Source organism: Lycium ferocissimum, chromosome 7 (genome assembly GCF_029784015.1).
Source record: "Lycium ferocissimum isolate CSIRO_LF1 chromosome 7, AGI_CSIRO_Lferr_CH_V1, whole genome shotgun sequence".
Lineage (NCBI taxonomy): Eukaryota > Viridiplantae > Streptophyta > Magnoliopsida > Solanales > Solanaceae > Lycium > Lycium ferocissimum.
Genome location: NC_081348.1, coordinates 39,682,257 through 39,743,204, shown reverse-complemented (window position 1 = coordinate 39,743,204; position 60,948 = coordinate 39,682,257). Strand labels below are relative to the sequence as shown.

Here is a 60,948-nt window from a genome sequence, read left to right as displayed (position 1 = left end):
AAATGTTAAGTATCATCTAATTTTCATATAATACACTCAAATTAACGATATTTCGTGAAATTAAAGTAAAAAAATTAAATCTTTTTAAATATTATTTGATTTAATCTTTAAATTTAATTCATAATATATACACACACACACACATCTATATACACACACACACACATATATATATATATATATATATATATATATATATATATTCCGTAAATACTTTTTTTACTATGTGTATATGAGAAAAGTGTTTACGGAAAATGACGAAACTTTCTCTTGTTATTTGTCATAAGATATATTGATAAATTTAATAATTACTACTTAGCACTATTTTACATAAGCAATTGAATTATCTTCTTTTTTGTTTCCAGTCACAAATTTTGTGTTTTAATTTTAATTGTTAATATATACATATATATATATATATAGAGAGAGAGAGAGAGAGAGAGAGGGGGAGAGAGAGAGAGAGAGAGAGAGAGAGAGAGATTCAAAACTTGGACATATACAGAAAAATATAGATAAGATTTAACTTCAACTTCAACGAGAAATTTTACAGATAGATAAATACTTTGTTTCAACTTCAACGAGAAATTTTACAATACTTAATATTTCAACAATCTTCTGATTTAACTGCGTTGCAAATGATGATTCTGAGTTCAAATTACTTATCTACTCAATTCAGTTAAAATAGTGATGGCGAACACTTTCAAACTACAAATTAAACTTGTACAACCGGAAGTGAACCGCAGACATAACTTTTACGTGATCATAGCCAAAAGGCCACAAAAGATATAACAGCAGACTTAAACTGCTCCAAAGTGGCCTAGAAAAGAGACATATCTGGTGGAGGACCATACACACTCTTCCACGAGAACGGCACAGTCCAGCTTCCAACTTCATTATCTGAAAAACTCCAGTAAAAGAGCTCATTTAGTGCCTCAGAAAATTAGGTTCCAAAATAGTACAGATAGGGGTGGGAAATGCGGGGTTGGAGGGGTGGGGGGGTTTACGCCAAAAAAAACTTTAACCAGTAGGGCATAGACCCGCCCCACATAACTTTTTCTTTTCTTTTCTCTACTTTGTCATTTACATAAAAAAATATGTACAACAATCCTAAAAAAAATATCTATTAGTTTTGCATCAATCTTGTAAAAGCTACAAACACAATACTCGCTCTTTCTAAGTTCACCTTCATGGGTCAATTTACAGGTGTTAGCTTGCTTTCATATTTTAAGTTTATTTCCAAGAGTTAATCTACCTTTAAATCAAATAAATTAACGAATTTGGCTGTTTAAAAACCTACAGAGTTGCTTCCCCAAGTTTCAGACCAGTTGGCCAGCCAGCAACCCCAAATATTAGAAAGAAATAAGGAAAAAAGAATAACTGAACTAACAAACAAAATGAAATGGCACTTGAAAAACTTAAGAGTTCCTATTTTTAGAAAAAAAATACTGTCGCGCAAACAGATTTTCTGTTGGAGTCCCACATCGGTGGGTTAATGGGTACATGGACTCCTTGTATGGTCTTTGGCAATCCTCCCTTTAGGAGGTAGCTTTTGGGGTTGAGTTAGGCCCAAGGTCCATTTCTTTATCATTTCCAAATTTAAATATCTTTCAAATGCAGCACTGTATTTCCACCCACTAGCTCTTCATCCACGAACAATCCATATTTATGCATTTCGTAATAATTATAACCATAGGCAAATAAATGAATGTATTCCCGCGCAAACAGCAAATAATAACAATTAAAGAGAACCTAATTAAGTTCATTAACTCAGTCCCCTCTCATGTTATCCAACCTACATAAATTTATCAAGCAGACGCTAGACAACACTTAGTTTTGTCAGCGAGATCTGGATCAGCGAGATCCGGATAGGGCCTATAGGCTAGGTCAATATTCAGCAGCTAAAGCACTAGCTGTCAGGATAGACTTAATTGACTGTATTTAGGAATTTTTAGGAGCAGAAGGCTATAGCACGAATTTTTTTTAAACCGAACATCGTATAAGAAAGTTCAATCAAAAAGCTGATTGTCTAGACCAGGAAACAACCACTCACCTTGAGAACTATTAGGTCTGAGCCCCAGAGCTTTTGATACAGCATCAGCTAAATGGAAAGCATCAGGAATGTTGTCTCCCTCGGAGCAATAACACAGTAGACAAGTGACCTTCAAACCTTTGGCCTAGACCAATAGATTAATACACAAACTCAATCAGGGTAGAAGTGTATGCTTGACATAAAAATTACAGTGAATATGTAAGTTCATAGACATATTATGCATAGTTTTGAGATACTGATATCAAAAATTACAAACTGAACAAAACAGTAGTTTTTTATTGCTCTCATCAACTTAACATATCTCCAGAATTATTTGAAATTATTTCTGCATGCAGTATGTGAAGAAAGAGAAATCCATCCTCAAATAAGGATCTTTTAATAATTAAGTTTAAAGTGGGACACGTTTGCTGATACACTTCCTCATGAAATTACAAGCTGTTCTAACATTAGCTGGAGAAGTAGTTTTACGAGAATTTTAGACTAAAACTGAAAAGCACACCATACTCAGATGACACATCAAAAATATGCAAAAAGAAAAATCATATATAACTTTATCAGAGTTAACAAATTAATACTTTAATCATGCTATAATACATGTCGCTTCGGCAGCATTTAACACACCCCCGAAAGAGCACAATTCCTAAACAAACCCAGAAACCGAAATCTTGTTATTTAGAAATTCAAGCTCATGCGGAACATTCTAAGGAGCAAGAAAAGACAGCAGGGTCTACAAACATAAGCAAAGACAATTTAGAAACAACTATAAAGAAAATATATTAGAATTCTATATTAAATGACAGTCACATATGACACCTAAAATCCTTTTCTGTGAAAAGTATGTATGCATCAAGTTATCCATGGTGAACAAGTGAAAGGAAACATATTACAACCTTAAAACAAGAGAACAACGCAGCATAAGGCAAACTGGCATAGTAATCCTCATCTTTCAGCTCTTCAAAAGGCAATTCCTCTACCTCAGAGGCAGTATTTTTGGCTAAATCATCTAAATGCTTCCACATTCTCTGTGTAGGATTATACTCTGGCAATCTCTTCCAGCCCTGTTTTTCACAGTGATTGTCTGTTCCATCTGAGTTGGAACTAGAAAGGTAATGAATCTGCGATCCACTGGGAGAGAATCTCCATAAGATCAATTTCACCATAGAATCAAGTAACATGTTCAATAAAAGAACTCTACGCAAGTCGGTTTAGTAAGTAACAGTAAACTTAATAGTTTCAAAAGACGACAGTTTAGTAATGTTTGTCTTGACAAATAGAAGAACTCTTCACATCCACACAATCTTGCAGTAATATTTCTAGCAAAGAAGCGTCTTATTTAGTAGTCTTTACTTATTAAGACCATATTTTCAGGAACATTTCTGCAATTCATGGGATAAGTGGGAAGTGGAATCATAGAGTTTTATCATTGAAACACATAAGGAAACAGAAAAGTATGTTGAAAGAGGAAGCTCATATGTTGATACCTTGACATATCAATGTTCTGCCAACGCCCAAACTCCAAGCTAGAGAGCACAATAACATGTTTCTTCCCATTGGCAGCAGCAAAATTTGCCAAGTTCCTAGCAAATTCAACCATCATACCCTGTTGGGTAAGCTGTTAGAACTAAACAGCCACATACAAGCAAAAAGCTTAATCTGATACACTGCAATAAAAAGTTGGGTTTAAGTTATATAGACTGTCAATGTGAAGAATTTTCACCTTACGTGTAGCTTATGTTGAGTCCCACATCGGTGGGCATTAGGGAATTTGGTCTCCCTATATGGTCTTGGGAAATCCTCCCCCCGTGAGCTAGCTTTTAGGGTTGAGTTAGGCCCAAAGTCCATTTGTTTATCAGTTTATGCAGGATAGTAGCTTGCATACTATCTTTCTGACTAACTATTTCACACTTACGATTAACAGTTAGCTCTCTTAAACACCGATGGTAATAATGGTATAAAAAGATGTTACAACGTCATCGTATATAACCTAGTCAAGCCACATTAATAAACGTTGAAAAAAGGAATGCTTACCTTAACAATAGGAGACCTCTGTTGAACAAGAGCCAATGCATTAGGAGATGACTCATATACTGCCAACAACCAAAATTAGAAACGTCATTTGCCATTCTAGAATCTCAACAATGATCCTCCTTGCTATTTCAATTTATATGAGGTTCTTTTCATTTTGTGAAGTTACAAAATATCACCACCATTCCATTAACATCTTGTAAAGATGAAATTAGTTATGTTTATCCCATTTTACCCCTTCATTTAAGTGTTGTTGAAAATAATCAATAGCATTAATTAGCGTAGAGAGATAAGGGTAAAGTGGTAAATATGCACTCTGTATTTATGATTCGAAATGTGACAACTAATATGGGACGGAGGAAGGGAGGGAGTAAAACAAATTAAGTGTTAATTGATACCTTCAAGAGGAAGAGCGAGTTCACCGGGTGGGGAAGGGCAATAGGCATCATTACCAACGCAAGGAACAACATTTGGATCGTCCAGGTAACCAATTCTTTCAGCTCTCAACGAAGCTACTAGAAGATCCACTGCTAGTTGCCCTACATTCCCTACGGATAGGGCCGGCTACAGCCCAAAAAATCGAATCGAAAAGAAATTAAAAAGAAGAAGAGTCAGCAGATAACTTGAGAGCAAAACCCTAGAAACAAACCAGAACTATAGTGGAGTTATCTGAGCTCAAATTCTTTCCTTCCTCAGCATAAAACTCCATTACTTAGCCTACTGATTCACAATTTCCCAACTTCTTGTGCCGCAAGAATCCAAATGCAAGCTTCTTTTGAATCTTCCTCTTTTTCCTCTGTGCTGGTTGGAAGTTGGGCTCGGCCTGTTTCAGGCCCATTTTACTTAAGCCCACTTTTTTACGGGCCAGTCCTCAACTTTGAAGACTGAAGGGTCATTTCCACTTCTGTTCCTATTTTGTGGACTGGTCTTTAATTTTTGGCCTTCGATTGGGCTGGTCATTAATATTTTCCTTCAAAATCGACGTTATGCCTAGCAAAGCATAAATTCATTAAGGGCGCGGTTGCACTTGTAGATAGTATAACTTAAGCCATAAGTTCGATTTTGAAGGTAAAAAATTAAAGACCAGTGCAATACAGGGGCAGAATTAAAGAACAAAACAAAACAGGATAAAGTGCAAATGACCCTCTTTAATTTTTTGTCCGGCAGACAATTTTTTCGCTAGGTATAAGTTTATATTATTGCATCATAATATCCCCACAATTTATGTCCCCACTTATGTTCCGCTAAGTATAAGTTCAATTTTGAAGGACAAAAATTAAAGAGCAGCCCATTTGAAGGAGAATAGTTTAATTTCTTCAAGTCTGAAGTCTGGTGGGCCTGGTCTTGATCCTGTAAGGCTATAACTACAAAAGTAAATATCGGCCCGTCCTTGGGAAGATTGGACCGCTTCAATGTCCCAAAACCAGTCACTAACTTTCTCCAATAAGTAGAATTATTCAATCAAACATAATTGTAAACTAGTTAGGATGCATTGAATAAAATTTTCACATTCGTTTGGTCTTCATTTGGAGCCATCTAAACAAATTAAGAAGACTAATAGCAAATATAAGACCTAATAATGAAAGTGAGACACAACTAAGTGTAATTAACATATTTTTCGGCAAAATAAAATTCACAAATAGCCACTATAATTGAAATTAATCAGTAACCTGAAGTTACAATTTTTTCACAAGTGAAACTCTAGGACAATGTAATTTCACTTGTGAAGTTTTAAATTTTAGGATAGCAGCTAATTTTCAAAGACGAAATCGAAAAATGATCCGTGGATACTATATATGTTATCGTGTGTTTTTCCTGCTTTTATTGTATTTTATTCTTAACTAATAGCATATTAACACTGATGCCGGACCAACTCTTTAGATGTTATGGCGGAGGGCCCATTTGAATTTTGCAGTGTACATACAATTTTCTTTCAAGTAAAACATAGAAATTAAACACTTTGCTGCGGAGATAATTAACATTAAAGCCATAATTAACATTAAAGCCACCGCTATAGCTGATTTGATAGCTGTTGCTTGTTCAGCTATCCAGATATTCTCCATGACATGACAGATCAATAAGGAATTCAATAATGTATGCTTAGGATTTCTATCACAATTAACTTGAACCTGGAGCCACAACTTGAATACAAGTAACAACAATTAAACATTCCAACAACTTTAATCAGCCTTTAAGTATGATTAAGGTCAAACAGAGGCCCCAATAAGGGACCATGTTGCCTGGTTTTGGTTAGCTTCTTGACTAAAATTCATTCCAACAGTGCTTCTAAGTGCCATTTGGACAGCATTATAGCATCTCGTTTTCTTGAACTTTGTGCATTTTGCACCAAGATTTTGGATCATACATTTTATACTTTTCATCATATCTAAATTTATCTTGTAGAGTATATCGACAATATAAATAAATTTTTGTATCATATTGTAATGTAACATGTTGTAGAAGTTTATTGCACTATTTTTAAGTTACCAATTCGATCTATTTCACATGTTAAATTTACAATGCAGCAACAACAACAACATACCCAGTTGGATCCCACAACGTGAGGCAGGGGAGAGGTAGAAGTGACGCAGACTTACCCCCACCTTGGAAGGTAGGGAGGCACATGTTAGATTTACAATGATAGTATAAAAAATATTATATTATCAGGATATATAACTTAAATTCTTTATATTTTCACTAGCGTCTGTCTAATTAGGTGTCTTTCTCTAAATATTCCCTGTTGTTTTTCCTGTGGGGATGATTTTGGATATTAGATATAAAGCTTTTGATTTGACTGTATGCAGATCCCATTATATTACCAGAAAAAATAGGACACCTAGCAAGAGAAAGAATTTAAAATATCTTCAATTGTGGTATAAACCATGGTTACGAATCCTCGATTGAAACTTCTAAAAGCTACCTGCAAACGCGGCATGTATGGGAATAAGGAGTTGGCAATTTTAGAGTCATTTAAGAGATATCGATAAAATAAAGCAATAATAGATGATTGCCGTTTGATTTTGAATGATATGTTCTTCTTTGTCCTTTCTGGAAGTGCATGGGATTAGCAAACTTGTTTCTAGTTCTTGGTTTCTTCTTTGATTTTTGACTAACTCATGATTGCAATAAAGTTGGAGATGCAGAAGTGAAATCTGAACCAAATGCTGTGAACTATAGTGGAAGCTGATACTTATGCAACCAAATTACCAATGTCCACATATAGTGAACAGTGATAGTCACTGCATCTGTCTGCATGCATGAGTGCTTGACTGCACTATTGCAATTGCCACTTAAAAGAATTTCCAAGACAAAAAAGTCTTTCTTCTTCAATAATCTCAATCCAGAATATTCTTAGAGATCAGCATCAGCCATAATCCAAATTGTTTTTTTCCTTTTGTTGTTTCATGTCCAGCCATGGCTAGTAGTTGCACAACTGCTCCAATACATTTTGTTACTATGCGTCACCTTATATTTGAATTTTATCGAAGGCAGAGTTATTGCAACGAAAACACATTAAAAAATTAATTAGAAATATACGCTCAATATATACACTAATTATTTAAATCATATATGTGGGTCACGCATGCACGTTAATTAATTTCTATTGACCATACTTAAGCGTTAGAGTGATACCATGCGAGAAGATCTTATCGGTTGATTTCGTGAGTTTAGTTTTTTGGGAGGGTGCAATGTGGCAACTGGCACGTTTAGGCAAATAGGATTAACTACAAAGGAAAGAAGAGCACATGCTGATTCAAGTTATCGAATGAAATAATAATCAATACAAAATGCTCTCAACCAGCAATATATCCAACAAAACGGCGTTGACAACAATATATATCCAACTAGCTGATCTTCATCTCTTGCTAATTAGGTTAACCTTTTTCAGATACTCTGTTTAGTTTAAATTAAATTGATCATTATGCGTTGTCTCTGGAATTCCGGCATCTAAGAGTTTTTTTTCTTTTTCTGGGGGGTATTTTTTATTAGAAGTTTAGTCGAACTAAATTTGAGGAATGCGATAAACAGCACACATGTCTACATTCAGATAACGTTTCCCTTTTATTTATTAGGCTGATTTACTAGTCTACAAACTACGCTAAGGATATTTTATTACATTAGAGCTGCGTGGCAGCATCTATATGATCAGACATAATGAGTAAGAAGATTTAGCGATACTATTATTAATTAGGGTTGAAATAAGGTTAGCTGCTATTAGTAGAAAAGATTTTGATGCTACTATTTTTAATTAGGTTTAAAATAAGGATAGCTGCTATTAGTAGATAAAAGCGAACACCTATTCTTTGCCACCCTTTTGTTTAATCGTTAGCCTCTTTTTTTTTTTACCTTAATTAATTATGAAGGATGCACAATGAAATGCGTACTTACCTAAATCCATCACTGTGGTCCTCAATTTTGAACCAGACAAATCTTGCCCCAACCCATCCACTTCAACCTGCCTACTAATAATAGCGTCATTGTGTGTTTAACTTGTATAATTAAGGCTTCTAATGATAAGACAAAAAGATAAAAAAAACAGGAATTAGCTATGAAATTTATCGCTAGCTAAGCTATAAATAGCTCATAGTTAATGGAAATGTTTGATAGTACGTTGTTGATCAACGTTAAATTGTCGCTAATTCCTTTTTCTTTTTTCTTTTTGTAATAAAAGCTCCAATTGGAAGGAAGAATAACTATTAGGACCGGAAAATTAATGGAATCATATTAATTTAAAGGGATAAGGGTCAAAAACACACTCCGACTATCATTTTTTTTTTTAGTTTCATACCTAAACTATCAGAAGGTTGAGAAAACTACCTAAACTATCACTATCTAGTTTGCAAAACACACCTCAAATTATTCTTGAATGACATGTGATCTACACTCTCCATTTTATATAAAAATGTTGCCAACTGTTGTCCACGTGGATAAATAATGTCACAATGGCACCTACATGGAAATTAAATAAAAACTATTTGTTTTAAAAAACAAACTGAAAAATAATAATTTTTGTAAAAAAATATAAAAAATTATAGAAAATAAAAAAAATAGTTTAAAAAATGGAAAAGTTATTTTAAAAAAAATAATAAGATAACTGATTATTTAGTTTTCACATTTTTTTTTTAAAATCAACTTTTCCATTTTTTAAATCTTTTTTTTTTCTGATTTTCTAAATTTTTTGATAGTTTTTTACAAAAATGATTATTATTTTCATTTTTTTTTAAATCAAGATTTTTTTTTAAAATGCTGATTTTTTTTTATAAAAAAAATTCTTTTTTTAATTTCCATGTAGGTGCCACCATAGCATTACTTATGCCACATGGATAATTTTTTTGAGAAAATTTCAACTTCACTTGCCTTTTGGAGAGTGAGTTCACACATTTAGTTCAGGTGTATTTTGCAAACTAGATAATGATAGTTTAGGTAGTTTTCTCAACCTTCTGATAGTTTAGGTATGAAACTAAAAAAAAATTGACAGTTGGGGTGTGTTTTTGACCCTTATCTCTAATTTAAATGATAAGTTGAGGTAAGACTACATGTATGTTAGCTATGATTAAATGGTAAATTTTATGCAAAGAATGAATGTCATGCACTAATTGTGCTTCATTAAATGTAAATAATTTCCCAGCTAGATATATTTAGCAAATGAGCGTGATGTAACTCTGATAAATTGACCTCTTGAAATCAAAAACGCTCAATTCGAAGTTGATTAGCTAAACGAATTCGTTAATTGCATTCTTCGGGACTGCATTATTCTCATATGTGTGTCCTTAAAAAGCATGTGGATTCATACTTTCTGATTTAGGCCACGTAATGAGCAACTATGAAAGATATAAAATGGGAGTTACATAGTTTCCCGACAAGTCGACAAAATAAAAATATAGGGTAGATGATCTATGCTGACATTCAACGAGGAACGTAACCAAACTAAGATCACCAACTAAAATAAAATAAAACAAAAGCTTGACACTGAGACAGATGGAAGCTTAGGATTAAAAAAAAAAAAAAAAGCTATTTCAAGGTATGTATCAAATTTGAATAGATGAAAGTACTGGTGATAAGCATTGATACGTGGCCCAACCTGCAGTATCTTAAAGTCAATAGCTTGTGCCAAGTTATAACCTAATAATACTGCCGATCTAGCTAGCTAGCAGCAATAAATTTTAAATTACAAAAGTTAATGAAATTGGGCAGGAAAAATATACAATGACAATGTTGATGATGACTAGCTGGTGAGATTTTGTTTATGTCATTCTTATTTTGTGAAAACAGTGAGTCACAATGATTGTTCACAAGCTAGATAATATAAACTAGTTACAGAGATTATTTATCATGAATTTTTATATGTATTAGCAATTTGATTGGATAAAAGATTGTTGACGTTAGCACTCCACTTTTTGCACTTACAATAGTTAGAATAAGAAAAAGGGAGATTACTCAACGAGGAGACAGAGCAAAGTTAGTAGAGATTCAATTATTAATATTAATTAATATGAATATTAACATTGTATGTCTGGATTTCCTTGACACTTTTATTAAATGATTGAAAGCTGTTGAGATTTATATTTAAGCAAACAAAAAGTGTATATAAGATAATCACATACTTTAACAAAAGTTACGTCTTGAATACAAATATAACATACCAACTCCCTAAACCAACATATATCATCAAAATGACAGCCTTTGGCTGCTTCATACGTGCATGTGTGATTGGATGCTCTAATAGCAGAGGGCGATATAATATTTATATTTGATGAGTTCAACTTCTATATGTTCTTTGAATTCATGAACTTATAAAATTACAAGTTTAGATTAATATTTATTGAAATTTTAGTGGTTTTTGATGTGTATATTTATCAGGAGAAACAATTGTTTTCTGTACCAAAAAAAAAATCCTCTTGCTTTTCTTGGAGGGACAATATATTTTGGATCGTGATGAACGACTATGATTTGATGAGTAACATGTTCTATCAGTAGACAAACATGGACCCCTTAGAAAGAGGAAGAATCCAAATATCTTCCCTTTGTGTAAGAAATTTGTGGTGTACATACTATTCATAGGACCATGATCGGAACTTCTACTTTGGAGTTTTATTAGGTATCATTTTCTGCAACTGCAGCATTCATGGAAATATGGTGAGTTGGCAATTTCAGTGTCTTCAGAGAAAAAGCAAGAACAATAATTGTTATTTTATATAAAATGATCTGTTCTTCTTTGTCATTTAAACTGGTCGTTTCTTCTTAATATGATTCGCAAAAATCTGAATCCAAATTCTCAGAACTCTAGTCTAGTGGAATCTGCTATTCCCCGATGTTCACATATAGTGAATAGAACCACTCGTATTTAAAGAATGCCACATAAATAGTTCAAAGATCAAGCCACATAAAAAGTTCAAAGATCACCTTGACCATATATTTCTTCTTCAATCATCTGATTCTAGAACATACTTGGATCACTAATTAAATCCATACTCCCCTCCTTCTGATATAATTCTCTTTTTAATTCGTTTAAAAAAGAATGATAAATTTTTTTGGAAACATTTGACTTTACATATCTCATTTCTTGAGAAGCTTCTATAACTTCATAAATGTTAGAACATGTTTTAAGGCTATAAATCTCGAAAAAAGTTTCATTTCTTCCTCAAATTCTACGTGACTCAAAGTTCAAACTAAGATATATATAAATTAGACGGAGTGAGGATAAAATGAAGCCACACTTACCGGCTACAGCTTATCAAAGCAATGATTAATTTAAGATATTTAAATTGTTTTTTCTTTTTCGTTTCTTGATTCAGGTCAAGCCAATTGCTACAGAATTACTTCCAGCTCCATATGTGCTTTGATGTCGTGTCATTTTCCTGTCTAATAATGAAATAATCAAATTGTTGGTTCTATGATTTTAGTTTTCCTTGTTGGTGGGACCGGGGACGTGGCAAATTTAGGAAATATCATTAACAAAATACAAGATAAAAAAAAATAAAAAATTGTACAACTTGTAAGTTCTAATAATTGGTTCAAGTTGTCCAAATAATTATCAAAAAAATGCTTTCTTTCAATGGAATGCTGCTAAATACCCAACTAACTATATATACGTTTTGACGATGACAAATTCAATAAGTATATATCCGAATTTCATTTTCTTGTTTAGGTCATCCTCAGTACTTTAATTTGTTTTGCTTATAATCCCTTAAATTTTATGAGGTTGATGTTTAATCAAGATTTTTTCAGTTCTGATAGGCTAGCTAGAAAATAGACTTTTATTATGGTAGAGATGCGTGGGAACATCACTGTAATCATACATGTTTCATAAAGCAGTTTTTTTCTTGTATTACTAATTAGGTTGGTAATAAGACTACTATTAGCAGATAAAAACAAAAGAGAGAACATGCATGTGTTTTTTCGCCCCATATGAACTAGAGTTAATGAGCGATAGAGTCATATGATAGTGATATATCAACTTTAGTGGTTTCAAGTTTTCAAATTAAGAAGCGTAAAATACAGTTGCATTCACTGTTTTTTTGTGACAATATACATGTAAAAGTATTTATAGAGTTTTTTAACTATGTTTAGGCTGAAGTTTATGTTTTCCCTGTGCTCAATTAAAAGATTGATCCCTCCCCTATACGTGATAAAATCACTCTAATAAAATAAATTAACCATGACTCGCCTTTCTTGTATGACCATTTTCTTGTCCCTTGGAACTGGGAAATGGGTGCATTCTTTTTTTACTAAGCATAGTGATTTTACTTCCTAGTTTAGGCCACGTATATAAGCAAGACTCAAAGATGATAAATGATTGAATTTAATAATACTGTTTCCCAATAAGATGACAAATTTACCAGAAAAGTAGGTTATCTTTTGCGCGGACAAAGCAAGTCATGATTTTTTTTTTCAACTAAGATCACTAAGCTAATATTACAAATGCAAAATATTGTGACATTTGGAAGCTTAAGACAGAATGCCCTCTATTTTATTCTTTAATTTAACTATTGCTCAAGATGTGTATCAAATTTGATAAATTAAAATAAACGCGGTCCTGTCTTCATAAATCTGCAGGATCTCAAAGTCAATAAATAGCTTGTCCAGGATGTGATAATAACCTATATATTATATTAAGTGATGACTAGTGAGATACTTCTTATGTCATCCTTATTCTGCTTACAGATAATTAACGGGCAAGATATCAATATATGCGAGCAGCTAAAATTACTTAATATTAAGTAATGCTAAATTTAGATATTTCATAATGATTATTTACAAAAAGATAATATAAACTACGGAATTAATTTAATGATATCAATATATCATGAATTACTGCTCTTATACTAGGAGTAATGTTTTTTATTTTCTGCAAGTTTGAATATGTATGATACTGAAGGAAAAGAGAAAAAGAACTGGAAGAGAAAAAGTGTTGATGATATTTATATATTTAGGACATTCATTTAAAATAAGAAACAGAAAGATGTTGACAGAGTCCTTCATAATAGAGGAGGAAACTCATCAATAGGGGCTTGCTTCACATGCTCCCACGTATTGTATATCTACATTTAGATAGGCAACTACTTGAATGGACAATTGAAAGTAATTTCAACCAAGCTTTGAACTTGGAATCACTTTCACGAAGCCTTCGAAAAAGAAAGAAAACGATTTCTTGTTTTTATTGGAGTGTACTATTTATTTATTTCATGTTTATTACTTTAAAGTAATCACAACATTTAGTGTTTCTCTTTTTATGGTAACGTGATTAACGACAAGTTATTTCTCTAATCTGCTTAATCGAATGAGTTTAAGAATACGTCATATACTGACAATATAAAAGAACTTTACAAGTCATATAAAAGATAAATACATGTAACTATCCTTATTAAACAATAACAACTTCAATCCGATATACCGCAGAGCATTTTCTTATATTTAACATTTCATCCATATTATTCAAAGTCCGTTCTACCAAACAGAACTTAATATCACAAGCATTTCAATCATCGAAAAATCGAATATCGTTTTTACGGAAATCCTTTTATAAGACATTTAACTTTAGGTAATATTGATGTACTGATTCAACCTAACATTCAAAAAGCACTGCGCTTTTTCATTATACAAATCAAGTCAAATACAAGAAGCCGAAAGGTATAATTTGGTTCATCTAAATAGAAAACTAGTAAACTTTCCCTTTTTTTCTATACAATTCGTTTACATAAAAAAAAGTATTGAGTGAAAAATTCCACGGGATCATAAACCCAGATGTATCAGTTATCATTTGAAGCCCCTCTTCATTACGTGGACGGATTTATTTTACTTATAGGTTCATTTTATTCGAAACTTATTGTATATATTAAAAAAAAAATATTTATAAATATTAGATTATGAACTTATTATCGTATAATAACACGAGGCTGCTATAAAACATCAAATCTTGAATCCACACTTCATCACTCCCTCTACTTTTTTTTAGTTTGTCTTAAAACAAATGTTATATTTTTATATTTAAAAATAATTTATCTTTATACCGTGATTTACATCTACACAAGTATCTAAGATTTATTTTGGATCACAAATTTTGAAAAAAAAATTAATTCTTAAACTCAATGCCTGGGACGGAGGGAGTATTACATAATACTAGGATAGGTGGCAACCATCAAAACTCGACAGATGCGCCATGCTGACATCATAATGAACCAGCTCGGCCCATGGGCTTTACACTACGTGGCAAGTTGATATTAGAGAAACAGTAGTATGATCAATGTGATAAGGAGCACTTTACGTGGCGGCTTGATTTTAATGCGTCCTTGTCATTTAGCAGACACAGCCCATTCAAGTTCGTTTCATTCAACTATATAGGTGGGCTGTCAAGTGGCCCACTAGTGAAATTAGTTAACGTTCTTGGTGCGTCACTTGAAAGAAAAACTAACCGTTTTGGGAACTGAACGCCGTCACATTAGTTTCTTGCATGCAATATAATTTTTCTGCTTATTCTTAATTTCGTGCATGTGAAATTCCTCATTGGCAAAAATTCGAGGGTCTAGCCATGGTTAATATTTTACCAGACATTATTATTGCCACATGTGAAATATTTTGCCGAGAATATCTGCTATTTTTAACAATATACTTGCAGTAATGAAAGAGTAAGGCATGAAGAATACTTCTTCTTCCGGTTCTTCGCTTAGATTCTCACAGATATTGGAGAATAGACTTGACCTGATCGCTTTTTTTTTATTAATTTGCAAGTTTTGACAATTTGATTGAACAAAATTTCTGATTTTTTTTTTTTGACGAAAATTTGTGCAAAAGAAAAATATATTTGGATAATTCGAGTCTTTTTTAAAAAGAAAAAGTTTTGTGATTGAAGAGATATAAATTTTGTCGACACCAATATGTTATGTAATCAACATTAAAGAAGGCGTGGACTACCTGCATTGAGAGTACACACGTTTTGCTTAATAATATTTCACGCACCTTAAAATTTTCTTACTAGGAAAGATTTTGGAGAAAATCATTTCTTTAGCAGCCTTGCAACTAGAGTTTTTTTTTCACACGCACCTTTCTTCTTGAATTTATATATGGCACAATTTTCATGGGAGATATATAAACATATTTGACGCAATTCGATCTGTATTTCCATACAACTTTCAAAAGCTCAAATTGATCAAGCTATTCAAATTCTGTAATCTAAATTTGACGCTTTTTTATTGATTTTTTTTTTCCAATTTCAATTTCAATGTAACGCTAACCCACCCATGGTGGGAGATTTTTTTATTTTATTTTAACTACTTTTCAACGATTAATTTAATTATTTTTTTACTATTATTAATACTCCTTCTGACCAATTACTTTAATTTATATGACATTAATACTATTTGTTGAGCCAAGTTTTTTCATTAATCACAACTTTTCCGAACACCTTCACTTTTAATGAAAGAGAGAGAATATAAATCAAACAATCATTTTAAATACCTTGTCGTTCATTATAAACAAAATTGTATAAAATGAAAGGAAATAGTACTCCTTTTCTGACGGGAAAAGGTTATAAAACACACTTCAACTTTGGCAGAAATTACTATAACACACTCCAACTTTACGGGGGTCCTATGACCCCCCCCCGACATTATTTTTTTTGTGTATTATTGAGGGTATTATCGGTTGATATGGACAAAAAAGTGAGCACGTAAAGAAGGATTATTTGAAATTCAACATGGCAAATAGAGACTTGCGATTCGCTTTAAGTCAATCTTGCGAGCTCAACCAACATGTGCTCACTTGCTTGTCCACGTCACCCGATAATACCCTCAATAATATACAAAAATAGTCCAGGGGTCATAGGACCCCCGCAAAATTAAAGTATGTTATAGCAATTTCGATCAAAGTTAAAGTGTATTTCGAACCCTTTTTCTTTTTTTGACAAATCGTAGTACTAGGTAACTAGGCATCATTAAACGACTACTAATACCAGCTGACTAAATTATGAGAACTATAATAAAACAAAAAACGACCAGTTATTAGCCCACAATTCTTCTGACTATTTCAAAGTCAAATACCCGTATTCCCATTTTTTCCTAAGAAGGAAAAAAAAACATGCTGAAAATAACTTTGGTCATTCTACTTATCAAATTCAACGTTTAAATCCTATCCTCCACGTTGCCCTTCTAGAATTCAACGTTTCCTTAACAAGCACAAAACATCGGGTAGCTCAAAACCATCAAAGGGACAAAAATAAAAGAAAAAACCACCTGATCGTAAATTCTTTAAGGTCCGTTTGGTTACAGAGATTATGGGTTATTACTATAAAGAAATTGGAATTGAATTTATCTTATATTTAACTGTGAATATTAATTAAAAGCATGATAAAATAATATTTACTAAAATCAACAAATTATCTATTCCATATAAAATGTGAAATTGTCTATCCTTGTTTTAATCCTATTCATAATCCAGAGACTATAATTCTAGGATAACTTTGTTTTGAACCAAATGACTTATTACAGATTTATGTTTATGTACTCTAATCGTGTAATACATTTTTATACCATCTATAAAAATTAGCTCATTATAATTGATTACTTATCATTTAGTTTAGCATCAATACAAATAAATTTATTGCATCGACAGTCGATCAAAAACATTTCTCTACTTTTGTGAAATAGGTTATGATCTACGTACATTCTATCGTTCCCAAACTCCATTTATGAAATTACACTGAATATGTCGTTGATGTAATACTTTTAAATATATAAAACTATTCACAGTTACCTTTATTATGTAACATGATTGTCTAAATAATTTTCATACGATGTGTAAAATTTAAACTGTTTATTGAGCACGGGCTTGTGTAGTTCTCGTATTTCTTCTTACATGTAAAAAGTATCTTTTGCCTTCTTCTTGAACCTCACGTATCCTACTCCCACGTGTCTCTGTACCATTCCTCCTATTGCCTATACTACGCCCCTATACCGAACCAACCCCCAACTTCCATTGCTTATATATCTCTCACTTTCCCCTTCCATTATTTCCATGTACAATTTCTCATCCTTCCATTATTCTTTCTCACTATTCACAAAAGCTTCACATTTATTCGACCTTAATTACAAACCAAACCACATTCACTCCAAAAACTTCAACTTCACAAACATACATACCACTATTTCACACTTCATAAATTTTCTCTTCTTGCTTAATTTTTCTTGTTCTAATATGGCAAGAAAAAAGAATAGTATGGGAGCAATGTTACTAGAGAAAGAAAGCTTTAGAAGAACAAAATTCGGTACCCTTTTATACTCCGATCCAATTAGTGACCATGAAGAAAGCAATAGCAATTCGGCTCGCAGTAGTAATGCTTCTTCAGCCCCAAGTCCACCTAGAACATCGTCGTTTTACAACACAACAACTACTACCAACAATTCACCTAATTACTTTATGTCTCCATGGAACCAATCTGCTTCACCTTATGTAAAATCCCCATGGATTCACCAACCAGCACTCGATTTCTCCGAAGAATCAGAAACAAGTGATTGCAAAAATGGCCTAATTGGCTCACTTGTCCGAGAAGAAGGCCACATTTATTCACTAGCTTCATCAGGGGATTTGTTATATACAGGGTCAGATAGTAAAAATATTAGAGTATGGAAAAATTTGAAGGAATATTCAGGGTTTAAGTCGCATAGCGGATTAGTGAAAGCCATTGTTGTTTATGGAGATAAGATATTTACTGGTCATCAAGATGGTAAAATTCGGGTATGGAAATTTTTAGGTAAAAAAAGGAAAGCCTATAAGCGGGTTGGTAGTTTACCTACCATTAGAGATTATTTAAAGAGTTCAATTAATCCCAAGGCGTATGTTGAAGTTAGAAGAAATCGGAATGTTCCTTGGATTAAGCATTTTGATGCTGTTTCGTGTATGAGCTTGGATAAAGAAAGAGGGTTGCTTTATTCTGGATCTTGGGATAAAACACTCAAAGTTTGGAGATTATCTGATTCGAAATGCCTGGAATCTATTACTGCTCATCAGGATGCAATTAATTCAGTAGTTGTTGGATTTGATGGGTTGGTTTTGACTGGCTCAGCAGACGGAACAGTAAAAGCTTGGAGAAGAGAGCTTGTTGGTAATAGTGCAAAGCATGTTCTTGTGGAAACACTGCTGAAACAGGACAATGCTGTAACTTCACTAGCCGTAAACACCTTAGCAACTACGGTACGAACACACTTTTAATGTACTTTATTATATTACGTCTCACTACATTTTTACGTGTGAGTTTAAAAGTTTAAATTGTTAAACATATAACATATTTCTGATGATTTATTTTTATATTATGTCTCAATAGGTATATGCGGGCTCTTCAGATGGACTAGTTAATTTCTGGGAGCGACAGAAGCATTTCTTGGAGTATGGGGGTGCGCTTAGAGGTCATAAATTAGCGGTGCTGTGCGTTGCGGTTGCTGGTAACCTGGTGATGAGTGGATCGGCTGACAAGTCGATATGCGTGTGGAGAAGGGAAGAAGGTGGTATCCACGGTTTATTAACGGTGTTAACAGGACACAACGGCCCCGTTAAGTGCTTGACCGTCGAAGATTCAAATGAGGAAGATGATAATAATGAGAGCGAAGATGAAGCTGTGGTGGAGAAGAAAAGTGACCAATATTGGAGAGTGTATAGTGGGAGTTTGGACAATTCAGTGAAGGTCTGGAGACTATCTGATGCAGTTGAGCCAGAAGCTGATCCAGTATTTTAATTTGATGGGTTCAATCTTTAATATTTTATCACGGTATCTATTCAACATTTGAAGTACGGGTTCAAAATCTAATATTGGTCACAATTTTTGTGATTTGTTACATATATTTATGTTTCGTGTCGAAATTCTTGAGTTCAGTTGGATCCTGAAGGTGTGAAGAATGAAGATGCATGTGGATAGAGTGGTGTGAACGCGCCGCCGAGTACAAGGCGGAGAAGCGGTTGTGAATTGCCTTCATATTAGGTGTTGGTTGTGACACATAAAGACAGATTAGAATACAACAGACACCATGTGAAACGTTCACACAATTATGAAGAGAAATTTGGCTTTATTGTGCCGGTAAAAACCTGTTAGAGGACGGTTCTTTTCGTGGGGGACCAGTGAGCAGAACCTTCACAATGAAGGTTAATGTAGAAGCCGTGACCAACTAACATTACTCAAAATACATTCATTGTTTTCTTTTCTCGTTTTCTATATTTGGTTGTAAGTTTGGTTAGTGATTCATGTCTTGTATATTCTAAAGTAACAAAGTGTTCGAAAATGGAACACCGTCTTTGAATCCCTTTTAAATTTTCCTTTGATTTGTGAAAAAGTTCTGTACTTTTTTATAATGAACAAGTTTTTACTTCTTGCACATAACTATTTTTTGACTTTCCATTTAGCGTTTGGCATTTGCTTTGAGAGATAAAGTACTCTCTATTAAAAATGACTTTATTTCGAGGGCTCAAAGTCAAGATTCAGATTAAAAACGATATAATATTTACCATCGCACCACAAGGTTTGATGGTTTATTTTTTGGTACTTGCATATAGTAACTATTGAATTAGCATAAATGGGTGTTAATTTATAGGAAAAGCAAAGCCAAAAAATGGTGCTCTTAGAATAATATTACAGACAAACAAATTCTTAAAGCAAAGAACTACAGCTGAATTAAGCTTTTCATGTAAAAATATAAGCAAGCATCAGTAATATATAGGTATCTCTGTTTCCTTAGGACTTTCTCTATTTGCACACATTTCAGTGAGCATTTTGGTGTTACGGTAGACATCATGTTAATCATAATGGGTTTAATTACACTAAGTCTGTTAATATATGCTATAAGTTAAACTCTACATATAGGTATATTGTTTGTGGATCCTGCATTGGGAAGTCTAGTCAGGGACCACGTAGAGTTGGCTGAGCCTAGGTCATCCCTATTAGCAAGCTTATAAATTTAAAATGTGGCTGACAGAAAAAGCAAAAGAATTTTTGATAAAGAAGCAATGTCTGAAAAGAATTAAGTTAAAGTCCTACTTTTCTGTTTCTTTAGAGTAATTTATAGTTCAAGACGGCCTAACAGAATATTAATTAATTCTGCTACACCAGAAAGTGGATCACTTTATTTATTCAAGAGTTAAAAATTAATACTGGAGTTAAACTAGCACTGAAGCTGAAAATAAAACTTAACTTTGAAAAAGTTGTTAGTTAATTGAAATACTTACAAAAGTGAAAAATATCTTACAAGGAAGAGTTAAAAGAAAAGAAGAAAGGAAGGTGCAATTTTTCAACTGTTTGCTTTAATTAGCCGGTGAAGAGGGTCGGTGGGCATCATTAAAGACTTTGATTGGAATGGGCACTAATAGAAAAGAAACTAAGGAAATTAGTAAGCACTTTTATCATCTTCTCAGTTAATTTATCCGGTACGAATACAGAAATTAAAATGATAAATAATGAATACCGTTTTTTTTTTCTAAAAAAAAATAAAAAAAATGAGGAAGCCACAACCATTTGACGAATTTTTTGAGAAAAAGAAATATAGTAGTAGTACTACTATAAGAACGAGTCCAATAATTTGCACAAATAGTTCATTGTTAGGTAGATTGGGCCATGAATTCCCATTGCATAATGGTCCCAAAGCTAACTCGATAGCAGAAAGTCGCAGTGCACACCTAATCTAGAGAATTAAGTACTCAACAGCATTATTTAATACATGCAAATTGAAATGGTTTATCTTGCGTCTCTGAATTATTGGAATATACATGCAAATTGAAATTCCTTATATTGTGTCTCTGATTTATTGGAATTCGCCCTCCCTTTCCTAATTAATAAGTACTATATTATCCCACATCTTATGTAACCATCTTGAAAAATTCCACTCAACGTTTAAAGTCATTACTTAAATATCTAGATTCTTTCACATGATAAACTAGTTATCTTAGTGATAAGTTATTTTTTGAAAACGAAAAACACACACACACACACAAAGGTAGATACGAATATTGAAAGGAGAATGAGGACCATTTTAGTCTTGGGCTTCAATTTGTCCTTCACAAGCCCTCTATTTCGGGCCTTGTTTCATCTCCAACTAGATGTTGTATTGGGCTTGGATTGGCCTAGGCTAATGGCCTGCTCTCCATTTACTTGTTTGATTGGTTTGGTAGGTGAAGGTTTTCATATATTTTACATTCCAACTTGTTCGGTAGTAGAAGAGAACCTGAAGACTGAAGAGGACTGATAACTGATAAGTATGAAGAATTTAAATGATAGCAAACCAAAATAAAACTTCTCTCTTTTTGTCTTCTTCAAATATTTGTACCATTGTTCAATATATAACTTAACACTATTTTATATGCTTATTTAAATCTAATTACAATTTCCTAACAAATAAAGGAGTTAATAACATGTATTTATAATAATATTTACTTAATTTGAGCGTAAATTAATCAATTTAAAGATTGACAATTGACATTTAAAGCCAAGTCTTATTTAAAAGAAATTGGACTTAGCTGTATATGAGCCAAGCTCGAACATCACTTTAAATCTACTCGAGCCAAAGTCGGTCACCATTATAAATGTCCTTGAGCTAAGCTGAGGTACATGAGTATTCCACTCAGCTCAAATCCACAATCTATCCTTCAGGATCGTTGTTGTTGACTTAGTATTTGTCATTATAGCTAGAGAGGAAAACATAATTAGAAGTTATTTAAGCTATAAAGTGATAGAGGCTGAGAAGGTAAATTAGTTATTGTGTAATAAGATGACAAGAAATTAGAATGATCTCTATGGAAATGGTTCAACTGTGATTCGTGCCATCAGTCATGTGAGTCGTCTCTCTACTATGCTTTAGGCCCAACGTTTTTTGAAATCACAAATTATCCAAGCCCATTGTATTGGGCTAGAATTATGAGTGTGCAAGGGCCTTGTATGGGGTCATTCGCACAAATGTTCTTATTCGGGGGTGGTCTTTAATTTTTGTTCCTCAAATTACGGGTCTTTAATTTTTTCCTTTCGGTATTTTAAGTGGCCAAAAATATCCCTAAGATTCTGGGATCGAACCCCAGCAGAGTATTAAAAGAAAATCGTAAGGCCGAATTTCGTAACAAATTAGGCCTATTTCAAAAAAAAATTAGGTCTTAAGGTCTAATTTCTGTAGAATCTCAAGCGTTGCCTTAAGGCATAGTTTCTATATAAAAGTCTTTTCCGACATAACTTTTGCAGTAGGCATAACTAGGGGTGTTAATGGTACGGTTTGAGAAGTTATTTTATCAAATTTATACCATATCAATTTTTCGGTTATTTCATTTTGTAGAACCAAAATTAGACTTTCCGAAACCATCCCATCATCAAGATTTCTCTTTGGTATCGGTGCGGTTCAGTTAATTTTTTTTTTTTTTTTACAAAGCAACATCATGTCATACTCATTAGTAAAAGTTAAAGACACGATATCATGCATACTTTTAGAAGCCTTAAACTATATAGTCGGATTCATATTTTCAAGTTGACATATTTAAATTCTAATAGATTATTAAGAGGATAACTAAGAAGATAATCTATACTGTGAAGTAAAACTAACAGAAACAAAAAATATTACATAAAAATAACACTTTAAAATTTAGACTAAGAGAATCTGATTGAAAAAAAATCAATGATTTGATTCCAAAATATCTTTTGGCTGCTCAATAACTCCTCTTTGAAACAAAAATAAAAAACATAGAAGAGTGCAATATATTTTGTCAAAAGTAGTCTTAACCTATGATTTTTTTAGAGAATAGTAATATATAGTATTAGATTGGAGTTCATAAAAGCAAGAAAGAGAATATACGAGTGTATAAATGTTATATAAGAGATCGACATTCTGGACAAGTCAAGAAAGAGCATAGCATAAAAATGTATTCCATCCGTTCACTTTTACTTGTCCACTATGGATTTTGCACAAAGAAATAATAAATGAAGTGCATATTTTACCAAGATGCTCATATTAATTGGTATATAGTCTTAATGGACTTGAAAAATTATTTGAAATGAGTAATTAATGATAAGGGTATAACAGGAAAAATAAATTATTTTTATCTAAATAAGCGAAAGTGGACAAGTAAAAGTAAAAATCTATTTTTCATATTCATTTTAAAAATTATGCTTTTCTACTTAAAAGTACTCATTATTTCCCAAAAAAAAAAAAAAAATTAATTAATTAACCTACTGTTGGCAAAAAAGATGGGACCCCCAAAATTTGGGAACCTAAAGCTCAAGCTTTAGTTGCTTGACCCTAGGGCCGACTCTGACTAATTTCATGGATTACCTTCCACAAATACAGGTACCGCTTAATTCTATCTATCAAGATTTGGGCAATGAGAAGAAATCACCTAATATTTGTTTGTCTCTCCTCTGATCTAAACTTGAGATCTCATAATTTTCAACTCACTTCATTCACCACTAAACCACACCTTTGAATGCCATAGTTCCTGTGTTTGTTAATCGATTCATGCTTTCTTCACTAAAATGAAAAAAAAATAAAAAATTGCACTCTTGTAAAATGGGCTATGACAATTTAACCTGACTCAATCTGTTTTTGAGCCACATAAAACTGTCATTCCTTCATTTAAAAAGGAATCATTTTCACTCCCTTGATCCCATTCTATGGGGCCTTGTTCTGTTACACAGTTTCTTTAAAATTTGCGACCAAAGATAAGTTATAAATATTTATGTGATTATAAATTATTTTATTAAAAATAAATGTAAATTGTAAAATTAAATTATTTTTAAATATAGAAATATATTATTATTTCACAACAGACAAAAAAAGAAAGTGCATGAACAATTTGTAATCGAGCAGGTTAAAAGGTTTGGTTGAATTGACTTTAAATTTTTTCTCGTTCAAATTTTATTGAATGACCTGACCTCCAAGGAACTTGTAATTAACTCAAGACAAAGACTTGGTTCCTAATTAACCGCCGGGTCAACCACGTGGTTGCTGCTTAATCAAACATTCAAACAACGAAAGACTAACAACTTCACTAATTATAAAAGAACCCGTTATTAATTAGTTAAATAAATTCCTTAAACTCTAATATAAAACAAAAAAAATGAAAACTGACCTTCACCTAATGTAGGATTAATCAGATTCCAAACTTCAAGTCTTGTTCACATGCACGCCTGATGGTTTATGCTATGAAAACAGCGCCAAATTTTCTAAGTCAATTGTCAAAAATACCCCTCCACTCTCATACCCCTCATTTCAAAGCAGTTTCCATGTTTTGGACTAATTCAAAGTTCAAAACGAGATAACCATCAGTCATAGTAACATTTTTTAAGACATTTTTTCTTGTAAATGTTTACTAAACGCGTTGATCAAGAAAAAAAAAAAAGAAGGTATTTTGAGTTGATAAATTGAGAAGAAGAAACGGTCTAAGCAAAAAAAAAATTGGAAGACTTTTTGTTGGTCTCCAGTCTTGAATTTCTGCTGGTAAGACTCTAAAGTTGAAGACCAGAAAACACATTATATTGTATAATTATACATTGAATCTATCTAAGTCTCATTCTCAAGCTCTACCCCCATTAACAGAAAGAACCAAAAAAAATAAAAAGCTTCTATTTTGGCTTCTGGGGTATATCAAGGAACATGTTTTCAAGGTTTTAATTACAACTTTCGAGTACCCTTTTCTGGTAAGATTGAAGTTCAAGACCAACAGTTATTACATTGCAATTACTGTATTGCTTATTTGCATTCAGTTTCCATTTCCAAGATCTTATCCCACTTCCCAAAATAGAAAGGAGCAAAAGGGTTAACATTTTGGCTTCTGGTTATATCAAGAAAGAGTTTTTTTCTGGGGTGTATTCATCAGTTGATTAGAATTGTTGAGTACCCTTTTAATCAAATTGTGCTTGATGAGTTTTTGAGATTAGGACTGAGTTGACTAAAAATGGCAGCAATCTTGAAAAGTTTTTTCCCTGTTTCTTCCTCAAGAAAGGAGGATAATCATGACAACGAATTTAATGTAGAATACTCCTTTGCTGAGGAGTATAATGGTCCTCCAGTTAGTTATGATATTCCTCAGGTAGTTCCCGTTGATGTACACCGGATTCCAACTGCCTCAGTAGTTTCTACAACTGCTATTTTGAGTAAAAATTTGTCACTACCAATTATTGAACCAATTGTTAAGAGTAGTGATCCCTCAATCAAGAATCAAAAGTCAAAAGAGTCAGATTTAGAATCAGAATGTGTTGAGAATGATCATGCCTATAGAGTATCAGATGGAATTGAAAGTTCTGGTACCTTAGGATTTTCTGATAGCCATGATCATTCCCGTGAGCTGTCAGGAAGTTCGGATGAATGCAAGGAAGAAGTATTAAGTCATCCGAACCCCATTGGCTTAGAATCTGAGGAACCAATTTTGAGCTCTCCAGATATTTCCTTAGAAGTATTGTCTTGTCATGAGGTGGAAGATTATGCTGATGAGGTTTCTGTCAACCAAGGTAGCAGAACAAATGTTGTAACTTTCCGGGAAATTCATTCAAGTGATGTTACTACTGACAGTGATGACGAGGAGCCAGGAATGGTTCCTGAAAAACCTATTGTAAGCAGTTACTCAAAGAAGTGTTATCGGTGTCATAAAGGGAATCGATTCACTCAGAGGGAAGTATGCATAGCTTGTGGTGCAAAGTATTGTATCAATTGTGTGTTGAGAGCAATGGGGGCAATGCCGGAAGGAAGGAAATGTATTACTTGCATTGGTTACCGTATTAATGAATCAAAACGAGATTCTTTAGGTAAGTGTTCTACAATGCTTAAGAGGCTGCTGAGTAAATGGCAAATGGATGAGATTATGAAATTGGAGAAGTCATGTCAAGCTAATCAACTTCCACCCCATCTCGTGAGCGTAAATGGTAAATGTCTTTCCCTTAGAGAGTTGGTCGACTTGCAAAGCTGTGCAGATCCGCCAAAGAAGTTGAGACCAGGGAAGTACTGGTATGACAAGGTGTCTGGATTCTGGGGAAAGGTGAGTGTTAGATCCTACTCTTTTTTTTTTTTTTGAGATAATTACATTCCAATGCCTTTCAGTGATCAAATTTACAAAATAGCCAGCAAATGTATATGTTAATATACATATTTTATACATACATATACTTATAATATACATAAGTAGTGTATATGTTTTGTATATTTTGGCTAGCACCAGTAATTAATTTCGGCCGACGGGCCAAAACGAAGAAAACACCCCTTTTTTGCATTGAAACCTTAATGCTGTTGTTTGCCTGATAGTTTTTTTGCTTTGGCTTAATAAAACAGGAGGGACATAAGCCTTGTCAGATAATTTCTCCCCAGCTAGCTGTTGGTGATACAATTAAGAGAGATGCTAGCAAGGGAAGCACAAATATTCTGATAAACAATCGGGAAATTACGCAAGTAGAGCTGTATATGTTGAAGGTTTGATTTCTGAACTAATTAAGTCTTCTGAAATTATGAATGTTCGCGGTTGGAGTTCTTAACATGTTGTCAAATCATTTCAGCTAGCAGGAATAAACTGTGAAGGAAGCGTTTGCTTTTGGCTCAGTGCTGATGGAGAATGCCAGGAAGAGGGTATGAACAATGTGGTTGGAAAAATATGGGACAAGGTTGGTTTCTCTCCATTCACTTCTTTTGACCAGTTTACCTATTTTTTTTCTCATAATCTCTGATAATCGTTATCTTTTTACAGACTACACACAAGCTGCTTTGCTCTGCTTTGAGATTGCCTATTCCTCCCGTGTCTAAAAATTCTTCCGGTGAAGAAGTTGGAAGTGGATTTGGTGTAGGTGACTCGTGCAACGCAGATAACAAAAAACTGAAACTACTTCTTGCTGGTTGTGATCAATCGGGAACAAGTACTCTGTTCAAACAGGTACAGATATATGTTTTCTAATTAAATGCATTTATATCACTTAAAATGTATAGAGAATGAATGATTTTAGATAACATATGTTGCTAAGAGAGGCGTTTGTTTCTACTTCAGGCCAAAATTATATATCGCGTTCCTTTCTCAGAAGAAGAGCATCAGAACATTACATACACGATCCAGAGAAATTTGTACAGATATATTGCTATACTCCTCGAAGGGCGTGAAAAATTTGAAGAGGAATACCGTGTTGAAATGAGGAAAAAACGGCTTGATGAACCTGGACCTTCAGGTATTGAATATTATAGTTGTTCCAGACCTCCGTATTAACTGAGTTTTCTGTTACCTTTTGTTATCACAAGTATTGCTTTGTTATCACAAAGAAGAGTACAAAGAGTTTAAGTTTTCTCATTAACTATACTGTTAAGATTTTTTTTTTCAAATCACTTGTATCTATGGAAATCGTTACCAAGCATTAGTATCGTGAAATTTAGAGTTGAGTTCTATAGCTAGATTCTAAGTATCATCTTTGCTAACAGTGCTTCCAGACCTGATTGAAGAAGAGAATGTCTATTCGCTCAGCCCCAGACTGAAAAACTTTTCCGATTGGCTTCTTCAAGCTATGATGTTGGGAAATTTGGAGGCCATTTTTCCTGCTGCTACTCGAGAGTACGCAGCTGTAGTTGAGGAGTTGTGGAAGCATAAAGCATTTCAGGCCACATATCAGCGGAGAAATGAGTTAGAAATGCTTCCGAGAGTTGCCAATTATTTCTTAGATCATGTAGGTTACTCTCTGTCTTATGCCTCAATTCTGAGTTAGGGATTGATAGTACTCTCGTATTCTGTTCTTTGTTTCCACATACAACTTACGAAATTATTGTCCTCGGCAGGCTGTTGAGATTTCAAAGGCTGACTACAACCCTTCTGATATGGATAAGTTATATGCTGAGGGAATTACTTCTTCCAATGGGGTAGCGTGCATGGACTTTTCATTCCCTAATCCACCTAAGGATAGTTACATGGAGGCAGTTGATCATTATCCTTCCTCAATGAGGTCAGCTCTCACTTTCTTGGTAGTTACAACTTTCATATTCCTAGAACGGTGGAAAAAGATCCTGTTTATGGACCTTCTATTGATAGCCACATCATAAAGGGAAATATGGTAAGTGTTCCCTAAAGAACTGTCATGAGTGCCTATTTCATAGAACCAGCCTATTATCACTTGAAGCAAGCTGGTAGTTATGTGCATCAGATACATGACAATTATTATTCAAACTTCGGAAAAGGGTCAAAATGCCCTTACCGTATTAAAAATGACTCAAAAAACGAGAGGCGAAAAATGATTTTGTTGCTTAGTTGCGTTAATTTAAAACAAGTTTTGTGTTGGGTTGGCTCATGAACGAGTCGGGTCCTTTTGGGTTGGGTCAGAATTTTTGGACTAATAAATAAAGGTCACGTGTTTAATTGAAATTTAATGAAATGTCTTGTAATTTTGCCGTTAATGGAGAGGGACAATAGAAAATAACGTTAGGAGCAAATTTAATCCAATAAATGGAAGGAGGGCATCTTTTATCCATTTCTAATACGTGAAGGATATTTTTGAACAAATAGATGGAAGGAGGGGCAAATTTGATCCGATAGGTGGAAGGAGGGCCTTTTTGAGCCACTTCTGATCGATTAAGGGCATTTTTGACCCTTTTCCATTCAAACTTTTCAATAGTATTAGATGAGTAATGAACATGCATTCATTTATACTTGAGCAGCTTCTTGATTCTTGGTTATCATCAAGCTTTAAGTAATTAGTTCTAATTTGTTTCATTCTTAAAATAAAAGAATGGGCTTGAGGTGCCTTCGATCAACTGATCCTTTTGCAAATGTAGGTACCAACTAATAAGAGTGCACGCGAGCTGCGTTGCGAAAAACTGCAGGTGGTTGGAGATGTTTGAAGATGTTGACCTTGTTATCTTTTGCGTTTCCTTGACGGAGTACACTGAGTATTTGGAAGACTACAATGGAGTTTGCACAAACAAGATGATGGAAAGCAAGAAGCTCTTTAAAAACATCGTCAGTCATCCAGCTTTTGCCCAGAAACATTGCCTCTTATTACTCAACAAGTTCGACATATTAGAGGAAATAATTGAACGGGCTCCCCTTTCTGAATGTGAATGGTTTCAGGATTTCAATCCAGTGATCAGTCGTCATCCCGACAGCAAAACCTGCAACAACAACCCGTCGTTGGCTCAACGTGCTTATCATTTCATAGCTGTGCAGTTTAAACGATTATATCGTTCCATAACAGACCGAAAGTTGTATGTTGCACAGGTAACTGCTTTGGAGGCTGATAGTGTTGATGAAGCTCTTAAATACACTAGGGAAATTCTTAAGTGGGATGAAGAAAGGCGGAAAGTAATGCGTGATTGGACAACAGAGAGTGCTGAGGCTAGCACAACTCTGGATGCAAGCACAACTACATAGTTATCATTCTTTTGTTAAGTCCGCTTTGCCTTTTGGCACTGTACATATTTTAGAGGAGAATTCACTTTACTCATGCTTAGTTTATAAATATTGTAAATTTTTTCTTCCGCAACAAAGATGAGGTTCTCTTCTGCAATTTGCAGAAAACAGTCTTGTAAAAGGGAATTTGTTATTCAATGAGATACATTTTTTGTAGCTTCTATGTACGCTCAAGTTTAACCCTTCACCTCTATAGTCTATGGTGTAGTTGAATTACTCTTGACAAGTTGATACTAGCCTTTTTCTTTTTCTTTCAGAAAACAGAATGACCCTAATAAGAGCCGATCCTATGGCTACAATATGAAGTTTTACAGAATTTCTGTAGGTGTCCTTTCCTTGTGGATATTCTTTTAAATTCTGCACAAAAGGCCTAAAGAAAAAGTGTTTCTTTAAGTTTTCCCAAAAAGTATTTGTAACAACTTCAGAAAAACTGGTTTTTGAAGTAGCTTTAGGATACTTTCTGCACTTTTATACAAATATCTGATTCGACAATATCTGCATCTATTGTTACTTGTAATACTGTAAACTACTCCTCCTGAATTACATTTACATCCCCTCCTTTGCACGCATTTGTTGATTCACTTCCCTCATCTTCTTGATTGATGTTCATAAGGTCCAGTAGCATACATATATATTGGACATTAGGCAATTATAGATCCTGAAAAGCAATTCTGATTGGTCAATTATCGATTTCTCTGTGGTACCAGTTATCGTTTCATTGAATTTGCTTCACTAATAGTCCCAGCCCCCAGGCTTCGGAATTTGATCTTTATAGACTAGTACCAAGATCGAGTCCTAGACAAGTGGATCTGAATTCAATGAAACAACGAAAATTAAGAATATGTTGTATGGCCACACCCTAATTTATGATTTTCCGGAGGAAGTTATAGCATCCATCTGCTAATGTTTTTTAAAAAAGAATCACATAACCAGAGATGGACAGAGGCTGAAGTTGGCATCATGAGTAAACACAGGCTAAATGATTAAAAAAAAAAAAAAATCTTAGATCAAATACTTATACAAGAACATTTATACATACTAGTATAAAACAATCTAAGAACTTATATTCTATATACCACAATCATGGTTTCAACAAGGTGCAAATCGATCCATTAGCAAACACATAGTTGCTTCACACATTGTGTTGTCAATTTTGCTCTCTGAAGAAGAAGAAGAATTCTGGCTTTTTTTGCTTTCTTCCACTTTGTCCCCTGAGTTTTTCTTCTGGGATTTCAACAAGAAAAGGCTTTTGGTTCTGACCTTTTCACTTATCTTTGTTATCTCACAAACACAAGCATCAACTACTGCTGCCATTTTTTTAAAACAAAAGTTGCTCTCTTTTTCTCTCTTTTCTCTTGCTTTTGTAATCTTGAAAATATTATAGAACTCAGATATGCAATTGAAAAGTGAAAAGGGCCTACTTATATAGTATAAAATCATAAGGTTGGGTGGGCGTAGGGCGTGGGGCGTGGAATTGATTGGTTTTTAGAAAGAAAAAAAAATCTATAGGCAGAAATCTGCCAAGTGCCAACCAGATACACGGGCTTGGTATATTTTATACTAGAATATTCTCAATTTTATACCTTATTTGGAGAGTATATGCAATAATTTTATGAATATTCACACTGAGTCTTCACAAATCTAGACTAAAGTCTACAAATCTACATAAGGAGTTACAAATTTTAATACTTTGTCATTAAAAATATTTGAGAAATTAATGTTTGAGTGATATTTTCATAAAATTGGAACAAAAGCAAAAGTGAAGGGTAGAAATTGCAAATAACTGAAATGAAAAACATAGAAGAAAAAGAGAATTTATAAAAGAAAATGACTACCTTGTTAGTTTCTTATGCTAGGACCACAAATGAATTCAAAAGGTTCTTGGTTTCTACTTTGTTTACTATTACGCAGAAAGTTCTAAAATAATTGACAAAATAGTGTTCCATAATGCTGCTCAAAGAAATGAAGTATTTCTACACACTATATACACACGAAATTCAGAATGGTGACAAACAGCTGCAAAATTTCAAATTCCATGGTGGCCTAACAATTACAAGTGGTGCTGCATGGTAATGCCTTCAACCACGTGATTGGTCGCCTTTCAGTTTGTTTTTATTCGTTTTTCTTTTTTTACAAAATAAATTAATTATTTGAAAACTTGAAAAATAAGAAAACAAGTGGAATCCTTGAAGATCTTGGGAATTTTCCCACCAATTGGGACACTGGGCTACGCGTCTTGAAATTTACATTTTTGCGATGATATAATGGGTGAAAGATATTTCTATACTTTGTTTCATATATCAATTTGATACGGGTCGATTGATATGTGTTTCAATTGTAGCAGTGTAGAATGAAAACATAATTTGAAATGAGATCGGGTAATTCAACGATAATTTAATGTTACCTTCTAAAGAACAAATGGTTGTATTTGTGACTCATTTAAAAGAAGCTGGCTGCTTAATTAACGGTCTACACTTTAATTTCTTCATTTTATTGGACCTACAACTTATCATTCACTTAAAAGGATGAAATTTGAAATTATCTTTCACTATAAACAAATTATCTCTCGAAGTATTTTGATGCTTGAAATTAATAGTATAGTACTAGTATAATTTTTTATATCACTACGTGGGAAGATAGTAAAGAATACATAAGGATAAAAAGCCAATACCAATTGGACATGTATGCATGACTCATAAATAATTGTGTGTAGATCTTATCCAAAGCTCATTCCAATAATGTATCTGAAATTATTGCATTCCAAGTCATAACAAAGACGATGACTTTGTAGACTTGATTGCTATGACCTTTTCTCATTATCTATTTGCCAAACACTTTAATTTCCTAATTTGAAGATAACGAACAACCAAGTTGTGATGATCAAAAGAAACTTCCTTCATTAAGTAAAACTCTCAATTAAGTTGGGATCCTAAGTAAACAACAGGCTAAATGATGAATAAATAAATAAATTCTTAGATCAAATACATATACACGAATTGAGATGTGATATATGGAAAACTTAGAAAAATAAGAAAGTTTCCTTTGCTTTTTGTCTCTATATTTTTGTCTACATTACAACGCGTTATTAGTACGAGTCTCTAACTTCACTCTCGTTTTTTCAAAGTTGAGTCTATTCATTCATCTGGTATGTATTTGTAACTTTATGAATATGAGATATACAACTAGCTACTATATATTTAATTAATGCTAGCAATTAGTAAATATGTTAGAATAGATATAATGATTTTGCTCTACCTTTCTCATACGATCATGACTTTGGCTTATTTGCCATTAGAGTAATCAGATAGCACTGATAATTTTTTATTTTCTCAAATAGTAGTTTTAAAGTTTATTAAAGAAATTAATTTAATATAGTATGGTGCAAATTATTTTTAAAAATAGTAAGTATAACAAATCGAAATATGCTTTCACAAGTATTAATATAGACTTTTAGAAGTATTTTTTTGGCAATTATTTTTATTCCTTCCTATTTAATTTTATTATTTACACATACTAACCTATTATTTATTGTAAATTCATCACATCGAATTTATCGAAATTTAATTTGAGTTCGTGGAACTTAATATCTTTGGGAAAAATTACTCGTCATGAATTTTGAATGTTGAAATTCACTTAGACGCTAAAGATTTTGGTGACATTATTACCCAAGGGTGAAGAAAGCATTGAGTCAGGACAAAGCAAAAGATATGATTTTTCTTCGTCATCATCTGGACGAAGGATTGATGATTGAATATTTGACATTGAAATATCCACTTGAATTGTGGACTGATTTGAAGAAAAGTTATGGCCACCTTAAGTCAACGATATTAACAAGAATTCGTTATGAGTGGATACACTTACGGTTACAAAATTTTACATCTGTACGTGAGTATAACTTTATTGTCTGTAGAGTAACTTCCCAATTAAAGTTATGAATGATGACGATTTATTAGAAAGGACTCTTCCACTTTACACGTCTCAAATATGGTACTGTTACAACAGTAATATCGTAAAAAGGATTTTAAAAAATATTACAAGTTATGACATGCCTTCTTGTGGCTGAGCAATATAACATCCTTATGATAAAAGATCATGAAGCTCTCGTCCCACTGGATTTGCTCTATTTTTTAAAGCAAATGTGATAGCAGTACATTGTAATCCGAAAGAAAACGAAATAATTATCGGGATCATATGAATGCGCGTGAACGTGGCAATAGCAAGGCACGATATAATAATCGTCATCGTGATGACCATTATAAACGAGAAAACAATATGAGTTTTCAAAACAATTTTCAATAGGCAAAGACAATAATTATCAGCGATGTAGTATGACAAATAACTGAACAAGTGAATGTCGGATGCCTGAGCATTTTGATAGGCTCTATCAAAACTCCTCCAAAAGATGCTAAGCAGAAACTTTCTTCATTAAGCACAATTCTCATTAAGCTGGCTCATGAGTAACGACAAGCTAAATGCAATAACAACAACATACACAGTAAAATCTCACAAAGTGGGAAAAACTCCAAGCTAAATGATAAATAAAAAAGATTTCTTAGGTTAAATACATATACAAGAACATTTATACTACATACTAGTACTAGTATAAAACAATGTAAGAGATTATTTATATACTACAATTAGGTACTTGATGCTTCATGCTTTCAACAAGGTGCAAAACGATCCATTAGCAAAAACACAGTTGCTTCACACATTGTGTTGTCATCTGAAGAAGAAGAATTCTGGCCTTTTTTGCCTTCTTCAACTTTGTCCCCAGATTTTTTCTTCTGGGATTTCAACAAGAAAAGGCTTTTGGCTCTGACCTTTTCACTTAGCTTTGTGATCTCACAAACACAAGCATCAACTATTGCTGCCATTTTATTTCTTCTTTTTTTCTTTAGCAGAAGTTCCTGTCTTTTTCTCTTTTTTCTTGCTTTTGTAATCTTGAATATAAAAAACTTTGATGAAATTGGAAAGTGAAAAGGATCTACTTATATAGTATGAAATCAGAAGGTCGGTGGGGGTGGTGTGGTCCTTGTGGAATTGAGTGGTTTTAAGAGAAAAAAAAATATCTATTGGCAGATTTCCCTAAATACACGGAATTGGTATATTACAGTAGGATATGCCCATGGTTCTATTAGTATATTAATTTTTGAACTTTGAGTTTATACCTTATTTTGGGAGTATATGCAAAAAATTTATGAATATCAAAATTACTAGCCGACTCCGCATGTGAGGTCTGTTTAAATTTAAGTAGATAAAATTATCTGATATTTGTGTTGCTGAGAGGTAACAAAAACCCGACAAAATAAGGTAATTGCCTTACACGTCCGTCTATCTATTTTTTCTTTAAAATGATGACATTTGAAGTACAACAGTCAAAACTTCTAGGTATTGGTCTGAATTATTACATTGATTACTAAATATTTCTAGAGTAAATTGTAAGTATCTAGAAGGTAAATAAGTATTACAAGTTGTAACTTCTTATCATTAAAATTATTTTGAGAAGTATTTCAAAAATAGGGTCAAAAAATATATTATTGCAAAGAAGTGAAATGATAAACATGGAAGAAATTGAGAAAGGTATAAAGAAAAAGACTAGCTTGTTAGTTTGTACTTTGTAGGTTAGGACCACAAATGAATTTAAAAGTCTTTTGTTTTCACTTTGTGTATATTTATTAATTACTTAGAAAGTTCTAAATAATTGACAAAACTGCGTTCCACGATGCAGTCCTTCTGGCCTATAGAAACGAAGCATTTCTACAGGCGGTGCTGCTGTTAATGCTTTCATCCACGTGATTGGTGGCCTTTTACTTTGTTTTTATTCATTTTACTTTTTCAAAAATTAAATTTATTCATTTGAAAAATAAGAAAAGAAGTAGAATCCTTAGAGATCCTGGGAATTTTCCAACCAATTGGACACTTGGCTACGCGTTTTGGTGGATACATTTTTGGGATGATATAACGTGTGAAAGTCATTCCTATAATTTGTTTCGCATGCAAATTAGTGCTGTAAGAGGTTGGTTATCGCAGGAGTTAGGAGAGATAGAGGTAGATCGAAGAAGAACTTAGAAAGGTGATTAGACAGCACATGATCAGCTTTAACTCACTGATAACATGAATCTAGATAGAAAGGTGTAAAGATCTAGTTGAGTGGTGTTATTTAGTAATCGCGTAGTTTTTTTATTCTTCGATGGGTATTCCTCTCTATTGCGAATTTGCTTTATATCTTGCTATTTTGTTGTCCTATTTTTTTTGTACCTACATCGATTTCCACTTCTTTTATTTTCCTTTCCTTTCTTATTTTCCTTTGAAGCATGGGTAAATGGGAAATTACACTCTACTCGTAAAGATAGTATGAATCTTAGATAGAAAGGATTACGTAAATTTTATCCTAAAGATCTGGGATTTGAGGATTTCAGTAGGTGTGTTGTTTTTATTGCTAATTTAGTATCGATCAGCGACTGAAACAGATCCAAAATTTGAAGTATTTTTATAACGATTTTTAGTATAATTAATATACCATATAATGAGTACATAGCTAAATGTTTATAGATATTTAGTAGATTACTAAATTATCGTGAATTCATAGATTACACTTTTGATTCACCTCCGAATTCAGCGAATGTATGCTTCATTTGTACCAGTGTTGAAAGAACGACTATTTGTTAGATTGAACAACTTTAAAAATGGTCCCTATGTTAAATTCAGAAAAATAAGCAAATGACGTTTTTTTTGGTGACCCATTTAAAAAAGGGAAAAGGGTAAAAAATGTCCCTATACTTTGGGGAAAGGGCTAAAATATCTTCCGTTACAAATTTGGGTGAAAAATACCCCTATCTTAACAGAAATTTCCAAACCCCCCAAAATAACTCGATTTCGTTTTAAGCTATACTCCATATTTCATACTAAAACCCATATGCAAACAACTTGTTCCGAGTCCTACATTTGGAGCCACTAGGTTTGGTAACTCATATGAGTTTTTTTATTTAGTTGGGTCGGATCTAAATGAAGCGGGTTTAAAAATAAAATCAGGTTATGTTGGGGATTTCCGTTAATGAAGAGGTGTATTTGAAAACTTTAATGACGGGAGGGGTGTTTTTGACCCAAATTTGTAACGGAGGATATTTTTAGCTTAAATTGTTTGAATGGGTCACCAATTACAAATTTGTAGCTTAAACGTTTTTAGACAAATAAACAAATGGAAAATGATTTTTAGCTTAACTAAGAACATATTTAGGCAACGCCAATTTGTCAAGCATACAGGCATGACTCAATATTAATAATTGTGTAAGATCTTATCCAAAAATCATTCCAATAATGTATCTGAATTCTTTGTTTTAAATTTAAATTTATAGATTTTGAAGAACCAACAATTCTATTAATGATTCATTCAAAAGAAGTAGATCACTTCACCATAAACATATTAATTTCCAACAGGTCTCTTCATTTTCTTTACCAATAACTGCATGCATTTTAAGGGTAAAAATTGAAATTGCCTTTCATTATTGTTCTTATATTTTTAAATCAAGTTCTTTTTCAAAGTTGTTGATGCTTGAGAATAGTAAATCTTTTTTTTCATTGCTTGGAAATAGTAAACTTAAAAAAACTTTTCAAAATAAGAATAGAAGTGGATAAAAAGCCAATCCCAATTGGACATGTATGCATGACCCATAAATAATTGTGTGTAGATCTTATCCAAAGCTCATTCCAATAATGTATTTGAAATTATTGCATTCCTAGTCACAATAAAGACTATTGATCGAGGTGACTTTGTAGACTTGATTGCTATGACCTTTCTCGTTATCAATTTGCCTAACACTTGCTGAGTTGTGATGATTAAAAGTAACTTCCATTATTACGAGAAAGAAATTTAAATAGATTGTTTTATTGATTTGGATAAGAAGTAAGTAGTATTTAAGATAGCAATTCAAAATGTGGAATAAAAAACAATTAGTTTGTAAAATGTTTAGTTTAAAACATTATAGAATATGAGTAAATATTAATTCAATATTTCATACGTATTAGTTTAAAGGGAAAAAGTGCAAATACTGTATATTTTGCGAAAATATCACAGATTATAAAAGTGGTATAAATATGCTGAAATAATTAACGAAATATCACTTTTCTTTGACGGATTTAAAAAAAAAAAATCAATTAGTTTATTTTTTAATTAAAAAAATATCACGGGGCTTTAAAAAAAAGTCTACCCTTTTTTTCGAGTAGACATATTTTTCTAAAGCTGGGTCGGGTCTGATTCGTTTAAAAAAATGGGTAGACTTATTTTTTTTTTAAGGACACAGAGATATTTTTTAAAACTAACCAGACTCAACTCACTAGAAAAAAATTTACCATGTGGCGATAGAAAAATATGTCTACCTAAAAAAAATGAGTAAACTTTTTTTAAAGCTACACGGCGTTTTTTTAAATTAAAAAATAAGCTAAATGATTTTTTTTTAAAATCCCTCTCGAGGTATATTTAACCATTTTTATGTGACGAGGTATATACACCACTTTTTTAACGAGAGGTTTATATGCTCCAAATCGCAAAGTTAAGGGGTATATTTGCACCTTTGCCCTAGTTTAAATTGTTTGAAGGACAAATTTTCTTCAATCAAGGAAAAGATTTTGACAAAAGTATTATTAGATCATTTTCTCCCATTCCCATAAATGCTACTCCAGTTGCTGCATAAACGGATGCATAAAAATATCATTCAATGAGAGGAAAAGACAAAATGGGGGTGTAGCTCATATGGTAGAGCGCTCGCTTCGCATGCGAGAGGCACGGGGTTCGATTCCCCGCACCTCCACATCCTTTTTTATTTGGTCTATGTGGATGCTAAGTAGCTTAGTAGTATTAATTTTGGCAATTAGCCAAAGTGTTATAAGATTAAAAGTTTCTTCATCTATATAAATGGAAATCAAAGGGCTGGAAATGAGGACTTCTTGTACATCAGAAAGAAGCAATTCATTTATAGCTCTCATCACCAAATAGTAAGTAGATATCTACACTGTTGGTGATAATACAATAATATTACCATTACAATTGAAAAATAAAATGAAGAAATAAAAATATTTGGTGGGGCGCGGATTAAGGAGATGCCAACTCGACTACGGGCTCAGGTGTCTTTTTGGATACAATACCGATCGCGTCGTATAACTAACAAACTGCGGACGAATTGTAACGGAGAAAAAAACTCTTTAACTTTTTCATACACTATATTTTTTCTGATATCCACAAAGTAAGGATGACAAACTATTTATATTGAAAAAATTCATCCTTGAATTAATTGATCAAAAGAATGGATTAAAGGGACAATAAACGTTGTGAATATGGAGTACAAATGTGATAATGGGAAGATAAGTTACAAGGAAAATGATTGAGGAAATGAAAGACCAATAAGGAAGAGACTACTATCCTCACTATCCCCTATAAAGAAATAGCCGTATTATGGTACAAGAAAAAACGTAAGAATTGCCAATTTGTGGCCAAACATGAATGGTCGAACAAAAATATGGGACACTTAATATCAATAAAATAATATTAAAATGCTCAATATTAATTTAATATTGTGTAAGAGAGTTTACTAGTAGAAGGAAGACTATTATGCATAAAAAACCTCGTTTATTAAAACCAATAAGTAGTCTCTTGAATGATCACAGGAAATAAATTATTGTAATAATCGATAATGCGGCACGTTCAAAATTTATAGAGTGCTTTTGAGGAGAACGAGCCCCGACTGGTGAAGATTCTATTAATGATTCATTAACTTAACACCCCGCTCATACGAGCTAGAATTTCAGTTCATTACACCCAAATGAGAATAATGCACCCAACAGGGAGGAATAAATAAAATAGTGCATTTTTCTCGTGTGTCATCATATGTCGTTTTCCCTTCATTATAGGATCTTCAGTCCCCAAGGTTGGGTTTGCATACGACCTGCTTAATTTATTTCAATCCTATCCCGCCGAAGATTTTTCTCTTGCAGAGCCTTGGTTAGTGGATGCAAGATGCTCCAACGGGTGACATAATCAACGTTAATGGTACCATTTGTCAAATATGTTCTTCAGCATCGTATTTTTTTTAAATCATTTACCGTTATAATTTTCAATTGCGGCGGTGCTATCACAATGAATTAAAAATAGGAGGAATGTTTTTCAAAATAAGGAATTTGAAATAATAAATCTTTTCGCTTCATTGAAGCTAAAAACGGTGAAATAGTAAACTTAAAGTTAGCAATAATAGTTTGTTTTTTTGATTTCCAAAATAGCGCCACCGCCAACGTAAAAATATAACCGGTGGTAGAACGGGAATCATATAAAGTGTTCAATCCTTGGATATTTTTTTATAAAACAAGCCATAGGTTTTTGTACCAACTAAATATTTCATAACTCTCATGGTGCCAATTGTTCATGACCCGATAAGTACTACCGCATATGCACATGTGTAGATCTATACATCCAAAGCTCATTCCAGTAATCCTTTTGATTTATCACATCATTTTCACTTTGAACAGAAAACAATTACTTGAATCAAAAAGGAGTTAGCAACAGTCACAATAAAGACTATTTTTTCAAAATCGAGTAATGACGATCAAGGAAAATTCCATCACATGTTTTAGATTTTTATTCAAGAATAAAATTTGCCCACCAAGATTCTTCTTCAAAATGGCTTCTAAGAATATTTTTAGTTTCACCAATAACATTCGTATTGCTCAACATCAATAAATCATCAATATAGAGGCAAACAATAATACGTGAATTATTCCAAAAGATAGACGACTCCTATCACACTCGTTTGTTTTAAACCATTTTCAATCACGAGAAAAATTTCTCATGCCGTTGCTTTGGTGCGAAGCCATATAGATTTAGTAAGTTTATTGCTTTCTTGGGATAAAAACATGGAGTTGTTCCACATAAATTACGCCATTTAGGTCCCCATTTAAAAAGCAGTTTTTTACATCCATTTGGTGAATATGCAAATCAAAAATTGCAGAATAGCAATTAAAAGCCTTATCGATGTAATTCTAGTTAACGAAAGAAAAAGTATCAAAAATTCTGTGCCTTCTAGTTGTTTTAAAACCTTTAGTAAATACGTCTAGCTTTATATTTATCAATAGCCATCCGGTTTTAACTTTTTTCTAAGGACCATTTACACCCAATTGTTTTACAACCCGGTGGTAAATCAACTAACTTCCAAGTTTTATTGGAAATAAGTGATTCCATTTCATCATTTACAGCCTCTTTCAAAAATAGCATCATGTGAAGATAAAGCTTAACATAAATATGAGAGGTCATTTCCAACATTAAAAACATAAAAAATCTAGACCAAAATCTTTTTTCTACTCTAGCTCTTTTACTTTTCTTAACTCAAAATCATCACTTTCTTTATTTTTCAAAACAGAAGTAGAAGAACTAGGTAGTGACAAAATATTTTCGTTAGTCCTATGACCCCCACTATTTTTAGAATCAAATGGAAATTTATTTTCATGAAAAATAGCATAGATTCTATTATTATATTATCTTCAAGACTAAAAATCTATAGGCTGTACTATTTGAAGCATAATCAAGAAAAGCACAAGTAGTAACTTTTTTACCCAATTTACTTATTTTGGGATCCATTAGCCTTACATAAGCTAGACAACCCCAAACTCTTAGGTATCCCAAATTTGACTTGTGACCTTTCCACAATTCAAATGGCGTTAATTTTATTTTTTTACGAGGCAATGATCTAACACATAACAAGCAGTTAAAATTTTCACCCCAAAAATTTAGAGGTGCACTAGACCAATAAGCATGACATTAGTCAACTCAACAAAGTTTTATTTTTTTCTCTCCACACCATTAGACGCAGGAGAACATGAGTAGACCAATTATTCCCAATGATCTAACAAAAGAATTAAACTCATTAGACTCATATTCACGACCTCTTATCACTTAATTCTTTTTATTTTTCTACCAAACTGATTTTCAACTTCATGGAGATAAATTTTAAAATTTTCAAAGCATCACTTTTATTTTTCATCAAAGAAACATATGTGTACTTAGTAGAAAATCATCAATAAAAGTAATAAAATATCTATTTCCTCCACGAGTTAAAATTCTCCAAGTTCACAAATAACACATGAATTTCTTAATAAATTTTTTCTATCAACTGAAAATCGCGATTTTCGCTTTTACTACAAGCCTAGCTTCATTTTTCAAAAAATCATTTTTAATCATTGGGATTAATCCTAAACTACTCATGATTCCCACATAACGATTATTAATATGACACAAACGAGCATGCCAAAATTAGTGGAAGAAAGCATGTAAATAGAATTAGTAACTTTATTCATCTCAACATTCAACTTAAACATCCATCACAAGCATACCCCTTTCCCACAAAAATACCTTTTTTATATTACATATGATCACTCAATAATTTGTTTCAAGCTTTGCTTTATTAAGAAGAAAACTAGACATCAAATTTTTTCTCATAGAAGGAGTATAAAGCACATCTTTTAAAGTTAACTTCTTCCGAGTGTAAAAGCTCAACTCGACATCCCTTCCAAGCACTTGAGTAGCGTGAGAATCACCAAGCACGATGGTTTTGGGCTCCTAAATGGGAGATACACTTTGAACCAATCTTTGTCATAGCAGTTATATACGACGGTTTGCACGTAATCAGCCCACCATCCATCAACATTTTTCAACCATATTTATGTACATATCACCTTCCACACAAGTACCTTCTTGAACGTTTTACCGAGGTGTAGGACCACGTTTCCGAAACTTGCAAAATCGAGCAATATGCCACTCTCGCCATACAATGACATGGTCCTCCAATTTGTGCTTGTTGATTTTGTGCTTGGTTGTTACCACCATTATTTTTCTTGGGAGGTCTACCATTATTTTTCTTGAATATTTTCTTCTTAGGCTTCATAGAGGTATTTTTGTTAGCATTAGAGCAGCATTATTTGAAGTAATTAAATTTACCTTATTTGTGACGGTTGTAAGTTGCTTTCTTCCGTTTGCAAAAGTGCATCTTGGCCTCTTGCCTCTTCCTCCATGCGGATTCGCATAATCAACGTCTCAAGAGAAGGTTTCCTTTTGTTTCAGGCGCATAGTTTTTTGAAATTCCTTCCACGCAAGGTGGAAGTTTATCTATTATGCTACAACAATAAGGTTATCACCAATTTTGATCTCCTCGGACCTAAGCTCTCCAACAATCATTATAAAGTCTTGAGCTTGATCTACACCGATTTGTTGTCCACCATTTGGAAACGAAAAAATCTACATTAGCAAGATATTTTTTTTCGACCTCCAAATTTCGGTATCATATTTACTCTGTAACGCTTTCAAATTTTCTTGCGTAGAGTAAGTTCTATCATAATAATCATAAAAAAATTATCGATAGACAATTAAGTAAATAATACCGAATACACTCTGTATGAATCTTCATCATACTTTTCAAGAAGAGAAATAAGTTCTTCATCATTCATGGAAAGCTTGTCTACTTTATTTGGATTCTTTTCTAACACATAAGAAACATTGAGAAGACTTAAGTAGAAAGACTTTACCCCTTCCACTTAAAATGAGTACAACCGAAATGGCTTGTTAAGATCTCCCCATTTGACAAGATTTTTCAATTGTAGCTATATGAATCTCCTTAAAATTGATAATACAATAATATTACAATTACAATTGAAAAATAAAATGAAGAAATAAAAATATCTTCGGTGAGGCGCGGATATCTTCGCTCTCTTTGGAGATTCAGCCCGCAAAGCAATTACTGCCGGTCAAAAGAAGTCTTTCCGACTTGTCCCCTCCAGATACAACGGCCGATCAGACTCAACAAACTCTAAGACAAGATGTTCCAAAGCTCTCCACCAAAAAGAACACCTTCCTTCAACTAAAAACTCTCTTTTTTTAACTCACTTTTCATACACTATATTTTCTCTATATCCACAAAGTAAGGATGACAAACTATTTATAGTTGAAAAATTCATCCTGAATTAATTGGATGAAAAGAATGGATTAAAGGACAATAAAGTGGTGTGAATATGGAGTACTAAATGTGATAATGGGAAGATAAGTTACAAGGTATAATTGCATGGTCGGACGTGTGAGGAAATGAAAGACCAATAGGAAGAGACCATTATGCCTACTATTACCCCTATAACTGAAAGCTTTAAATGGCTACATTATGGTACCAAGAAAACGTAAGAATTGAAAAGGCTGTTTTCAGCCTTAATGGCCACAAACATGAATGGTCAAACAAAAGCATGGGACACTTTAATATCAATAAAATAATATTAAAATGCTCAAAAGACCTATCATACACAATATTGTTTTGGTATTCAAGAAAAAGCTATAAACCAAGAAAGAGTATTATATTCTTGGTTGTTTTTAAGGACTAACACAATCCAGAATCATAGAGACTGAATCTTCCGAACATTTCATCAAGTTATTAAACTTATTAACCAAGATGTTTGACCCATATCCTTGAAATAGGGAGGTTCTTTCCTTGGGCTTATCATTATGAACACGAACCACTTCAATGCTTGATTTAGAGAAATTGGTCAGCTTGAGCCTGACCTGCCTTGTTGCGCAATTTGGCACACTCATAAATATCTACGAGTCCTGTCATTCTTCTTCTTGTCTTTATTTTCCTTCAAGAGAAAATTGTAAAAGCAGATTCTATAGATATTTTGTTCCTTCTATTCGAATCCCTGAGGTATCACTAGTCATTGTTTATATTATTGTATGTGATTGAGAGATAGAGACTGAGAACTGGTTTCTTTTAGAGTTTTAGTACTAGTATTTGGAAGCGGCCCCACCACAATTAAGTTTAAGTTTGTCGTTCTGCAGATTCAAAAATATCCGTGTGCGTGCTCTTTTAGTTAGATATTCCATGTTCGATCCAAAAACCGCGGTATTCCCTAAGTGATAATCTGGGGATTGTACATCTCATGCCTAAATCCATGTACTGTTCATTATTCTCGCCAAATCCAGAGTAACTCCAACAGATAATTACCCTATTTAACATTAGCTGAATTTAAGGACTAAAAAAAAAAAAAAATAGCCTGATACACAAATCATCCCACGTTTGCAGGGTCCACTGGTCCAGGGAAGAGTCACACGCCAAGAGGTGTGACGTAGACAGCCTAACATAATAATGCAAACATTAGTGGCTACATTAGTAAGGAGTAAAGAGATCTAGATATTCTCTATTTCGTATTTTGTTTGCATTAGTACTTATTTGGGTACCCCTGCAGATAAGCAGAGTTGGCATAACATTAGAATGTGTATTAGTTAAACACCGAGTGCAGGTAAATTTAGAGGAAGCAAGGACGGAGGAGAATTTTCGATATGAAGTACATATTTACCAACTTTAACATGCAATCTGAGCTGCTGTAATTTGTTACTATTATCTTTTTGAAAATAAACTATGAGCTGCTGTAATCTATTAAAAGTAACTTTCATTTTTACAATATTTGAAAGGGCCATTCGCGTTCCACTCAAAGCTATTGAGAAACAATGGCATACACTTAGGACAAGCCAGGAGAAGCTGATGAAAATGAACATGATTTATACGTCACAACTTCCAAGTTGTTGTCTTCATCTTATTCCTCTGGGTTGCTAGTATGCCTTGTCCAAGAAGGAACTTTTGTGTCCAGTAGACCTAAGCACCCCCCCCGGAGACTTGAAAAAGTGCATTCGTTCCTTTCCTATCTCGTCCCTGTGTCCATCCGGTGCCCAATGATGTCAAGAGATGTAGGGTGGTGCGGGCACAGAAAAGGTTAGTTCCAGCCACTTGCTCCAACATTATTGTGTAGGAATATCCCTTTAACTTACGAACATTTACAATCATTATACATATTTACAAGGTATAAGTGCTCCCTGGTAAAGCCAGACCCCAACTAGAGCAACACCAGGAGCTAATAAGGTACCCACTTTGGATTCCTCACTGCCTCAGTCAAAAGTGAAATTTCTCATGACATTAACCAACACTCATCCAAGTCTATAAGCAGCTGTCATCCAAATAGGAAGCGACCGATAGATTGAGACCTATCAAACAAATAAACAAGAGGTAGGCTCAGCACAAAAACTTGATACAAACAATTGAAGAGTAATGTAATAAAGGAAGTCTTAAATACATCTGAAATGAAGCTGACACCTACATGTTGGAAGGTCATTCCAAAGTAACGCAAGCTATTCCAACATTTACTCATTGATATATACTACACAATTATGAAAGGAATCCTTAAAAGCACCCATAGCTCGATTTCCAGATTTTCATCTTACCAGATCATAGTTTGAAAAGGTTGTTATCGCCCATTAGTGGATATGGATGGAGCATGCTACCCTTCAAAGCACATTATCTTGTCTTCCCGCTGTGCTTGAACCATGATCAAAGTGCTGCAAAAGTTGGATTTGAAGTTCCAGTATAGCATATACAGATTTGAATAAGGAACATGCAGCAGTTTCTCAAACGGCATCATAAAGGAAGAACAGGCAGCAGTAGCAGATGAGAGCATTATACCTAGAGTCTTCAAGTTGGATCCTCATATTCGCTTGCACAGACTGCATTAGAAAACTACCAATCTTCCTAGTTACATAGAGATCCAGGATGTATAAACAAGATTATAGATATGCCTAGATAAAGCATTAAACAAGATTTCTAGAACAATTTTTTGACAAGAAGCAAGATTTCTAGAATATTTCTCACCTATAATGGCTTGCCAATTGCCACATCTCTTGAAAATGAGGAAGTCAAAGTCCCAACATGCATCTTGTGGTTCAGGAGACTAAGCTCCAATTTACCTCAGAGCCTCTTCAATGTATCACAGAATATCATGAAAAGGGCTCTAGAGTTGAAAAAAAGAATACTGTTCACCAGCTCAAATCCAAGGTGTCCAACCCTCATACATGTTGCAAAGATTATCTACACTTGTTGCTTGTTTGAGCAAATAATCTACTTGTTCTGCAACACTGATTCCCCTGAGGAGAAGATAAGCAAACGTGGTCATTTACATTTAATACAAGATAGTGAGATACTTGTCTAAAATGTTCATGGGAAGGATATACCTGTTATCAGCTACATCTCGGCCATCTAACTTCATCTCCACTCTCCTTAAAATTGATAATGCATATGTATTTTTACCTAGGAGAACAAATCCATATATTTATTATATTAAGTGTAACCATTCATGAAATGTTATTGAATAATCAAAAGCTACATTGACAATCAAAGAGCCAGAGAATAAGGACAACCAATTACTAAGACTGATTTAGCACCCAGTTGGCTAGTCCTTCAGTATTTTGATACGGTTAAGAAGGGGGCAACTTTAAAGCCATTAAGTACCTAACAGCAGAAGTTTTACAACATTCCTTTTGTTGCTCAAGATGAAAAATCAATTTTGTTAATTTCCAAAAAAGTCCTCTAGCAAAGCTTGTCCTCTATGAAATATGTAAGTGAAACTTAGCAAAATAAAGCTCCTCAATCCCTCCGTAGTAGGAGAGTTATTTCATTCAAATGTGTAAACCTATTTCATCATGAAAGGACAATGGTGTTGATTGATTATGCTACACAAGTCTTGAGTTTTTATCTATCAGGAAATCTAACCACATGGACCTAAAAGGTCAAGTTTAAGAGGCATTATGAACGCTCAGTAAGAATTGGAAGGGAACTGTTGATAATCCGCACCTCTGGTTGTTCGGCTGGCAGCCTCTACATTGATAAATGAAGTTTCATGAGCAGGCTCCTCAACCTTGTCTTTGCTTGACAAGGGTTCTTCATTTCCAAGCAAAAGTTTCATCTCAAACGTCTCCTGTTCCAAGCAATAACAGAATCAATATGGGAAGAATTCAGACTGTCACACTGTGCAACTAAAGAAACAAACCTGTGTCTTTTCAGATTCCGCCTGTGGCAAGTTATGCGAGTATTCTCTTGTTTCTGTGTCATCAAAACAATGTGGAGTAATTGTATCAGTCAAGTCTGGGCCATTGGAACTATTCGCAAGACTAACTTGAGACGATGTAGCTGCAGACTCTGAACTGCCACTGGTCATGCTATCAGGGGCGGATATCCATCCCTTATCTTGCAAAGACAGTCCATTCACATCAAGAAAATCCATGCTGCTTTCTCTGTCTGACTGGGAGAAGATCTCACTCTCGCCATCATATGGATCGGCAAGAACTGGCCTATAGGAGTTGAGATCCTCTGACCTTGCTTCCTGGCTTTCTCCTAACCCCTCAAGAGCCTAAATCAAATAACAATTGATTAGAATCTTAGAAAAAACATCTGTGAAATGCGAGTCTATTCTCTTTACAACCTTATGAAGATTTCCTGCATGCAGACTTGCAGATTGGGCTAGCCTGGTCAACATCGAATAAAGTCCCTCAACAGAAATTGTGAGAGACTGAACCAAGGGCTTAAAGACTTCATAAGTTTTTTCAACTTTAACATGATAAGACTGGAATATAGCTTGTCCATGAACAGGAGATATTTCCATCGTCGCCTCTCTTTCCTTTGTCATAGCTTCAGTCATGGTAGCAACATCCTTGCATAATAAAGATTCAAGTGGAAGTAGGATGCCATTTGCCTGTCCATCAATAAGATAAAATAAGTGGTATAATGCGAAGGAACTTTGGAAAAAAATTCCACTCAAATGAGACCCTGAAATCATCTCTCTATTATCACCACCTGCCTAGACACACCTTTCTCCCAATAAGAAAATAATCCAATATGATGGAAATTTTATGATCTGATATTGTAGGAAACGACCGTGTAAATTAAGAAGGACCATTAATATGAATAGGGAAAGGGAACAGATACAGGAAACATCATCCCTTCCTATTACTGTCACTTCACAATTTTGTTTTACCTCACTCTTCTCTTTGTGGCAGACCAAAGTAAAAGATGACACCTAAAACTGTTCGAACATGCAGTATCAGAATTCAGAACTAGGGTGTGGTTGCTCGGAAAAGGACAAATTATAAAATGGAAAAGTGTAACTATGATACGATCCGGAATGGTTCAAGTGCTCATGGAGGCAACATAGGGAGGATCTTCAAGCTATGGATGATAGCATGGATGGAGACTAAAAGAGTCCAAGAGCCCAAGGCCCAAAGCTTGCCTCTTAGAGTGGCTACAATTGCAAGCTTGGGTGGTTGAAGGCCGGAAGATGGCTACTTATGCAAAAGAAGCTATTTTCGAAAAACAAGTCATAATCCAAGAAGACCAAACAAGGCCCTTACTTCATTAAGGGTATTATTGTAATAAGCTAGTTTAGTCTTCTTTAGCCTAGGAGTATAAATACTCTACTTAGTTTATTTCACTAGTTAGCTTATGCAATATGTTGAGATGAATAATCTTGTTGAGTGATAGATTGTTTAGCTAGGATTAGCTTTAGTTAGTGATAGATAATGGTGGATTCCACTGTTGGTTTTGAACCTCATTTCATGAAGAGTTGTTCATTTGTGGATTCAATTGAATTTCTCTTGCCCTGAATTCAAATAGTTTAGGTTCTCTTGATTGAATCCAATTGGAAGGGTCTAGGTTTGATATATCTAGGTTTGTCCATAGATTCATTATCATTAGGGTCTAGCTTCTATCCCTCTTTTCTCATCCCCTTTTCTTCAATTCTCATCCCAATTTCTTGTTATCCTTTAATTCCGCATTTTAGGTATTGATTTGGTGATTCCCCCAAATCGATTCCTTATCAAACTACAATCTGCTGGGAGCTTTTCTTGAACCTTTTTGGTGTCACTTGGGTTGTGCCTTCAGATATTAGGAGCCTTCTGGATAGCTGGGTACAGCAAGAGACAGCAAAGATCCAGAAGCAACTTCGTGCCTTTTTCTGGACCATTTGGAGAGAAAGGAATAGTGCATGTTTTGAGAATTAAAAGAATCACATTTCTAGAGTCAAACTTTTGTCAGCACAATCTGTTATTTTGGGTTAACAGGTGTCCATTAGAGAGTATGGATCACTATATGGAATTTTTGGATCTAGGAAAAGTGCAACACGATGCTCTCGTAGGTGCTGTTTGTTTTGTTGTACTTATGTGTATCTTCTTGGTACTTCTATTAATAAAATTTTACCTTAAAAACAAAAAAAAAATCTACCCCTGCTGCTACAACTGCCTCCTGCTCTCCACCCCACACCCATCTAAAGATGAAAGGAAGGAAGCCAAACAAATGAGAGTGGAGAAAACAAGAAAACGAAACCTTTGATAGATCTTCCATAAGAGACGAGTGCAAAGCAGTAGCCTCTTTTGCTATGCTGTGAACATCATGCACACCTTCTGTTACCGCCAGAACCTTTAAAGGACAAATTGTCAACTAAGAAAAAGAAAAAGGAAAAAAAAAAAAGGAGGCTTAAAAATAGCTGACACAAAGCATCATTATTGTTCTGTGTTTTCATCTGAATACTGCAGGCACAAAAACTCGTTAACCTTTATTGCACGATTTATATCAAGAATGACACCTGGGATGCTGCCATAACAAAACAAGTAAACAACAACACTATGGCAACGTAAAGGAATCTAGCAATATTATTGTATGGCCAAACATACATTTAGAAAGAGAAATCCTGCAAAAAGCCATGAACCTTGTTTAAAGTTATTCTGTGATTTTACAGATATAATCTTAATTTTTCTGGAATTACTTACTGCAACCTTCCATTGAGATGTAACCGTTCGTCTATGGAATTTCTAGCTATTCATATCTTTTTTGGTGGATTCAGATCTACCTCTTGCGGCTGTATTAGGACAATAAGCTACGCAGATGGAATTAAGTACGCATGCAGCTTAGGAGAATAGGCTTAGCAGATGAAGTAAAAAATTCATGTAGCTGAACAAGCCAATTTGGACACAATTGATTGAAAGCACTGACATACATGAACTTGCATAAGAACATTAAATGTAAGCATCCTACCTCTTCAAGCATCGAACCACATTCAGATGTCAAAGCAGTACGCCCCCTTGTAATGGCCTCAAATGCAGATAGCGCCACACTTAATTCATAGGAACAATCCCTCATCGCAAGCAGAGTGCTTTGAAGATCCCCTTGGAGAAGAGAAAAGTCAACGGTGTTGATAAAATGGGGGAAAGGAAACTTTAAAAACATCTTGCTCTAGTTAGTGATAAATTAAAAAAAATACTAAAGAACCTATAGCATTTATCGCGCTACTTAACCAAGTCATATAAGGGAACCACATGCTTCCACATTTTCTACATTCAACATTATAAGTCAATTTTTCCTAGAGTTTCCATCTTAAAGATGGGATCAACTCACAAATTTCATACTTGCTAAAAGTAATATCCAATAGAATCCTAAACCATTTGGCAACAAGAAGGATGGTATTTGTATCTAGTTATAGGCTGATAACTGAAAATCACGACTGCAGACTAATAATGTTTGCATTCCATATTATAGATTAAAAGATGAAAGAATTGGAGTGGTTTTGTTGAACATAATATATACTGTGGCAATTAATATATAAAATCATGCATTAACTATTTCATCTTATGGTCGGCCGAAACTCCACCTCTTGCTTTGAGTGGCGAAAAGTTCCAAAGTTTGAGTTTCACAGAGACCAATTGTCACTATACTTTCACGTGCTTGGTCCAACTAATGAAAGAACCCCAGCAGCACATAAGGTAAGAAGTAGACCATCAAGTTAAAGAGCTTGATCTATCCCCAATTTATCAGCTTAAGATTTCAGTTAGCCACATAACTGAACAAGTTACACTCAAAATAGTATCATAAAGTCATCTTACCTGATGCTGACTTAGCTTTGACAGAAGCAACACAGAGTTCGTTAGATGCAGAGAATAAACCACTTGAAGCAGTCTCCATTTTGCTCTGTGCAAGTTTCCATTCTTGTTCAGTATCTGATGCATAAAAGACAAAAAGATGACTTTTGCCAAGGAGAAGCATGACACTAGCAGTGCACCTCTGTCATTGATAGAATAGAGAACATATAGATTTGGGACTTACTAGTAAAGGAATGAAAAGTGACGTCCAAGTTTGTCAGAGCATTTAAGTAACCTTGCTGCCAGGTCCTGCTATCTGCAATGCTCCTGGATGGATAAAATTCTTCTGAAGTCTGGAAAAAGCCATCTCTCGACCACTCAAACTTCAATATGGAGATGCAAAGTTTCATCACATCTGATGCCTTTTCTCGAACTTCACATAATAACTGTTGCCGCCTCATTAGATGATCATGGAATTCCTGAGGTATGCCTGAATTCTTTGCCAAAGTATTTCCAGCAGAAGTTGAACTTGCACCTCCACAAGCCCAGCTCATAGCTCTCTCAAGCTGCCCTTCTGCTGCGACAGAAGTTCTCTCACAAGCTTGCAGGCCCTCCAGAGCTCTAGCTATTTTTGTAATCGATGATTGAAAATTTTCAAGCAATTGAGGTCTGCTGATATTTATAAGAACTGGAAGGAGTCTAGCATCACTTGAAAGATACTTATGAGATATCAGCCTTCTTTTTTGCATAAGATTAGCATTTATATCATGCATCCATTCAATCTGAACAATTTCAAGGCTGGTCTTAAGAAGAGCCTCCTTCAACTCACTCACCTGCCTCTTCATGAGGGAAGCAGCTGATTTTGCTGCTCTGACAGTTTCATGTGCATTGCAGTACTCCTGAAGCATGCTTTGCACATTTCTTACGGCTGCAACGTGGTTATTTCCTTGATCACAAGTAAGATCTTCTGTTGTCTCTGTCACTTGCTTCAAATATTCACTTTCTTTCTCTAACCTTGTTATTAAAACATGCACAACTTTCTCTTTCAAGTACTGCTCAACATTTTCTTGAAGCTGAGATTCAAGTTTTTTCTTCACTACATTTACAAGTTGATCAAATCCCAAACTTTGATCAGCTTGTAAAGCTATATTTTGTGTGCAGGAATCAAGAAAAGAGTCCACTATATAAACCTTCCACACAAAGAATGCATGATTGCTCCATATGCCAGGAAATTTCCAAATATATTCAGATAGGGGGCATCCTGAATTAAATAAATTTTTTAGGTGATAAATCCTGGTTGAACCAGATTCAAAAGGTGGCCCAAGCAACGACAATTCTCGATCAACTGCTTCCAATTCAGAGAAGGGCTGCATTAGTGCAGCCATAAGAGCTCTGCTTCTGAAAAGATGTAGCTCCTTATCATGTTCATGAGAGATCATAGATTGCAGATTCTGTTCTAAAGAAACCAGAGAACTTCTAATGGTAGCTTCTTTCTGTACAAGAGATGAAGTTCGGACGTCCTTCTGGTTCCAACTCTGGTGGAGCTTGTCAAGTTGGGCTCTACATGCTTCTTCTTGAGAGGCCAATTCCTCAGCCTCTTCCCAAGATAAGTGGTCTCTTCCCTTAACAGCAGCTTCTTCAAGAGCCAACTGCTGCTCAGTGATGAGACCAACCTTAACAAAGTAATTCTGCTCAAGCTCAGCTAAAGAAGCTCTCTCCAATTCAACCTCAATAAGCTGCTCTAATGCTGTATCTATGGATCTCCTGATTTGCGAGAGTGATGCAAACACATCCATGACTTCCGTATTGAACAAAATGACCGATCTGATGACCTCTGGTAGGACAACTTCAACCATTTGAACCACCAAATTTTTACAGGAAAGCAGACTGGTTTTAAAAATTGAAGTCCAATTACTATCAAACAAAGATTCAGAAGTGTCAACAGCTGTGTCAATGCCCCTATAATCCATGCTGACATACTGCTGAAGTTCATTCAGAAACTTTGCTACAAGAATGCATTTTTCTACTTGCTCCTCAAACTCAGAGAAAAAGTTTCCAAGATCAGAGCACAATATCATGTCCGTGTGTCTTCTCCTAGTGAAATGACTCAAGTTATCGAGTATTTTATTCTTAACATCATTATATATTGAACTAAAAGCTGCTTTCAGAACTGATAGAACCTTTTCCTTGGTCTGTTGAAAGTTCCCGTGCAAACCACCATCTTGTGAGCCTCCGTGAACTGAAGATCCTAACTGACCAGAATCTTCTTTCCTCTCAAAACCAGCAGACTCCATGTAGTTCTTGAAAGCAGACAATAGACTATTTTTAACTCTTAATTCAGTCTCAGGACCAGTTGAGTTAACGAGCTCTGCACACTCTTCTTCCATTCTCTCTATTTCTGCTGCATACTGACCCACTTTAAGGCAAAGATCATCATATCTATTTTTAACAGAATCAATACCATCACCATGTGCCTTTCCAATAAGTTCAGCAGCCTGCCTTCGGCTGAGCGATAGAATGTCAGAGGACAGCGTATTTACTGCAAGCTGAAGAACTTGAGCCCAACCATGGACTGGACTGGAGGTGTGGTAGTTGATTGGCAAGATCCGTTGCAAAGCCAAAGAATACGTTTGGATTGTTGATATTGCTGGAGAAAGTCCATGATCCAGCTCAGCTACTAAGTGAGAAACTTCTCTATCTATATCATTGCACTGAGCTTGAGTGGGTTCAGGGACAACAGTCAAAGGAACCCCAGCCACTAGAACAGCAGATACAAGAGATAGAGATTCTTCTTTAGCAGTCAGCTTTATGCTGGCTCTGATATCTGGGATCGAACTGCTTCTTAGAGCATCAAGGGTCCTTCCATGCTGTTCAATCCAAGTTGTTGCTTCTTGAGCTTTCTCCATTACGACAGCTTGAGCTTGTGCCAATTCTCGAGCCTGCATTTCAAGAGAAGCCCGAATGTTCTCTGAAGTAGAAGTAGCTTCAGCAACAAGTGACTTCGCAGATGTCTCACGTAGAACAAGGTTAGATCTCTCTTGGTCAGCACGACGATAAAGACCAGAGACAACTTCATACTGATTCATGATGTTTATAAATCTCTGCGAGTCAGTATGAAATCATTAGACCTAAGTTCATTGTAACTAAGAACTAAATCTCATCACCTGCAGAAGGAAGCTGACTGCATACCTCAAGACCAGATTCAACAGCTGGTAAGGTAGACAGGAGAAGATCATGATGCTCCTAGATAATGAAAACAAAACAAAAATCATTAATTGAAAATACCAATACATGTAACACTCTGAATGCAAGATCTTGCATGTATTTACAATTTGCCTTACAATTAACTTATAATGAGAAGGCAAAAAATGATCCTGCCGCTAAACATCCATACTATGTATATTGATCTACATTTTGGGTGTTTTGCACGTCTTATTGAGATATAAAACTTAGATTTAGTTTAAAACTAAAATAACCAAGACACAGTGTAAAATGTATGCGATTAAATTCCAATATTCCTATCTAACAAATTGAAGTAATAGAACAGATTCACAAAAGGCAAATCATCCAAATTCTCTATAGCAACGAAAAGAGTGGATACTGGTGGAGCTTTTTTGTTTTCTTTGATAATATGTTTAGCTCATCGAATATTCATTCTGTATAAACTTTTTATTGGTTTTGATCTTTTTACCTGGATTATGTATTTGCTGTCTTTCCAATATGGATTATTTTTTCTATCCTTATCCATTAAGAAAAAAACACATCACTTAAATTTATATTTTGTTAATTGACATTGTTTTTTTTTAAAAAAAAAAAAAAATTGTTCATTGACCATTGTTTTTGTTTAAAAAAAAAAAAATTGTTAATTGACCATTGTTCATTTACTTATTTCATACAACATGAATTTTGAAAAATATAGATTATTTGTGCGGAAGAGAGACTAAATCATTTAATCTAACTCATAGCACTCAAATTGAAGTACCTGCACTTGATCCAAAAATTTAAGATATGAAACTCTTATGTAATAACTTTCAATTTTTCTTATCTTACCAATTAAAATAATATAATAAATCCACCAAAACATTGATAAACCTTGCCATTTCTAGAAAGAGGGGGAAAAAAAGCTCAAGAAAAATAGCTGAAGACAACCTAGAGGGCAATGGCTAAAAGAAGGGGCTGTGTACAGAAAGATTTTTTCATCGAGTAGCAGCAACAAATATGAGACACTTTGTAGAGAATAGAAGTGGGGGAATCAATGTACTGGGAGGAACAGGTTAAAAGGGAAAAAGTTGAGGGAGATAGTGGAAAAGGAACTACGGGAAGCGGTCCAGAGTTGTGCCGAAGATGAAGCATAGGGACCCAATAGATTCAGTATGGTGTTTTCCAACACGCGGTGATACAGGATAAAAAATGGCGTGGTGGAGACAGCAAGAGCTATCCAGGATACTCTGGAATTAAAAACAGCCTCGTTCATAGCATTTATTCCAAGGAAAGAAGGAGCAACTAACATGAAAGAGTAGAAACCTATTAGTCTAGTTGAAAGCACTTGCAAGATCATAACAACGATAACAAATGGAGTTATTGCTGATAGAAGGTACCTGCAAGGGAATACGAATTTCTTGCATGCGGGAGGCAAATAGACTCAAACTGACAGCGAGATCCATCCCCTTCCTTTCCTCTCCGAAAATTGCTGCATCATCATGGAAGTCTTCACGTGTCCATTCCACAAGGGGATCCCATACAAAGACCTCAAGTAACATCAAGATTATGTCCTTGTTCTTCTTTAGAACACCAAGAACAGCTTCACAATTAGCTCTAAATGTACCCTCTACGCCAGTTAACCCTAGAGCTGCTTCAATTGTCTGTGTCAGTCGGAAAGGCACTATTTCTGGGATCTTTAATCTTTGCCCTTTATCAAAGCAGACATTGTAATCGATATGCACAATATCCCCAGAGCAAAAATCGATAAGAATATTATCCAAATGGCGATCTCCAAGGCCTAAAACGTGGCCAATGATGCTCATGGCTGCTACACTCCCTGAATATCTGCAAGCAGATAAAATTCAATCATTATAGAAGAGCCACCAATCCAATATCCATTGACAGTGTCACTATAAAATGGAAACTAAATTGACATGAAACACGACTCTCACAAGAAAAGAAGATTATTCTACACCCCTTTCTTGAGTTGAAAACTAGGATGACAACCATAGACAAATTGCCTTTGCAGAAAATCCTCCAACTGTGAAACCCATATCCTATGCGTTGCATTTACAGCAGACTATTGCAGGTAGATAGGGAGAAAAACATTACCTCTTCAATTTCGAGCTGAAGGCCTTGAATCCCTCACTTGCACACCAAAGTTCCTGGTAAAGAAGTTGCTTAGGGGCTTCCTTCATGAGATCCAAAAGTACCTTTCGTTTAACTTCATGAGGCCAATCTCTTCTTGATATTACTCTTCTTATTCCCTTCTCTTTAAGTGCAGGTATGATCTTACCATAAAACATGTCCATTGGCCGAGGAACAGGTGGAGGAACTGTCTGTTTTGCATTAGCACCTAGCGCAGAAAGTTGTGCCAGCTGGACTCGACTCTGCCATGCCTTAAAGATGCTGTAAATACTTACTACATTATCCACCCACTGGATGAGACCAGCTCGACCACTAATAGGTGTGACGGAATAGAAGCGAACGCAGACAGACTGACTCTGTACAGCAGATGATGAATGCAGAAAATTGTTAACTGCTTGTAGCAGCTGCATTATTCTGGCATCAAGCCGCAGATCTTCACGCCCTTTCAACAGATATGTGTACTTCTCCCCATCAGAGCCTACTATAACAATCTTTTTAGGTTTTGTCTTGGTAGATAAAATTGCCACCTGTTCACAGAAAGAAGCAATTGTGACAATTCCACTGGAAGAAGTATTAAGTCCCTCTTCAGATTCAGAAACCGTCATTTGCTTCTCAAGACCAGGCATTGGAGCATCAGATGATGATAGAATAGCCAACTGTGGTGCGACTTCCCGTAGCGATACTGAGGATTTCCTTTGATAAGATGCCAAGGATGCAGCAACATTATCAAATGGTCGCCAAACATCCCCAAGAGCTGCAGCAGATGCAGGGGGGGTCTTGAAAGTTACGATAGCAGATTTTATTTGCTCCTTGTACACATCATGGAACCAAATTTCATGAGGAGTTTCAGGTTTACGAGAAGTAGAAGCAAAGCGACGCTCTAGGACAACAACAATAGGAGCCATCATTGCTGAGTACTTTGCAGCATTGATCTTGTTCTTCTCTCCATGGCTAAGAGTTGGGTTTTCTGCAATTCGTGCAGCCTCCTCTTTCAGCAAATTTATGCGCCTCATTACATCTGATCAATTATATATCAAAGAACAATACAAGAAGAGGTAAGACAATTGAAATAAATTTAATGCTTCCCTTCCCAATTGAATGCTTATCGACTTGGAACAAGTGCTGCAGTACATCTAAGTATTGATTGTTCGTTTCATAATGAAGAAGTGGGGACAATGCTCCTTTTTGATTTATGATGAACTAAAACAAAAGGTCCATTGATGAAGTTAAACATCACAAGTTTTCAACTTGCACACAATGTATGTAACTTAAGTTAACTTCTTAATATTGTAAAACCAAATGTTCACGTTCAGAGTTTTCTTATGCTTTTCATATGAGGTGAGCTTTGACTTCTTTTTACCTTTAAGGACTTAAAAACATGAGCACCCATCCCTTCAGCTTTGATATCCAGAAAAAGGTAAACCACACATAAAGGGTAACCCCAGAACCAAACACGGCTCATGACTAATGAAAGAGCATCAGCTACCTGCATGAAGATCTTGAAGTGTGCTGAGCCATAATTCCTCCCAGAGGACTGTTACATTTTCAAGCTCTGTTATCATCAACTGGACATCCTGAACTAACTTAGGATACAGCTCATTCTGCAATTCATAGAAAGATTTAATTATTTTTTTTGTTCTCAAAACAGATTTGAGTCAATATAACCAAATCTGGAATGCTTGTATCTGCATTTTTTTTTTTTAATTAAGGAATGCTTGTATCTGCATAAACCTAACAAACTAATGCATCACAGGAGAAAAGAAGAAGAAAGTATCATTTGGTCTAAGTAAAATCGTGGGATAAACTATTTCAAAAAGTATGTCTAAGATTGCAAATCAGAGGTTAAAGTAGGAGACCAACAGAAAAAGAGAAGTTGCAAACTGCTGATCCACTACCTTTGAGCAATATGTCATGATAAACTGCTATAAGTGGACTGGAACATGCATCAATTTATCCTAACAGCTTACAAGTAGAAAGGAATTGCTATCATAACCTACCAAGAAAATTCTTTTTGCAAGTTGGAAAGAATAATTCCAGAAAAATATCATGGTTCAATGAGACACTTTAACAGGTTAAAAGATTATCTACCAGAAGAAGTAAGAGAAATTGTCAGGAATACTCAACAAGTAAAATGAGTTCAAATACTACAATTTGGAATCCAAATGACAACAAAGACTAGAGGAATGTAATGCTGGGAAAAGCCCTTTGAACATTTTCCACTTAGCTAAAGAAGTCTCACTACAAGAAAGCAGACTGAAATCCCAAATGCAGAACCACGATTGATTATAGGACACTATACTCAAATTAAAAAGCTATGATGCTGTCTGACTCTGACCATACTTTAATTGAAAATATAATTTCATGAAAATTCTCTCTACATCATAAAGACAATAATCAGATACAATGGTAAAGAAAGATTTTACCAAACAAGCCAGTATTTTCTGAAGCTCCTCAGAAGGTTCTCTTTCATAAGAGTTTGCATCAACTAGAGTTGGATAGACAACAGACCTAGGAGACAGCTTAGCCAGCTTTACTAGTAAGGTCTCCAATTGTTTTCTAACCGCTTGTTCAGGGTGGGAACTTAGACGAGCAAACAGCTGAGGTGTTATCTCCTACAAAAGGAAGAGATCATTAAAATATGACAAAGCAATCAAAACCAAACAATAAGCAGAATTAGAACCTACCTGCCATGGTAGCAAAGGAACTGCCGAAAGTGCAGGTTCAAGTGTGTCTTTCAGCTCAACTCCATAGTTAAGAAGAATATGCAACACATAAAGTGTGGATCTGAGTGTATAGTTCACAGACTTGTATTTTGACTCCTCACTACAGCCGGTTAATTGGCCATCTAAAGATCTGGAAGATGCATATGAAAGAAAATTCACAAAAGCTTGAGCAGCATGGCCAAAGAGAGAGACCCTTCTACGCCGCAAAGACCACCAGATATTAACCAAATCACTGACATTTGCTTCTTCTAGAAAAACATTTGCTTTTAATAAGCATTGCTGCAACTTAGAAGTCAATGTATTGGGAAAGAATTCACCATTATAATCTTCTACTCCAGGGGCTCCAGCTTCAGCTTCGATAGTATCTACTACCTCCTGCAACAGAGAGCGAGCAGTGCCATCACTTTGCATGCTTTCAGAAGATTCAGAGCAGCAAACATCAGAATCTCCATCTTCATTCAACACTTTGCCACAGTATCTTCTCCGGAGAAGCTTTGAGATAATGTCTTTCACGTTCAAAAATTCTTCCTCTGTTAACTTATATCTTGTTGGTTGGATTTCAGAATCAAGAACAGCAGAAAATGAGCAAGAAAAAAGGGTAGCTTCACAGGGGGCACGCAACGATGATCTAGCTTGATTATAACACCAAGAGGCATATGAAATCCAAGATTTCCCTAAAGTGGGACAGAGTTGGGATGATAACTTTGTTGCAGTGCCCACAAGTTCCTGAATAATAGCGTTCACATTCTCCTTACAAGTCAGATTATCAAGAATGAAGCTAGATTCCTCTCTGCCGGGTGAGGTGTTGAAATCACCTCTAAATTGCAGGACTATGTCTTTCATCCCAGAATTTGAATAGTCTTCTTGCAACCAATTAGATAGTTTCAGGCATGCCTTTGCCTTCAGAACTTTATCAATGGTGTCAGACGCTACAAATGAAGATGAAACCATGGAAGAACGGATAAGTGACCAAAGACCGGTTAAAGCATCTTCAAATTTGTCTTCAGCACGCACCAACAGTACTCTCTCATACTCCAAACCAAGATTTATATGATCACGGGTACTTCCATCAGGGAAACTAGAAAGACGATCTTTGAGATAACTGTCAAGACGATTTGCCAAACGGAAGTTTTTTTGCTTACGAGCTAAGCTCATCAAATTCCTGCAAAGTTCAAGAGTCATAGGTGATG

At 34.4% G+C, this 60,948-nt stretch overlaps 4 protein-coding genes and 1 non-coding gene across 10 annotated transcripts in view; 3 read left to right on the top strand and 2 right to left on the bottom strand.

Annotated features, from left to right (window-relative positions):
* Nucleotides 1–585: 585 nt before the first annotated feature.
* LOC132064959 (uncharacterized) lies at nt 586–4,880 on the bottom strand. The gene is made up of 7 exons (XM_059458141.1): nt 4,725–4,880; nt 4,474–4,639; nt 4,079–4,137; nt 3,532–3,650; nt 2,941–3,175; nt 2,051–2,174; nt 586–897 (listed from the first exon to the last, which is right to left on the bottom strand). Exons 1-7 carry the CDS (start codon nt 4,782–4,784, stop codon nt 818–820), a joined length of 843 nt encoding a protein of 280 aa, XP_059314124.1. The 5' UTR covers nt 4,785–4,880; the 3' UTR covers nt 586–817.
* Nucleotides 4,881–17,585: 12,705 nt separating this feature from the next.
* On the top strand, nt 17,586–19,877 carry LOC132064958 (protein JINGUBANG). Of its 2 annotated transcripts, XM_059458140.1 has the most exons (3): nt 17,586–18,760; nt 18,891–19,331; nt 19,437–19,877. In XM_059458140.1, exons 1-2 carry the CDS (start codon nt 17,765–17,767, stop codon nt 19,296–19,298), a joined length of 1,404 nt encoding a protein of 467 aa, XP_059314123.1. In that variant the 5' UTR covers nt 17,586–17,764; the 3' UTR covers nt 19,299–19,331; nt 19,437–19,877. The 2 variants fall into 2 exon arrangements, with proteins under 2 accessions (XP_059314123.1, XP_059314122.1); XM_059458139.1 differs by having other exon boundaries at nt 17,587–18,760; nt 18,891–19,877.
* Nucleotides 19,878–25,427: 5,550 nt separating this feature from the next.
* Nucleotides 25,428–30,131, top strand: LOC132064957 (extra-large guanine nucleotide-binding protein 1-like). Its single transcript, XM_059458138.1, has 8 exons — nt 25,428–26,554; nt 26,845–26,982; nt 27,066–27,170; nt 27,254–27,436; nt 27,548–27,722; nt 27,970–28,211; nt 28,321–28,484; nt 29,311–30,131. Exons 1-8 carry the CDS (start codon nt 25,478–25,480, stop codon nt 29,903–29,905), a joined length of 2,679 nt encoding a protein of 892 aa, XP_059314121.1. The 5' UTR covers nt 25,428–25,477; the 3' UTR covers nt 29,906–30,131.
* An 8,547-nt stretch (nt 30,132–38,678) lies between these two features.
* TRNAA-CGC (transfer RNA alanine (anticodon CGC)) lies at nt 38,679–38,751 on the top strand. The gene has a single exon. It is a non-coding gene; the product is annotated as a tRNA-Ala (tRNA).
* Nucleotides 38,752–45,288: 6,537 nt separating this feature from the next.
* The window catches only part of LOC132064955 (uncharacterized), a 20,734-nt gene continuing 5,074 nt past the window's right edge, over nt 45,289–60,948 (bottom strand). Inside the window, exons 2-19 of one of the 5 annotated variants that reach the window (XM_059458135.1) lie at nt 59,720–60,948; nt 59,459–59,647; nt 58,522–58,636; nt 57,000–58,053; nt 56,285–56,732; nt 54,876–54,929; nt 51,931–54,787; nt 51,711–51,824; nt 50,866–50,996; nt 50,158–50,250; nt 48,263–48,532; nt 47,831–48,190; nt 47,635–47,758; nt 47,016–47,091; nt 46,627–46,928; nt 46,471–46,501; nt 46,233–46,346; nt 45,289–45,995 (exon numbers count right to left, since the gene is read on the bottom strand). The exon at nt 59,720–60,948 is cut by the window's right edge and continues 3,716 nt beyond it. In XM_059458135.1, the coding sequence (XP_059314118.1) occupies nt 46,829–46,928; nt 47,016–47,091; nt 47,635–47,758; nt 47,831–48,190; nt 48,263–48,532; nt 50,158–50,250; nt 50,866–50,996; nt 51,711–51,824; nt 51,931–54,787; nt 54,876–54,929; nt 56,285–56,732; nt 57,000–58,053; nt 58,522–58,636; nt 59,459–59,647; nt 59,720–60,948 (7,214 nt within the window). In that variant the 3' untranslated portion in view covers nt 45,289–45,995; nt 46,233–46,346; nt 46,471–46,501; nt 46,627–46,828. Of the gene's footprint in view, nt 45,996–46,232; nt 46,347–46,470; nt 46,537–46,626; nt 46,929–47,015; nt 47,092–47,634; nt 47,759–47,830; nt 48,191–48,262; nt 48,533–50,157; nt 50,251–50,865; nt 50,997–51,710; nt 51,825–51,930; nt 54,788–54,875; nt 54,930–56,284; nt 56,733–56,999; nt 58,054–58,521; nt 58,637–59,458; nt 59,648–59,719 lie in introns of all 5 variants that reach the window. The other 4 variants (XM_059458132.1, XM_059458133.1, XM_059458136.1 and 1 more) reach the window with 4 other exon arrangements.

Bases quoted from the DNA above. Each gene is read 5' to 3' on its own strand.
- LOC132064959 (XM_059458141.1), bottom strand. From the start codon at position 4,784: ATGGAGTTTTATGCTGAGGAAGGAAAGAATTTGAGCTCAGATAACTCC. The intron at 4,640-4,724 runs GTTTGTTTCTAG...TTTGGGCTGTAG, and splicing joins ATAACTCCACTATAGTTCTG to CCGGCCCTATCCGTAGGGAA. The intron at 2,175-2,940 runs GTTGTAATATGT...CTATTGGTCTAG, and splicing joins CGTTGTTCTCTTGTTTTAAG to GCCAAAGGTTTGAAGGTCAC.
- LOC132064958 (XM_059458140.1), top strand. From the start codon at position 17,765: ATGGCAAGAAAAAAGAATAGTATGGGAGCAATGTTACTAGAGAAAGAA. The intron at 18,761-18,890 runs GTACGAACACAC...ATGTCTCAATAG, and splicing joins TAAACACCTTAGCAACTACG to GTATATGCGGGCTCTTCAGA.
- LOC132064957 (XM_059458138.1), top strand. From the start codon at position 25,478: ATGGCAGCAATCTTGAAAAGTTTTTTCCCTGTTTCTTCCTCAAGAAAG. The intron at 27,437-27,547 runs GTACAGATATAT...TTTCTACTTCAG, and splicing joins CAAGTACTCTGTTCAAACAG to GCCAAAATTATATATCGCGT. The intron at 27,723-27,969 runs GTATTGAATATT...CTTTGCTAACAG, and splicing joins TGATGAACCTGGACCTTCAG to TGCTTCCAGACCTGATTGAA.